Source organism: Berghia stephanieae, chromosome 6 (assembly GCF_034508935.2).
Source record: "Berghia stephanieae isolate SIO BIC M18660-M18661 chromosome 6, UCSD_Bste_1.3, whole genome shotgun sequence".
NCBI classification, from domain to species: Eukaryota; Metazoa; Mollusca; class Gastropoda; order Nudibranchia; family Aeolidiidae; genus Berghia; species Berghia stephanieae.
This window is the reverse complement of record NC_088365.1, coordinates 4381305-4439284: the sequence shown is the minus strand read 5'-3', so window position 1 is coordinate 4439284 and position 57980 is coordinate 4381305. Positions and strand designations below refer to the sequence as shown.

The 57980-nt window shown below is 35.9% G+C and overlaps 2 protein-coding genes across 5 annotated transcripts; both read left to right on the top strand.

The window, feature by feature from the left end:
• The first annotated feature begins 5114 nt into the window (after window positions 1–5114).
• LOC144974366 (uncharacterized) lies at window positions 5115–17682 on the top strand. 4 transcript variants are annotated; one of them, XM_078917190.1, is made up of 3 exons: window positions 5115–5260; window positions 11315–12261; window positions 14820–17443. In XM_078917190.1, the coding sequence occupies exons 2-3, from the start codon at window positions 11790–11792 to the stop codon at window positions 14858–14860; spliced, it is 513 nt and encodes a 170-aa protein (XP_078773316.1). In that variant the 5' UTR covers window positions 5115–5260; window positions 11315–11789; the 3' UTR covers window positions 14861–17443. The 4 variants fall into 4 exon arrangements, with proteins under 4 accessions (XP_078773316.1, XP_078773318.1, XP_078773315.1 ...); XM_078917192.1 differs by lacking the exon at window positions 5115–5260 and adding an exon at window positions 7652–7702 and having other exon boundaries at window positions 11765–12261; window positions 14820–15019; XM_078917189.1 differs by lacking the exon at window positions 5115–5260 and adding an exon at window positions 8534–8669 and having other exon boundaries at window positions 14820–17682.
• Window positions 17683–36010: 18328 nt separating this feature from the next.
• Window positions 36011–48621, top strand: LOC144974365 (carbohydrate sulfotransferase 11-like). The gene is made up of 6 exons (XM_078917188.1): window positions 36011–36221; window positions 38804–38977; window positions 41855–41959; window positions 43194–43228; window positions 45323–45457; window positions 47198–48621. The coding sequence occupies exons 2-6, from the start codon at window positions 38923–38925 to the stop codon at window positions 47927–47929; spliced, it is 1062 nt and encodes a 353-aa protein (XP_078773314.1). The 5' UTR covers window positions 36011–36221; window positions 38804–38922; the 3' UTR covers window positions 47930–48621.
• Window positions 48622–57980: the final 9359 nt, after the last annotated feature.

Here is a 57980-nt window from a genome sequence, read left to right as displayed (position 1 = left end):
TAGGTTGATTGAAAATTGTTGTAATGGACAATATTTTCTGTTGGTTTGGAGAGTATTCTCATTACAAAAATTACAAATTTGACAAATTAGGGCACAGGCGCTGATGTAAGTTAAAGATCTGAAAAAGTTTATGTGAAACAGCAGGCTGATTTTTTGGGATGATTTTTATTCCTCTTGTATTTGTGCGACTAAGTGGTCTTGTGGTATGACACTCGCCTTCGGATCAGAAGGTCCTGGGTTCGAGCCTCACTCGGCGCATAGTTGAGTCCTTGGAAAAGGCTCTTATTCTCATATTCTCTCACCATACTCAGGTGTATAATGAGTACCTGGACATTAACAGCATTGTCTCTGTCGGAAAAAAATTGTAATATTGCCTAACAGGCGTCATCTCATTCTACATGTTGTGTTATTGTTGGCAAGGGACGTAAAGTGTTTTGAGCACGTTAACTCACTCAACCCTAACACTGACTATATCCGTAGTTTACCCGGGTTACTTTTACCCCATGCCTATTTGTTACATTTTTATGAGACAAATTATTGGTGTAGTATCAAAGCTAATGTTTTTAGTTTTTGCATGTTAATGATAGTTGAATAAAACTATCTATGTAGGTACATCCTCAATTTTAATACATTTTTTCCATTTTGAAAAGTAGCAAAAATCTCTAGGATTGAATGAGTCAAGTGGATATTGCACTATATAAAAGAAAATGCCAAAGCTCAAGCTCACGGTCCCATAGCTTCAACTTACAAGTCACAAGCTGAGTGTCTTACCACTCGAACACACAAAGAAAACTATGTAAGAAAATCCCTTTTTGTAAGCATGTTTGCTTGACATGTTATCAACAACGGAATAAGTATGGTGTGTCATCTTGTGCGAATTTGTGGTATGACTATGACGACACATACATACCTTCAGAAAAGTAGACCCTGGGTTCGAGACCTGCTCTGGGTAGCTAATGTTGAGTTCTTTGGAAAAGCATTTTTGCTTAGATACTCTCACTACATTCAGGCGTAAAATGGATACCTGTTCGTGTTCCTGTTGAAAAAGATTGTAAGATCACCTTACAGTAATGCAGTACATGTCTCATTTTACATGTTAAGAGTATATGCTGTTGGCTGGGACCCCTGGTAAAGCACATTGACTGGGTGGGGTTCCCGGCCTCCCATAGTGGGCAGGGTGGCACTTACTCTGTCTTCTATCCCCTTATATCTGTCTTCCAATTTGCTTTCTGTCTTTGCCTTGGAATGAGATTACTTGGTTTTGCCCTGGCCCTGGCCGGAGTGCTTGGCTTGGAAGAAAACAGTCAAATGCATTGTTGTTGTTTTGGGAGTTGGTATTTTTTCCTTGCAAATCATCTCTCTGTTATGTATTTTTATATTTGTCATTTTGAATATATAATATAATGTAAGTATCTCAGTGTATTCCTCTTAGTGGGATCTTGTGCTGGTGTCTGGGTGAGACATGGAGGTGATCTCAAACTAAGTTCATTGATTGTGAGCTCTTGGAATTTACATCTGTTCTCTATTTGTACCATTTCCCCTTTGTTTTACTTTTTTCATCAAGTCCTTTTAATTGTACATGTAGAATCTTTTCACTATCCAATTTTCTTCTTTTTTACTGGCGCTGATATGACCTTTATGTGTTGCAAGCTCCGTAAAACCCTTAAATACAAACAATAAAACAACAAAAGCACTTTGAGAACATATAATACGCTATATAAAAGCTCAGTTTTTTTGGAGACCAAATCAAGTTTTGAAAAGCAACTGAATAGGTGGCAAAGATTTTAAATGCTGGCCCTGGTTTGAAAAGGCCCATGACACACTTTACCTCTGTCAACTCATCATTTCTGAATAAGTATGTTTGTATTTGGCTATCAGAAACGAATGCGAAATGCAAGGATATCAAACCAGTTCTAAAAATGCGTCTGTCATGTGATATAATATATATATATATATATATATATATATATATATATATATATATATATATATATATATATATATATATAAGTGAGTGGAGCAGGCACTTATGTTGGTAACAACAAGAGATGAAGTGAGTAGAAAAGTGCCAGAAGACAATAGAGAATAAAAAATTTTTCGCGGCGGTGATGGGGTTTGAACCCGCGACCTTATTGGTACGACAACTCCGCCTGGCCGGTGAGAGCGTGACTTTACCGTATGAGCTATCCACTCTTAAAAAACAAACAAAAGAATAAAATAAATATATATAAAAGAACAACAAAAACCAACCCCTCCCAATCCTGATAAAAAAAAACCCCCAAAAAAACAAAACAAACAAAAACAAAAAAAAAAACCAAAAAAAAAAACAAAACAAAACAAAAAACAAAACATAAAACAAATGAAAATAAAACAAACAAACAAACAAACAACAACCCCCCCCCCCCCACCAAAAAAAAAAAAGCAACAATAAACAAACAAACAAACGAAACCAAAACAAACTCTAATTCAATCTGTGCTTCTACTAAACGTGATTTAAAAACGTGACCCTAGGTCAGAGGTCGATTCATTTAATTCAACTTACTTGGACGGCTTATCATAAATTATTTTATCACAATGACGATGATATTATGAAGTTGCCATGATCTTCATCTTGTTGTTATCAATCAGCTGATTGCAATCAAACTATCGAATCGAGTCGTCGACTGAACGCGTCACTTCTGCTGACTGTAACCCTAGTCATGATAAACCCGAACAGTTCAGATGTAGAATATAATATGAATGTGACTCACCGTTTCAAAAAAGGTATTCTTCTTCTTCTTCTTCTTCTTCTTCTTCTTCTTCTTCTTCTTCTTCTTCTTCTTCTTCTTCTTCTTCTTCTTCTTCTTCTTCTTCTTCTTCTTCTTCTTCTTCTTCTTCTTATTATTATTATTATTATTATTATTATTATTCTGGGTGGGGATTCTGACCTCCCGTAGAGGGCAGGGAGGTACATCCTGTGTCTTCTATCCCCTTATATCTTATCCAACAAGCTTTCTGTCTTTGTCTTGGAATGAGATTACTTGGTTTTTTCCTGGCCCTCGTCGGAGTCCTGGCTGAGAGGGAAACAGTCAAATGCATAGTTATTATTTTGGGAGATGATATTTTTTTCCTTGTAAATCATCTCTCTGTTATGTATTATTATATTTGTTATTTTTATTGTATAATGTAAGCATTTGAGTGTATTCCTCTTTGTTGGATTTTGTGCTTGTGTCCGGATGAGACATATGTGATCTCAAACTAAGTACATTGGTGATATGCTCTTGGAATCTACATCTGATCCCTATTTGTTCCCAGTTCCCCTTTGTCTTACTTTCTCTTGGGTGCTTCAATTGTAATTCTAGAACTTTTTACTATCCCATTTTCTTCCTTTTTACTGGCGCTGATATAACCTAAATGTGTTGCAAGCGCCGTAAAACCCTTAAAAACAATAAAAAAAACCCCACAAACATATTATTATTATTATTATTATTATTATTATTATTATTATTATTATTATTATTATTATTATTATTATTATTATTATTATTATTATTATTATTATTATTATTATTATTATTATTATTATGTAGGAATGGTTCAGATAAGGAGAAAAATTGAGATTAGAATAAGAATGATGAGAATTAGGAAATGATTTAAGCTTTCTGAAGTTTACGAAACGAAATTCACTCTTTTCAATGTTTGAAGGCGACGTGCACATTTTTACAGGTCTGATAATAGAATACAATTATGGCCTTGGTTTAATATTGTTGTAAAGGACAATATTTTGCGATGGTTTGAGAGTGAGAGTACTATTTCCATTACAACGATGAGCCCATAACAATTTGGGTTATCAGACCTGCAAATATATGTACATGTGTATGGCGAAGGAAGGCATTTGCTGTGCTTGCTGAATGTAATTACTTTTGAGCATAAAATTCAATTATATTAATGATTTTTCCTTCCGTTATAATTTAAAACTGTTTTGATACGATTGTTGTGATTATGTGATAGTTTGTATTTATTTATTTCCTTTGACAATGCAGTCCACGTATAGACAACTCGCTTAATAAGTAGTATCTCACGCTTACAGTTAAAACGACATGAATGCGACCCCATTATTTTACGTTTAACCCTTTCCTTACCATCCATAGGAAAATCGTCACATTCGTTACAATGCAACCAACAGTTCTCTCATTCTGATATTCTTTGTACAATACAAGTAATAAAGAAAATATTTTGTTCTAGCGATAAAAATTAGACACTGGACAATTATATGTATAGAACGTACTTATTCCTTTTATGTTTGAGTAGTAAAAAAGTCTATTTTTGTGTTGGGTGGATGTGAAGTTGAAGGGAAAATTCTGAAAATGGCTGGTAAGGAGAGGGTTAAACAACAAAAACAGAAACACTTTCCTTCATTTCATTACCGTAATTATTCATTTAAAATGTTTTCTGTCGACAATGGAGATACTGTAGTTTCTTCAAGTACCAAAAATGCAAAATGAAAAAAACAAAGAAAAAGAAACGAACAAAACAAAACAAAAACAACATAATAAAAAAAAATCATAATTATTTTGTTTTGATTAAATGTTTTTATTTTTTTAGCATACATACTAGCGACTTGAGGCCATGGATCACATAATATGAATAGCCTTCAACAGTCATTACGTCACTTCCATCGTAACTTAGTAACTAGCTCTAAACTATCGGAACAATGGCGGACTTCCTTATGAAATATTTCTCCGACGAGCATAAACGTGTATCCAGAGGAGAAAAACATTATTAATATGATCTTGTTTTGACTTTTATACATTCTGATCACATGACATATGAAAAGTTCTAGCCAGCGTGAAGAATAAAAAGTATCGATTTTCTTTGTTTAGAACCAGGCTTCTCGCCGTTGCTGGGCGACGTGACATCAGACTATTGAATCCAATTGTCTATAGAGAAGATAGAGTCCACCATTACATTCTTACACATGTTTGAAAAGTTGGTACTCTACAAATTGTTTGCATTGAAATGGATAAGTCAAACTCGCTTTATGTCAATAAACATGTTTTACAGTCCAGAAGAGTTGATATTAAACGGGTTTACCTGTAGTTATCAATATCACTGAGCGTATCAGTACACAATTTATCATTATCAATTTGTGTCATCTTCTAACACCAGGAACTCTTCAGACGTGGAGTTAAAAGTATTTGATATGTGAATTTGTGAATTATATATTATTATATTTTTAGAATCGATGGAATATGTTCATTATTTTCATATCCACGTTACTGTAAGTATTTGCATCCTATCATGTTGCATAAATCAAATAAATAGAAAATAAAAGCAAAATAACAGGCATATCAATTGTAGATATGTCATTTTAAGAGAGCCAAGCAATAACTACTTAATTCTTGTACCGTACATCAGCTATAGATAGCATGCGCTTGGCTAAGAAGCTCATAACATTGCCATCCGGAAGTATAACGGACCAACACACAAAACTGTGTGTATCCATGAACGTTTATAGTCAGGTTAATACAGTTCAGTGAGAATTACTCATAACGCGGATGGCAAAAAACAATAACAAAGACCTGAGTGACGTCACCTTCGAACTACCTATAGGCCGACGGAGTTCTTCTCATGGCCCGGGAACTGGTGTCCCGTGGTCGATGTTTCCTCTACAAAGGTGTACGCCGTTGCTATCTTGTCTTCAATTGGATTCAGTAATCTGATATCACGCCGCAACGGCGGCCATCTTGGTTCTAAACAAAGAAAATCATTACTTTTTATTCTTCATGCTGGCTAGAACTTTTCATGATCAAATTTATGTTTTTTTCCCCTCTGGATACGGTTTTATGTTCGCCGGAGATATATTTCATACGGCGTCCGCCATTGCTCCGATAGTTTGGAGCCAGTGTTACTAAGTTGCCATGCGTAATTAGGAAGGAAGTGACGTTACGACTGTGGAAGAGTATTCCCTTATAGATAGAACGAAGTTGACGTCACTCAGGTCTTTGTTTTTGTTTTTTTTGTCATCCACGTTTATGATTAATTCTCACTAAACTGTATGAACCAGACTATAAAAGTTCATGGTTACAAATTGTTTTGCGTGTTGGCCGTTATACTTCTGGATGGCAATGTTGTGAGCTTCTTAGACAAGCGCATACTATCTATACCTTAAATCCTTTCTGATTTTGTTCGGAGCTTCGTCTTACTTCTGCCTCTTGTCTTTTTCTGAGTTGGAGACAGTCAAATGGAAAATTTTAGTGTATTTATCCTGACTTGGATCATACATTCGGGTGGGTCTGGGTGAGATAATTAAGTGGTTTCCTTCTCTTCCACTCCTCCTCCTCAGTCTCCTCCTCCTCCACCCCTCCTCCTCCTCCTCCTCCTCCTCCTCCTCCTTCTTCTTCTTCTTCTTCTTCTTCTTCTTCTTCTTCTTCTTCTTCTTCTTCTTCTTCCTCCTCCTCCTCCTCCTCCTCCTCCTCCTCCTCCTCCTCCTCCTCCTCCTCCTCTACTACTACTACTACTACTACTACTACTACTACTACTACTACTACTACTACTACTACTACTACTACTACTACTACAGCTGCTACTCCTTATTCTTCTCCTCCTCCTTCTCTTTCTCCCCCTCTTTTCTTCTTCTTCTTCTTCTTCTTCTTCTTCTTCTTCTTCTTCTTCTTCTTCTTTTCTTCTTCTTTTCTTCTTCTTCTTCTTTACTTCTTCTTCTTCTTTTCTCTCATGTCTTCTTACTTTTTATTTTATCACCATTAGTCAGTTGGGTAGTTTTACCATATTGCATATGTCCAACCCCCCCCCCCCCCCAAAATAAAAAAAAAACAAAAAAAAAAAAGAATCCAAAAAAAAAAAAACAAAAAAAAAAAACGGAAACAAAAAACAAACAAAAACAATAAAAAAACAATTAAAAAAAAGACAAAAACAAACACACACACACACACAAACACACACACACAAACAAAACAAAACAAAACAAAAAAAAGTAAAATGAAAAGAAGATTATAAGAAAGAAAACCGATAGCGTCCTTCTCTTGCAGTCTGTATTTCAATTCTAAAGGCCTCAATATTGGTCACAAGTGTGATAGCGTAGATATACCAAATACAAACGATTTGATCAACTTTCCTTCATGTCCCTTAAATTTTTCAAGCGCCTTATAAACATTATCTGAAACCAATCAAACATATTGTTAATCAAACACAAGCGCCTTATAAACATTATCTGAAACCAATCAAACATATTGTTAATCAAACACAAGCGCCTTATAAACATTATCTGAAACCAATCAAACATATTGTTAATCAAACACAAGCGCCTTATAAACATTATCTGAAACCAATCAAACATATTGTTAATCTACACTTCTCTGAACTTGTAGGAATAGGCTTCAACAGTCGTGACGTCACTTCCTTCGTAATGACGCACAGTAACTTAGTATCTGGTTCTAAACTATCGGAACAATGGCGGACGCCCTTATGAAATACTTCCCAGACGAGCATAAAAGTGTATCCAGAGGAGAAAAACATTATAAATCTGATCATGTTTTGACTTTTATACATTCTGATCACATGACACGTGAAAAAATTCTAGCCAGCATGAAGATAAAAGAATACCGACTTTTTTTGTTCAGAACCAAGCTGCTGGTTTCTGGGCGGACGTGACATCAGACTATTGAATCCCATTTAGGCATAGACAATTTATAGCTGTGAGCAAGTTAGACATAATATTATTTCTTGTGATGCTTTCACGTACCTGTTGGCTACGAGTCTCCTGACGTGTTATGGAATCGATGTTGTAAAAAGAAAAAATGCCAAATTTATCACAGAAGAATATTATGAAATTAATTCCTTCGATCGAGTATAATTTGTAAAATTGTGTGAAACGATACATACAATTTGATATATTATCATCTCCATCGCTTTTTTACCAGGAAAAAAAACCGAATAATTTCAAAATACAAAACAAAATTAAAACAAACTCAAAAAGAAAACAAAACAAAACCAAGCAAAAAAAAACAAAAAAACAAAAACAAAAAAAAAACAAAAAAAAAAAACAAAACAAAACAACCCCCCCCCCAAAAACAAAAAACAAAAACAAAAACAGAAACAAAAAACAAATAAAATAACCAAGATAAATCCCCCCCCCCCCAAAAAAAAAAAAGAGATAAAAAAAAAGAAAAACCCAATTAAGACAAATAAAGAAAGAAACAAACAAAAAGAACCCCCAAAACAAAATGCAGAGAAAAATAAAAAAATGTAAAGAGCCACAGACAAACAAATGGTAAAGACGAAAAAAAAGACAAAAATAAACGAAAGCTAACAAACAAAATGATCATTCTTTTTTTTTTTTTTGAAATGAGAAAGAAAACGTGTTAATAAAAATGCCAATCTTTATTCTAAAATTTGGCATTCAAAATACCAAACTATCTAGTAACCCGGGGGTATGCTGACATTAGGTTGTATGGAACCAGCTGTTGTAAGTTCAGGTGAGTAAAAATTCTGGCATCGCGAAACGCACATAGAAAGATATAGCTAGATATAATATACACACAGTAAGCGTTCACTACACGTTTCAAGATTTTGGTGAGTGAGTCAACAGTAGAAGCAGAGCTAGATTTTTAACGAGTAGCCCTAATCAATTAATGTTTTCATAGTCAATTGATGTGTTGCTAAGTAGTCAGGTGAGTGCGAATTTAACTAGTGTCCTGCTTGTCTTTAGTGTAAATCCTAATCCAACATTCGAACTAAAAAATTTTTATTTTGTTTTGATAAGATCAGTTTAGATAAATGATAAAACTACTATATTGAATTTTGATTTTAGATTATTCAAATCCGCTACAATCGACATGTACATATATATACAGGTCTGACATCCGAACCGGGTTATGGGCCTAATTTAATTAACATTGTTGTAATGGACGATATTTTGCATCATTTTTTAAAGATTTCCATTACAACAATGAGCCCATAAGGAATTTGGTTATCAGACCTGCAAATAATGCACGTCGGCTACAACCTTCTGGTTTAAAAGTGAAAGTGAAAGCTATCATCACTGCGTCTTTGTTCGTGGCCTTCGTAAAGTTATGACCAAAAAATGACTTCAAAATGCCAGTCTTTTGCCACGAAAGAAAACAAATCGTGAGTTGTATTCAATAGTTCAACCAATGAAATAACTTGTTTCCATGAGCTCTACTAACAACTCACTAGGCGGTGCAAAAACCAAATATTGACGTCAAACTGCCAGTCCTCTTGGATTTCAGTATCATGCTATAACATAACGATGGACACGGTTTGTTTCGCCTTAACTTTTGCCTGAAATAGGATAAACACGTGACGGATGATAATGGATAAGGAGATAAGATATCATCTTAATTGTTACACACACATACACACACACACACATACACACACACACACACATATACACACGTAGGCTTCATACTCAAACCTAAATACACACAATGTTGATATGATATTCATTATCTAGTACTATTGATCACAGTGTCAATGATTTTCTTCTTTACCTTTTATCCATTATCCATCTTTTGATAAAAATAATAATAATAATAATAATAATAATAATAATAATAATAATAATAATAATAATAATAATAATAATAATAATAATAATAATAATAATAATAATAATAATAACAATAATAATAATAATAATAATAATAATAATAATAATGATGATGATGATGATGATAATAATAATAATAATAATAATAATAATAATAATAATAATAATAATAATAATATGATGATGATGATGATGATGATGATGATGATGATGATGATGATGATGATGATGATGATGATGATGATGATGATGATGATGATGATGATAATAATAATAATAATAATAATAATAATAATAATAATAATAACAACAATAACAATAATAATAACAATGAATGATTTAACTTCGAAATCTGTCTTAAGTACTGAACCTCAGACTTCAGATGAAGTCTCAGGTTATAGCGGTCTTTAATATCATTACGGGGGTGGTCCTGATAGCTCAGTTGGTAGAGTAATCGCTTCACACGCAAAGGGACCGTGTTGGTCCCGGATGCAGTCGAGATTGTTTATCTTACCCTTCCCCCTGTCCACCCAGCAATGAATGGGTAGCTGAGTCTGTAAGATTTGGCGGAAAGTACTCTGCGATAGACTAGAGTATTATCCCAAAGAATAGCAAGTAATTGCTATTGTCCAATTCACGAAATAGAAACCGGGATAAACTCCGGCTCCATGGGCTTAATGGCTCCTAAGGACTTAAAAAAAATATCATTACGATTGTATTTCAGTTTACTTTTTTTTTAAAAAGAGCTTTTATATAGTACAATATCCATTAAATGTGCACAAAGCGCTCTACAAGACCACAACACCGCAAGGACAATAGTCGATAAACAATTTAAAGCTCTCTAGGCCTGAGTTTATCCCAGCTTCTGTACAATCAAAAGGACGCTAAATATGACACAAGACTGTCCGAAATGCCCTCTCCTATAATTGTACTAAACTACTCGATGGAGAGAAATATAAAATGAGTAAATGTGACTCATATATTATAGGGAGCAACACAAAAACAAACGACGTTTCGGCCTTCGGCCTTCTTCAAGTAAACACGAAATATTATATGTATTAGAAGGTCAAAGGTCGAAAAGTCGTTTATTTTGTGTTGTGTCCTTACATATGGGTCACATTTACTCACTTTATCTTTCTCTCCATCTTATTGGCTCATTTAGCCACCTCTAGTTATTGGTTAAACTTCTCAATCCATGGTAGGTAGATAGGGTTTGCACGACATGTATGCAGATCTGATAACCCAACTTGTTATGGGCTCATTGTTGTAATGGAAATAATTTCAAACCAACGCAAAATATACAGCAATGTTTAACCCTCTCCTTACCACCCATAGGAAAATCGTCACATTCGTTACGATCCAACCAGCACTTTTATCATTCATATTTCTTTTGTAAGTCATCCAATTTAAAGAAAAATGTTTTATTATAGCTTTAAAAAGTGACACTGTGTTGTAAGGTTCATTTTGCTGATCAATATTATGCATAGAATGTATTTGTTGCTTTTGTTTGTGTAAGAAAAAACTATTTTTGTGTTGGGTGGGTGTGAAATTATGGGGAAAATTCTGAAAATGGCTGGTAAGGAAAGGGTTACTCAAGCCCTTGGTTGCGTTCGGTTTTCAGAAGTGCAAATTTATACGTGCACGTTGGATGGGCAGGAAAAAATTGAGGATAAATCCAACATTGAAAATAGATAGCTCAACTTCATAATGTTTTAAATTTTACAACAATATTATCTTTTTCAGATCAATATCTACAGCTTCCGGTCATTCATAAATTGGACTTGAATATTCTCACTTCATCCTACAGAGAGAATCAAGAAATTCCCGGAATATCAAAAAAAACAAACAATTTGCATCACACTGACATAAATGTCACAATATTATTGTTAACTCCAGAATCAAGACTTGGATTTTAGATGGATGATGATACATTTTGAAATTAAAAACTAGTAGAAACAACGGACAGACTGTTTCAGTTTCATTATCTACATCTCCATAACCAATCTATCGCTCATAACAGATAAACACACACCAGTGTCAATTCCCACCAAGCCTCTATTATTTTTCAAAATGCTGACGAATGTGTGAACTTTGACAACGATGACTTCTTCATGAGAGTCATCATTCAACGATCATCAACATTTTGTAATTTACACAACCAGAAAATTTTGTTGTTTTTTTTTTTCACCCCAGAGGCCTGATCAAACTTAAATGTAAAATGCCAGCCATAGACTCAGACTCATCGTTCAATAGCCAAACTTCAACAATACTTCGCGAAGTTTGGTCCCAAATCCAACATATCACAACAGACAAAAACCCAGCACTGGACAACACACAAGGCCAAACTTATTATGACGAAATTTTTCCCTCAAACCATCCCTTCTTATTCCCACAAAGTCAAAACACGCCGTTGACAGCTCAGGAATCGAACTTGTTCACGGACGATTACACACCCGACATGCTCGGTAATCGAGGTCCCGATTTTGCTGCTTTAGGATGGATCATCCCAACGACTATCGGTATCGTAGCTGCAATGGTTATTCTTGGACTTCTTTGTTTCTTCGGAGTTCGTGCCCTGGAGTTGAAGTGTACGAGATGTTGCCAGACCAATTGCAGCTGTTGCTGTGAGGCTGGGGAGGAGACGGACGCCCTTACTTCTACAAGAACCATCAACCAAACGGAAATGACGAGTAAGATTATGATTCATTCTTCGTAAAAGAATATAATTTAAAGTAAAAATTGGAAATATATATATATATATATATATATATATATATATATATATATATATATATATATATATATATATATATATATATAAATTTATTCATCAATTCCAGAACGAGTGAATTAATACTCATATAAAGCGAATTTCAGTGGTTTTACAATGCCCAATAAACTTTGCATGTCCATTTTTTCCCCTAAACATGCTACATGAAACATACTTTTTTCATTCCCTTCTAAATACTTGTAAATGACCCTTTGTATTAACGTTTAACTGCCTTGTTTTATAAACTATGATAATAATATTATTACACACTTTTCAGCGCTGTTGACGGCCAGGTACACCTGAGTATGGTTAGAGAATAAGAGTTAAGAGTCTTTTCCAAGGACTCAACTATGCACCGAGCAAGGCTCGAACCCAGGACACAAGACCACATAGCTGCAGAAACTAATAAAAAAAACAAAACAAACAAAGCAAAGCAAAACACTCACTCACACACACACACACACACGCGCGCGTACACACACACAAATAAATAAAACAAAACATAATAAAATACAAACAAGTCTAAAATAAAAATAAACTTGAACCAAATTAGTCCGTAGCCTTACAGCCAGAGACTTCCAAAAGTGACGTCACAATGCACTGCGATAATCACTAAAATAAAGTAAACAGTGAGTCGTATTCAATCGTACAAGTAAGTAGTCCTTCAGAGCCATGTGGCCCATGGAGCCGGAGTTTATCCCCGTTTCTATAGCGTGAAACGGACAATAGCAATTGTTTGCTACCCTTTGGATAGGAGGCTAGTCTATCGCAAAGTACTTTCCGCCATATCTAACGGATCCAACGACCCAATCACTTCTGGGTGGACAGGGGGGTCAAAAATAAAAATCTTGACTGAACTCGGGATCGATCTCGGTTCCTTTTATTGTCAAGCGAGTGCTCTACCAACTGAACTATCAGGACCCCCAAATCGTACTTTACTCACATTCTTCCACCGTACTCAGGTGTAAAATGAGTACATGGCCGTTAACAGCGTTGCTTTGTCCGAAAAATTGTAATATCGTCGAACAGGCGTCATGTCTTGTCCTACATGTTTAATGTTGCTGTTGACCAGGTACCCCTTGTAAAGCGCTTTGAGCACATTTAGTGGATATTGCGCTATATAAAGGCTCATTAAAAAAACTTTTGTTGTTGTTGTGACGCAATGGTTGAGAGAGTATCTGGCTTTGAGTTGTCGAAAGTTACTTTACCTACGTACCTATGCCTTTGTGCTCTCCGTGGAGCTAGGCAATGCCCTCTAAATATTCTGATTGACTGATTGCTATGAGCATAGGCCATCAAGACATACTCGCCATCCACTCAGGGACCACGCTCTCCATTTCTCTCCAGGTGCTTCTAGTTCTATGTCCCTTGATCTTATCCAAAGTTGACCGTCTTTGCGCTCTCTGTGGAGCATAGGCAATGCCCTCTATACACTCTGATTGCTATGAGTACAGGCCATCAAGAAATATTCGCCATCCACTCAAGGAACATTTCTCTCCAGGTGGCTCTATGTCCCTTGATCTTATCCAAAGTTGACCGTTTCCGTCTGCTTTTTTTTTTTGGCCTTCTCTTTCTTCTCCTTTGGGGGTCCCGATAGCTCAGTTGGCAGAGAACTCGCTTCACACGCAAAGGGACCGGTATCGATCCCGGGTGCAGTCGAGATGTTTATTTTCCTGACCCTCTGTCCACCCAGCAGTGAATGGGTAGCTGAGTCTGTTAGATTTGGCGGAAAATACTTTGCGATAGACTAGCGTCCGATCCAAAGGATAGCAATCAATTTCTATTGTCAGTTTCACGCTATAAAAACCGGGATAAACTTCGGCTCCATGGCCGGAATGGCTCTGAAGAGTAGTTTTCTACTTCTTCTCATTCCTTGTAATTTTCATATCAAAGCCTTTTTTCCGAGGGTGGGATTTCTACGTTCCTACGTCCGTCTCTTGATCAGAGATAGTACAAGCTAACAATGGTCCCTTTTATTTGAAAGTCGAGTGTTCACTAACAAAGATATAGGCGGGTCCCAAACAAATGAATAACTGTGGTATAGTTGAAAAAGCGTATTTAACTAGACCTGTTTCAGACCTTTGTTCAGTGACTGAATAATGGATTAAAACGAAGAGTAGAGTTGAAAACATGAAAATAATATAGCTCTGCTGTTGCTGACATATTAAGTTGTTTAACATTGGTTTTACATACTTCAAGAGTGTGGGTTTACTTTATAACAAAATTGCATGTATTTACTAGCTGAATTCACCATCATTATCAGCATCATCATCGTCGTCGTCATCATCATCATCATCATCATCATCATCATCATCATCATCATCATCATCATCATCATCATCGCCAGAAAATAAAAACCCATATAAAAATGACACCATACTTGTAACTGTGATGCGTATAGAACACATGACCCAGTCATGGTTATGCGCTATACAAGTGTAATAATATTAACTTATTCCGTATTATCTTCTTCTCCAGATTACAAGTCAGCATTCTCACCAGATGGAGATGAATGGTGAGCCAGATGAAACTCCCAACACAGCACCATAACAACAATATGAAACATGTGTAATGTATAGCAGGAACGAAATTGACACCACTCAGCAGTTTGTTATTATTTTTAGACAGCCATGTTAATGATCAGTATATCAATCAGACAATAGAAGGAACGAAATCGACGTTACTCAGTCCTTTGTTATTGTTTTTAGACAGCCATATTAATGATTAGTTCTCACTAAATAATGTCAAAGAAGGAACGAAATTGACGTCACTCGACCCTTTATTAATGTTCTTATTCAACTATTTTAATTTAATGATTGTTTCTCACTAATTTAATTATATCAATCAGACTACAACCGTTTAAGGTTACACATAGTTTTGTGTATTGGTACATTATATCCGGCAGGCGGATGTTGTCAGTATTTTACCTATACACATAACGTCAACACAGAATCAGATAGTTGCCTGCAAAAACTCATAGCCTGATATTAACACTGATAAAAAAAATTAGCTCAAAATTTGAGTCGATGAAAAAAAAAAGTTAAATTTGAGCTTTATATAGCGCAATATCCACTAAATGTGCTCAAAGCGCTTTACAAGGGGTCCCTTGTCAACAGCAACATTTAACATGTAGGACGGGACATGCCGCCTGTTAGGCGATATTACAATTTTTCGGACAAAGACAACGCTGTTAACGGCCATGTACTCATTTTACACCTGAGTACGGTGAGAGAAAGTGGGTAAAGAGCCTTTTCCAACGACTCAAATATGCGCCGAGCGCGAGGCTCGAACCAGGACCTTCCGATCCGAAAGCGAGTGGCATACCACAAGACCACATAGCCGCACAAAACCCAAAGAAATCGAACAACGAGTTCTATTCATCACTACAAACAGTGTCAAAGTGAAAGTGAGGAATTAGGGAGCAGGCACCGGTGTAAGATGAAGATCCGAAAAAGTGTGTATAAAATACGAAGTATTTGTTTGTTTGGCACTGTTTCATACACACTTTAAAAAAATACGTTAGGGAAATTTGTCTCTAGGATCTATTCCAAGGGAAGACTGGAATAACCCAGGCGTCAGCGGCAGTGCAGCACCGCAAATTGAGCTCGGGCGAGGTGACTTGCTCAAGGTCACACAGCGCAGCGGCGGGTGATCGAACTCGGTACCTTTCGAGTACGAAGAGAAGACCGTATACCGCTGAGCCACGCTGCTCAGATCTTTAACCTACAAACAATGGGATCATTGAGCCACGATAAACAGTTAATTGGCTTCAACAGTCATGACGTCAATTCCCTCGTAATGACGCATGGTAACTTAGTAATTGGCTCTAAACTATCGGAACAATGACGGACGCCCTTATGAAATATTTCTCCGACGAGCATAAAAGCGTATCCAGAGGAAAAAAAAAAAGCATTATAAATCTGATTATGTTTTGACATTTAGACATTCTGATCACAAGATATATGAAACGTTCTAGCCAGCATGAAGAATAAAAAGTACCGATTTTCTTTGCTTAGAACCACTATGGCCGCCGTTGCTCGGCGACGTGACACCAGACTATTGAATCCAATTGCCGTATGACTTTGGCATGGAAAAATGTTTTTTTTTTTTTTTGGCCAGAAAACTCGTCCTTCAAATATCGATCGATTTAAATGACCCTCATCTTGGCAAAAATGGTCAAACCTGGGATTTCACGAGTCTTTTTCTTCAGTCCCAGGTTTGAGAGTTTTTGCCAAGATGAAGTTTATTTAAATCGGTAGACATTTGAAGGGTGCGTTTTCTGGCCATTTTTTGTATTTTTTTCTTTTTGATTTTTTCCGGCACTGACCTTTCCAGATTTTGATCTTGCACCAATGTGCACCCTAATTCAACACGGGACTGATTTTTTAAAATATCATGTCTTATTACATCATATCAGTTATGTTATATGGCTTTAACTCACTCAATCCTGGAGTGTTTCTTTTTTTTTTGCTACTTTTCAATATTGGAAAAAAATGTATTAAAAATGAGAATGTACATAGATAGTTTTATTCAACTACCATTAACATGTAAAAAAATATAAACACTAGCTTTGATACTACGCCTATAATTTGTCTCATAAAAATGTAATAAATAGGCATGGAGTAAAAGGAACCCGGGTAAACTACGGACATAGTCGGTGTTAGGGTTGAGTGAGTTAAAATGGACCAATTGATCCTTAATTGACCTAAACGCATAAGTGACAAAATATTGAACGTTAAACATTGCTTTGAGATAATAATATTTAAACAAATTGGAAAGGGGGGGGGGGGGGGGGGGGGGCTGAGGGCACCGTCTGACATCCAACCCGATTATGGGCCTAGTTTAATAATATTATTGTTATAATGGACAATATTTTGGGTCATTTTTTAAAGATTTCCACTACAAGAGCTAGCCCATATATAAAGAATTGGGTTATCAGACCTGCAAATAAGTACACAGAGAAGAAACAGATAAGAACATCGCTAAAAATCATTTCTTATTATTGTCGTATTATGAATGATTAGTCATATAAGCATTTAAAAGCATAATGTTTATACCAAGGGCATTTTTTTTGACCAGACAAAAATAAATTTATTATATTATAGTCGTTTTATTTTTCCTCTTTGTCTCATGTCCGATGGTTGTATAAAATGTTATAAGTTATGATCAATACTGTTAATGAAACAAATGCTGACAATTCGCTCGGACCTTATGTTTTGAATGCCCTCTCTCTCTCTATCAGAGAGAGAGAGAGAGAGATAGAGAGAGAGAGAGAGAAGGAGAGAGAAAGAGAGAGAAATAGATGGGGGGAGAGAAAGAAAGAAAGAAAGAAAGAGAGAGAGAGAGAGAGAAAGAAAGGGAGAGAGAGAGAGAGAGGGAGAGAGAAAGAGTGAGAAATAGATGGGGGGAGAGAAAGAAAGAAAGAAAGAAAGAGAGAAAGAAAGAAAGAAAGAGAGAGAGAGAGAGAGAGAGAGAGAAAGAAAGAAAGGGGAGAGAGAGAGAGAGAGAGAGAGAGAGAGAGAGAGAGAGAGAGAGAGAGACGTTATATAACGTTATATTATTCAAACCAATATCTTTCTGCTATTTATATCATCATGTTTTTATATCATAATTTATTAGAGCTATAAATAGCAGAATAAAAACAGACACGTCATACTCTACTCTTAAGTGTTGTATTGAGTTCATTTCAAATCCCAGATTCCTTCAGAAATATTTTTATAGTGCGGCCATGTGGTCTTGTGGTATGACACTCGCTTTAGGATCGGAAAGTCCTGGGTTCGAGCCTCCCTTGGCGCATGGTTGAGTCCAGGGAAAAGGCTCTTTACTCACATTCTCTCATCCTACTCAGGTGTAAAATGAGTAACTGGCCGTTAACAGCGTTGTCTCTGTCAAAAAAATAAATGTGTAATATCGCCTAACAGGCGTCATGTCTCGTTCTACACGTTGCTTGTTGCCGTTTGGTCTGGGACCTTTAGTAAAGCGTTTTGAGCATATTTAGTGGATATTGCGCTATATAAAAGCTCACATTAAAAAAAAAAGAAGTGAGACATCATTGTTTTCATTTTGCTTTCTTGCATTAAAATAATATTATATTATAACATGCATAGAGCGAAATTGTGGCAGGATGTATATTTATTTGCAGGTCTGATAACCCAAATTATTGTTATGGGCTCATTGTTGAAATAGAAATAATTATTAATTCACTCAAACCTAGAGATTTTTTCTACTTTTCAAAATTGGAAAAAATTGTATTAAAATTGAACATGTACATATATATAGTTTTATTCAACTATCAATGACATGGAAAAACTTTTTTTAAAAAACATTAGCGTTGATACTACGCCTATAATTTGTCTAAGAATAATGCATGGTGTAAAAGTAACAACGGATATAGTCGGTGTTAGGGATTAGTGAGTTAATACTCTCAGCTTAACGCGAAATATTGTCCAACAACAATGATAAATCAAGCCCATAATTAATTGTGTTCTGTTATCAGCCCTTCAAATATTATGTGTATCTATCTAGATAGCTGTGGCTCCATGCAACGAATCTGATAACACACAATATGGAGATGTTTTTGTTTTTTGTTTTTAAGGGTTCTACGGCGCTTGCAACACATTTAGGTTATATTAGCGCCAGTAGAAAGGAAAAAAAATGGGATAGTTAAAAGTTCTAAAATTACAATTAAAGCACCCAAGAAAAAGTAAGACAAAGGGGAACTAGGAACAAATAGGGAACAGATGTAGATTCCAAGAGCATATCACCAATGTACTTAGTTTGAGTCTCATCCGGACGCAATCACAAAATCCAACAAAGAGGAACACACGCAAATGCTTACACTATACATTAAAAATGACAAATATAATAATACATAACAGGGAGATGATTTACAAGGAAAAAAATATCATCTCCCAAATCAATTACTATGCATTTGACCGTTTCCCTCCCAACCAGGACTCCAACCAGGGCCAGGACAAAACCAAGTAACCTCATTCCAAGACAAATACAGAAAGCATGTTGGAAAACATATATAAGGGGATAGAAGACACAGTATGTACCTCCCTGCCCACTATGGGAGACAATATGGAGATAAAGATAAAGGGAGTAAATCTGACTCATGAATGAACAACACAAAACAAACGACGTTTCGGCCCGTGGCCTTTTTCAAGTAAACACAGAATACATAATTTATATTAGATTGTCATAATAATATAGGCACAAACACACACACACACACACACAAACACACACTCATTAACAAATTTTCGCCTATATTATTATGACAATCTAATATAAATACATATGTATGCATTCTGTGTTTACCTGAAAAAGGCCAAGGGCCGAAACGTCGTTTGTTTTGTGTTGTTCATTCATGAGTCAGATTTACTCCCTTTATCTTTATCTCCATTTTATTGACTCATTTAGACACCTGTATTTATTAGTTTTAACACACAAGAATTGGATCCAATTGATTGAGAAAATCGAACGTAAATTTCTCGGAATAGAGAAAAAAAAACAATGTGAAATTGAATGTAAGCTTCAATTTAATTACGAAAACAGATAAAATGGACGTTTCGGGTTTCCCCTTTATTAACAAAACAGGATGAATGAAACACTACAAACTAATGAGATGGTGTCGTAGTGGGTTTTTAAGATGAATAAAACAAACACTGATGGGCATTACATTACGGAATAGAGAACAAAACAGGGATGTCAAAATTCTGGTTCCAATCTCATTGGAAGTATAAAACCAGTCTTCCGGAGGACTGGAAACGCACCTTGTGTAATTGATCGTCTGGTTTCAGAGTGATGCCATCTTATTTTCTAGTCTAAATTAATATTATTTGGTCGTCAAGAAAGATCATCCATCCTCGCTCTTTTCCTTCCCGTAATCCTAAGGATCTGCCTATACTACTAAAATAGTTATGCTACCTAATGATTCACTGGGGGCGAAGTGGCCGAGTGCACTGTGATCCGGATGACCCGGGTTTGATCCCCGCTTCAGGCACTTTGGTTTTTTTCCTTGAAGCAAGACTATTAACCCCCAATTTGCTCACTTGGACAACATGGGTGATTCCTGTTGACATCAGACATCTTGTTTGATGAGTTATCTATATTCCTTCATGGAATGCCAAGGCGACGATATCTTATGATATCGTGGCGCAAAAGGCATGATTAAAAAATGATTCAATATGTAACTTATTCATTATTCATCATTATATATCTCCTTTCCTTCCGTTCCCTCTTCCATTCATTTCCTCCAAATCCTCCTCCTCCTTCTCCTCCTCCTCCTCTTCTTCTTCTTCTTCTTCCCCGTTTTTCTCCTCCTCACTCCCTCCTCCTTCTTCTCACTCTTGTTCTCCTCCTCCTCCTCCTCCTCCTCCTCCTCTTCATCATCATCATCATCATCATTATCACATCATCCTTCTCTTTCTCCTCTTCTCCTCATCATCCTTCTCTTTCTCCATCTCCTCCTCCACCTCCGCCTCCTCCTCCTCATCGCCCTCCCCTCCTCCTCCTCCTCCTCCTCCTCGCCATCATCATCATCCTTCTCTTTCTCCTCTCCTCCTCATCATCCTTCTCTTTCTCAATCTCCTCCTCCTCATCGTCCTCCGCCTCCTCCTCCTCCTCGTCTCTTTGATTTCCATCCTCTCAACCCCACTCTTCTTACAACTCGACTTCTCTTTCTTCTCCCTCCACGTCTATTCCAGCTGATTACCAGCAAACTACTTCCCAATCCTTTTCAATTAATTGATAGTATCTAACCACTAACCACCAGCCCTTCACTTTGACACGTTGAATCGCTTAACACATTCCTGCCGTTTTATTAAAGTACACAGTATGTGTTAACTGATTAACTCATTCAACCCGAACACCGACTATAGGGAATGAGATTAGCGGAAGAGTAGCGTCCCTTGATTGGACGTCACCTTACAGAGAGAACGTCAATTTGGTTTTGAAGTGTCTCAAGCCGCTTTCATCGGAAGCGAGGACGAGAGACGCATGCGCCAAACCAACAAGACGTTCTCTCTCTAATAACTTTTCCACCGGTGACGTCACAGACTATGGGTGACGTCCAATCAAGGGACGCTACTCTTCCGCTAATCTCATTCCCTATATTCATGTTGGCTAGCACTATTCAGTATCTGATACTGAATAGTGGTTTTGCACTATTCAGTATCTGATACTGAATAGTGGTTTTGCACTATTCAGTATCTGACACTGAATAGTGGTTTTGCACTATAATACGGTGTTTTTTTTCCGAAACCTGACAAAGTTATGGGAAGAGTGCAGCTGTGGGAGTGAATATGGGACTCAGAGAAGTGTACACCAGTGGGGAGTGAACCTGGGACTGGGTTTCGGCGGGTTTCGTAATAAAAAGCAATTACTTTTTTACGAAACCGACGACACCTGGCAATATCCGACAAAGTTATGGGAGGTAGGCAAAAGCGTGTGTGTGTGTGCGTGTGTGTGTAGGGGGGGGGGGGGGAGGAGGGGGATGAACCTGAGATTCAGGGAAGTGTACACCAGTGGGGAGTGAACCTGGGACTCTGGGTTTTGTAAAAAAGCAATAAACCCGCCAAAAGCCGACAAAGTTATGGGAAGCAGGCAGCAGTGGGGAGTGAATCTGGGATTTGGACACCGATGAGGATTGAACCCGGGACTGCGAGAGGCTGATACCAGTGGACAGTGAGCTCAGAATGTACTTTTATTTCGAAACCTATCGAAATTGTCAAAAGTTATGGGAAGTGGGCACCATTGGGCAATGAACTGGGACTCAGGGAAGTGCACACCGGTTGGGAGTGAACCTGGGACTGTGAAAAGAGGAAATCAGTGGAAATGAACCTGGGACTATGGAAGATGGATACCAGTGGGAAATGAAGCCGAACTATGGGAGTTGGGTACCAGACGAGAATGAAGCAATTACTTTTTTACGAAACCCGCCAAAACCCGCGAAAAACCATAGTCTCGGGTTCACTCCCCCACTGTTACTTTCTTTCCATAACTTTGTTGGATATTGGCGGGTTTCGTAAAAAAGTAATTGCTTTTTTTAAAAACGAAACCCAGTCCCAGGTTCACTCCCCATTGGTGTACACTTCCCTGAGTCCCAGGTTCACTCCCCACTGCTGCCTACTTCCCATAACTTTGTCGGGTTTCGGCGTGTTTTGGCAGGTTTCGTAAAAAAAGAAACATCCATAAAAATACCACGTGTATTCAGTAAATAGATGTCAATTGTAGTCTAATATTCAGTATCTATTTAAATTATTATTATTATTATTATTATTATTATTATTATTATTATTATTATTATTATTATTATTATTATTATTATTCTTCTTCTTCTTCTTCTTCTTCTTCTTCTTCTTCTTCTTCTTCTTCTTCTTATTATTATTATTATTATTATTATTATTATTATTGTCATGTAAATTTCAATATAATACGGCAAGTAATTCTCGGAAGTACATCGCTCAATTAAAAATGAATTTATAATGAATCGGGTTTGTCTTAGATGACAAAACAAACAAACAAACAACAACAACAAGGAGAACAACAACAACAGAAAAAAGCAAGGTTTTAAAAAGTAATAAACAATAGAAGAGCACAATAATGAAAAACAACAACGCGATGATAACACATAAAAGATATTCGTAATAAATCGATAACTGATTAAATTACTACTTGATTTAAAAAAAAATCATAACCATAATCATAATAATGACGATGATGACGATTACAACAACAACGATAATAATAATAGTAAGTAAGTAGAAATAATAATAATAATAATAATAATAATAATAATAATAATAATAATAATAATAATAATAATAATAATAATAATAATAATAATAATAATAATAATAATAATAATAATAATAATAATAATAATAATAATAACAATAATAATAATAATAAAAGAACAATAGTATAATATCAACATTAAAGTATATTTCAAGCAAATAAAATTATTAAAACAAAAGTTTAAAAAATATAAATAGACAGAAGGAATTTTTAAAAAATATTGGGGAAAAAAAACAAAAAAACAAAGTTACCCTTACCGGGATTTGAACTCTCGAACCTTAAGCTCAGAGCCAAACAGCTTAAATCCACCATGCCATGGTGTCACTGAATTTTTAGAGACATTTAATCATGTCTATTCAGACATTAAAAAATGTATTTGACTGCCTCTCTTATTTTGATATTTTGAACTATGTTAATTGCACGGTAGCAGAAATTTAAAAAATTCGATCAAAATATTTTTACAACTTTGAATCGGGCTGTCAGTTACTGCACGTGTTCAATCTGGAAGTAGGTCAGCAGTTCAACCGAGATTGTCGCACTTTTCACTCTCTCTATAAAAAAGAGTTCCTTATGGATACTGAATAGTGGCAAAGCACTATTCAGTATCTGATACTGAATAATCACTTCCATTTACCCGGGTTACCTTTACCCCATGCCTATTTATTACATTTTTCTAAGACAAATTATAGGCGTAGTATCAAAGCTAATATTTTTAGTTTTTACACGTTAATGATAGCTGAATAAAACTATTTAGACACATGCTTATTTTTAATACAATATTTTCCAATTAGGAATTTTCTCTGGGATTGAGTGAGTTAACGTTGCATATACTGTGTTTTTAAAAACAACGGCAGCATTTATGACAATAATATGTGACCCACCTCCTCAAAACGCTATCATGTTGAAGTGTACTCGACGTTTACTTCTTTACTCGAAGAGGATGGAAAATTTCATCTGTGGTCCATACCGTGGCCTTCGTAATGTTATGGCCTGAGACTGACCAAAAAATGACGTCAAAATGCCAGTCTTTTGCCACAAAAGAAAACAAATCGTGAGTTGTATTCAATAGTTCAACCAATGATATAAGATTTGTTTCCGAACGACAACTCACTAAGTGGTGCAAAAACCAAATAATGACGTCAAACTGCCAGTCCTTTTGGAGTTCAGTGACATGCTATAACATAACGATAGCTACGTCCATACCCACTTTCACACGTTGAATCACTAACACATTTAATTTATCATACAAATATAATAATATGACCCATTACCTCAAAACGCTTTTATGTTCTGCCTGTCATCCGAAATAAAATTATGAACCTAGTTTGACATTGTTGTAATGGAAAGTATTTTGCGCCAGTTTTTTGGAGGGGATGTTCATTACAACCACAATAAATTGGGTTTTTGGCGGGGTTTTGTGGTTTTATTGTGGGTTCGAGTCCTAACGATAAGCTCAATGGTCTGGATTCGAACCTAGTATTATGCGCGCTATGCTCTAATTACCAGATGCACCACTCAACTTACACCAGAAACGGCTCAGGTTTAATCTAGGGGTGATTAAGAATAGCCTTACGGCCCCTTATAACTAATTGTATTAATAACAAGTGATTTAAGACAATAGTAACGCCCAATACAATAATGACAATTCGATACATAAAGTTTAATTAGATTGTTACAGGAAATGATAGGGAGAATAAGTGGAAGATAGAATGAAAAATTATGGAGGATATATAATTGACAATCTAATTATTATTCCTGTATTGGTTTAATCTCACGAAGAATGGCTTTAATTGATTGGATCTAATTAATTAATTAATTTATTTATTTATTTATAATAATAATAATAATAATAATAATAATAATAATAATAATAATAATAATAATAATAATAATAATAATAATAATAACAATAATAATAATAATAATAATAATAGTAATAATAATAATAATAATGGTAATAATAATATACTTATATATCGCCCATTACTCTACTCTATGGCGCTTTCCAATCACTCAGACTATATAAACTAGCATTCACACTTACATGCTTACACACATAGACTGTACACCCACATACGGAAACTTCTCCACGTCCACATATGCAAACTCTTTACATACACATTATTACTAGATACCCTAAATTAAAACATAAAGCATATAGACTAAATTTTCGAAAAACGCTCTTCTAAATAATTCGGTTTGCAATTAAAAAAAAAGTTTTCTTATTTTTCACCTTTCTTAGTATTATAAGAAAGGAATTTCCACAATCTGGGCACAATTACTCTGAAGGATTTGTTGTGAAACAAAGAGTTAAAGGGTACCTCTGTCAAAAGAAGCATACTATTATATCTTAGCGATCTTCAAGGTGTATAATGAGATACTAGATCATTTAGATAGGGTGGTGACAGGCCATGAAAGCAGCTATAACAAATACATAAAATCTTGGACTCAATGCGCTGCTTCACCGGCAGCCAATGAAGAACTTCCAGAACATGGGAGATAGGATCGTCACGTTTTGATAACATCACCAATCTAGCCGCCCTGTCCTGAACATTCTGCGATCTTTGAATATTGTAATTGTGAAAACCAATGAGCAACGCATTGCAGTAGTCAAGTCTACTAAGAATGAAAGACGTGACAAGCGTTTTAGTGATTTCAGTGTCAATGAAAGACCTAATACGACCAATGTATTTAAGATGGTAGTGACAGTTTTGAATAATTTTGGTGATATGATTATTCATGGACATATTGTTATTTTAAAAAAAATGCACCCAGATTGCGAACATAGGAATTAGAAATAGAAACTTTGCAACCTGCTACATCAATTTTATCTATATTAATACTAGTTCTGCAAGATTTGTTCTTTATACACAGCACCTCGGTTTTTTCTTCATTCAATTTCATTTTGTTTATATCCATCCAATTTTGAATTTCATCGATACAAACTTCAACCTTCTGCGACACACTAACTTCATCATCCTCAGATAAAGGTAAAGATAAAGCTCTGTGTCATCGGCATACATATGGAAGTCGACTGAAAAAGAATGAATTGTTTTCCCGAGAGGCTGTGTGTGTATAAAGAGTAAAAAGTAGAGGTCAAAGAACTGATCCTTGCGGAATTCCATATTTCAACTCAGTTACACCAGAGTATAATTGAGTATTACTGTTTGACCCCTGTTGGAGAGATAGGACCGGAACCAATTCAGAACATTGAATCTAAAAACATTATTAAGTTGATGCAATAAAATGTCATGATCGATCATATCAAAAGCAGCGCTCAGGTCAAGCAAAATTAGCAATACTGATTTTTATTTATCTTGGGCATAGTTAACAATATCATTGTGAACTCTAATAAGAGCACTTTCTGTACTGTGGCTCAGTCTGCAGATTGTAAATTACAGTAAAGCTCGTTTTGTTTTAAGAATGTTTGTACTCTTTTGGATACATTTGTTTTAATGATTTTAGAAAGAAAGCAGAGATTCGAAACGGGTCTATAATTTTGTAATTGTTTTTTTTTAATCTAAATTTATCCCCAATGCTTGCTTAAAACTTTCTGGTACGACCGATGACGACATACTTTGTTCACAATAAAATGTATGGGTGTAACGGGATCTCTGACACATGCTTTAACAATCCATGTAGGGACAGGGTCTAAATAACACGTTTTGGTTGGTGAAGAGTTTATGATTATAAAGATTCCTGCTCAGATGCGGGTTCAAAGAAATTAAAAGTTTCCATATCTGTATCATGGTTTTCACAATCTGGAGGATAGTCAATGTCCTGTCGGGATGAATGTCCAAGGGTGTCGAGTTGTTCTCGTATGTTTTTTAATTTTTTTTCTTGAAGACAATCTGACAAACAACTTGGGAGATCAGTTGGAGAGTTGGTTGGCAATTCCTGTTTACAGGGGTTGTTTGTAATGTTTTTGATGATTTTGAATAATTTGAACTTTTTTCAAGTTTGAAATTGGAGAAATGATTCTTCTTTCTTGAATTTCTTGCTTAGTGTGTGAGTGACTCAGTTGTGAGATGAATGTGATTTTATAAAATAAGGCCAAGCCAACAATTATGGAGATAACCAATCAGAAAGAATGGTCATATTTAGATGGCCAATGATGTTCAGATGTCTTTGATTGACAACTGGGTAGACGCCAAACTAGAATAGGACGATTTGATATAGACTTGGAGAAAGGATAATTAGCAGGGATATGCAGACAATGGACAGACAATTGGGCAGGTGAATAAGCCTTAAGTGTAAAGCGAGTTGTACTAGATAGAGTTCCGTTAATAATGGGAGAAATCCCTTAAGCAACATTGAGAAAAGTGTATGTTGATAGAGAAAATAGAAAGAAAAATTGATCCTTTGAGATGTGGGTATACCGAAGAATTCTGAGAGTACCACGGGCTAGAAAGAAATCAAACATTCTGGTTCTTATTGATGCAGGCCAAAAGTCCAGAAAACTGTTGGCAGAAGTTAAAATGGGAAAACTGACTTATTATGGACACATCTGGAGACACAACACCATCCAAAAATCAAAGCTAGAAGAAAAAATAGCTGGCAGAAAGGCACAGGGCAAACCAAGCAAGTCCTGGATAGGAAATATGGAGGCAACAATTGGCAAAAAGATAATTGACTGCTCGGTAATGGCCCTTGAGCGTGAAGAATGACGTTCCGTGACATTTAACCTCTGAAGGGAGACAGAAGTCCGGTAAGGTAAGGCATGTTGATATTAGCTTAATTGTAGAATAAAAACTGTTCATGTTCTGAGTATTTTAAATCACGGTGTTAATTTCCTTTTGCAAATATTGTTGTCCACTAAAATTTTGAAGGGGTTTTGAAGTAGACGCGTGGACGTGAAAATCGCTCGTCACAGTAATCAGACCTGAAAATAAGTGCACGTCGGGTTTACTAGTCTAAAACAATTAAGCAAAAGAAAATGGAGATGGGTCGGTCACGCATTAACTCACTCAACCCTAACATCGACTATCTCAGGATTAGACTTTTACCCCACCATTGTTTACATTTTTCTGAGATAAATTTAAATTGAGCTTTAAATTGACCTTTATATAGCGGAATATCCACTAAATGTGCTCAAAGCGCTTTACAAGGGGTCCCTCGTCAACAGCAACATTTAACATGTAGGACGGGACATGACGCCTGTTTGGCGATATTACAATTTTTCGAACAAAGAAAACGCTGTTAACGGCCAGGTACTCATTTTACACCTGAGGACGGTGAGAGAATGCGAGTAAAGAGCCTTTTCCAAGGAGTCAACTATGCGCCGGCGCGAGGCTCGAATCCAGGCCCTTACGATCTGAAAGCGAGTGTCATACCACTAGACCACATAGCCGCATAAAACTAAAATATTCTTCAAATTTCGTGATGTACAAAAGAAATCTGAATGAGAAAAGTGTTGGTTTCATCGTAACGAATGTGACGATTTTGCTATAAACTAGCAAAACTATTCTGTTAAAAACGTAAACAAAAACATCTGATGTCAACAGAAATCACCCATACTGTACACAGTGAGCAAACTGGGGGTTAATATTTGATGGTTGGTAAGGAGAGGGTTAACGTTATCATACAGGGATATTAAACAGATCTCTCCATCCAATGCTGCCCATCTGCCTTTCATTATTAACTGTAACCATGCCCACATGTGCTTGAAACTAGATTATTATTCTCACTCCCGGGCATAGCAATCAGTTTACCATTAATGACTGTACCATATATTAATATGTGCCCATAAGAGAGAAAGAGATAGATAGAAAGATAGATAGATAGATAGATAGATAGAGAGAGAGAGAGAGAGAGAGAGAAAGAGAGAGAGAGAGAGAAAGAGAGAGAGAAAGAGAGAGAGAGAAAGAGAGAGAGAAAGAGAGAGAGAGAAAGAGAGAGAGAAAGAGAGAGAGAAAGAGAGAGAGACAAAGAGAGAGAGAGAGAAAGAAAGAAAGAAAGAAAGAGAGAGAGAGAGAGAGAGAGAGAGAGAGAGAGAGAGAGAGAGAGAGAGAGAGAGAGAGAGTTAAAGTTCTATAATGAGACTTGTGGGCCTTCTAGTTTCCACGCCAGATCCCCGGCGAGTCGGCATGTGTATAGATAACATTGATCCAGGGTAAAATCTTCTCTGGGTTTTCAACCGACAACAGCATGCTGTGATACTATTAGTATTAGAAGTTCTTATCCATCGATTATGCGCTCATGCGTAACAAAGGCCCAAAGTGCAACTATCCCACACGAGCACGTGTTAAGGTGTGTCACAAATTCCATGTTTTGATTGGTCAAAAATCTGCAGGTTAATTGTGGTGGTCTTGTACTGTTTCATCGGAATTATTCATTATTTCTAGGCATTCAATGAAGGAATAATGAGTATTTAATTCATAGATACGTAAAATATAGACTATCTATTCATCCTAAAATAAATTTAAAAAAAAAAACAAAAACAAAAAAAAAAAAAAAAAAAAAAAAAAAAAAACAACAACCCAAAAACAAAACAAACAAAAAACAAAAAACCCACAAAAAAAAAAACAGCACACAAACAACAAAACAAACAACAACAACGCCCCCCCCCCACACAAAAATACAACAAAACAAAACAAAACAAAACCCCGAAATATAAAACAACGGCAAACTAAAAACATAAACAAAAACATTTGATGTCAACAGAAATCACCCATACTGTCCACAGTGAGCAAACTGAGGGTTAATAATTTTTTCCAATGAAAACCCCCAAATTGTCTGAAGCTGGGATCAAACCAGGGACCTTTTGGATCACAGTTCAGTTACTTAATTAAACTACTCAGCCACGACACCACCCGCTTAAGGGATTTGGTATATTATTATAAAAAGTTAAAAAAACAGGACCACAATTAACCTGCAGATTTTTGACCAATCAAAACATGGAATTTGTGACACACTTTAACACGTGCTCGTGTGGCATTGCAGCACACATATGTAGGTTTTAAGGCTAAAAATTAAAAAAAAATTGAGCTTTATATAGCGCAATATCCACTAAATGTGCTCAAAGCGCTTTACTAGGAGCCCCTGTTCAACAGCAACATTTAACATGTAGGACCGGACATGACGCCTATCAGGCGATATTACAATTTTTCGGACAAAGACAACGCTGTTAATGGCCAGGTGCTCATTTTACACATGATTACGGTGAGAGAATGTGAGTAAAGAGCCTTTTCCAAGGATAGCGTCATAATTCAATCAGTTTCATAAATTTCAAATCCATAAAATCAATCCAAATGTTGAGTCAACTTTGCCTATGTAACCATTTTCAATATACGTGGAATATTTCTAAGTCCGAAAAATAAAGGTTCTTAGTAGGATGTTAGAACTTGCAGCATAATGCAAAAAGTAGAATAGAATCGAATAGGCTGTGCGGCTATGTGGTCTAGTGGTATGACACTCGCTTTCGGATCGGAAGGTCCTGGGTTCGAGTCTCGCGCTCGGCGCATAGTTGTCCTTGGAAAAGGCTCTTTACTCACATTCTCTCACCGCACTCAGGTGTAAAATGAGTACCTGGCCGTTAACAGCGTTGCCTTTGTCCGAAAAATTTGTAATATCGCCTAACAGGTCCTACATGTTAAATGTTGCTGTTGACCAGAGACCCCTTGTAAAGCGCTTTGAGTACGTTTAGTGGATATTGCGCTATATAAAGCTCAATTGTTTAAAAATTGTTTGTTTAGAATAGTAGAATCTAGAATAGAATCTGGAATCGAATAGAATGTAGAATTCCGTTTGATCAGAAACTCTCTGTTTTATACCCTATCACAATACGCCCAAATAATCAAAGCCGTACGACCAAATAATAAATACCGTACACCCAAATGTGACCCACCATCTCTAAACGGTATTATGTCGGGAGGACTCGGGTGCAAAATGAATTTATTGACAAAAACATGAAACTTGGGGTTTGTTTCGATTTGTTATGTTTACAGAATGAAGACAATTTCTCACAATGCAAAAGCTCAAAAATTGGTATTTACTATCAATTTAATTCTAAAGTCACTTTTCGGGGTCCAATTCATCTCGACATAATACCGTTTCGAGACGAAGGGTCACAAATGATAGAAACCCTTGACTAACACCAGTCAAGAGGGTGATATTCTAGTATTTAACACAATGACCAGTCCATTAACTTGGACGTTAAACTGTCCTAGACCCAATAAATATTGACCAAAATAAGATAGTATCAATCTGTTGCTGTTATTCTCTGAGTTTTATACTTATCTCCTTAATCAATGGACAACAACTGAGAATAAATGCAATACGCTTCAACGGTCGTAACGTCACTTCATTCCTAATACGCATGGTAACTTAGTAACACTGGCTCTAAACTATCGGAACAATGGCGGACGCCCGTATGAAATATTTCTCCGGCGAGCATAAAAGCGTATCCAGAGGGAAAAAAAACCACATAAATTTGATCATGTTTTGACTTTTACACATTCTGAACACAAGACATATGAAAAGTTCTAGCCAGCATGAAGAATAAAAAGTAATGATTTTCTTTGTTTAGAACCAAGATGGCCACCGTTGCCGGGCCGCGTGACATCAGACTATTGAATCCAATATCCTACAGCTACCAAAATGGTTCTTTCTAATAATATTTGTCAAGTTTTATTGCCATGTTTTTCTACAAATCCTTGCGTAAACTTCTTGCATAAGCATACTCTCTTACACTCGGACAAATCTATTTTTTTGTTTATAAACAACATGACTGAAATTGACCTCTATTTGATCATAGTTATTGTTTTTATACCACCAAATGGGTGTCTAGATAGTTATCACACGATTTTCTCAATCATAATCATACACTGAACGTTCACGTTTCTACGTAGTTTTCTATGTTGGTTCTATAGATAGTATGAGCTTGGCCGGAACGCTCATAACATTGCCATCCGGAAGTATAATGCACCAACACACAAAACTGTGTGTATCCATAAACGTTTATAGTGGGGTAAATATAGTTCAGTGAGCATTACTCATTGACGCGGATGACAAAAAACAATAACAAAGACGTGAGTGACGTCATCTTCGAACTATCTATTGATCAAGCGGTAGAGGAGTGGGTATTTTACTTAGACGTATACTATTGATAGTAAAACATAATGTGTAGTTTGCTATGCTTACAAATCACTGCCATTGTTTACATTATGCATGACGATTGTCCGAGAGGCGTGGTTATCTAAGTGTCTATTCCCAAGTTCTACGACCATTGCAATAAGCCCCCTGCCATAGCAATCTATAGATAGTATGCGCTTGGCTAAGAAGCTCACAACATTGCCACCCGGAAGTATAACGGACAAACACACAAAACTCTGTGTAACCATGAACTTTTATAGTCTGGATAATACAGTTAAGTGAGAATTACTCATAAACGTAGATGGCCAAAAACAATAACAAAGACCCGAATGACGTCAACTTCATTCTATCTATAGATAGCATATGCCCCTGCCCTATGCTCCAATTATTAAAAGGCCAGCACTATTACTGGATAGCCACTTCCTTATTAAAAATAATTGTCAGATTCTCGCCCTGATGGTACGATGACTGTTTCGTCTGTTATTAGTGTCGAGCGGAAGTCTCGATGATACCTCAAGTCATCGGCCACCAACTCTCAAAACTTCCCGAACTCGATGACCAAGGAAAAGTCGGGAATTCCCGAGAAGTAGCACTTCAACTGAGCTTTGGATGGCTTTTTTGTATTAAAACTTAAAATACATTAAATAAATTCACATTGTATAATAATAAAACATTGATACCTATAACTATTTTGATCTATTTACGACGTTTGTGTTTTGTGAGCTGTTTAAAATATGATATAACGTCAATACCCAATACCAATGACTAGGTATTGAATGAAAGCACCGATGACTTGAGCGATGCTCGAGACTTTTTTGAGTCTCGAGACTCAAAAAAGCATCGAGACGCAAAAAAGTCTCGAGTTTCGCTGGAATCATCGCCGACGAGAGAGGGGTGAACAATGCAGATAGTACACATTGTTAGTAACGCGTGCGTCGCTCGCGCAGTATAGTCTCGAGACTCACAACAAGATATGAAGTGAGTAGAAAAGTGCCAGAAGACAATAGAGAATAAAAATTTTTTTTTCGCGGCGGTGGTGGGGTTCGAACCTGCGACCTTATTGGTACGACAACTCCGCCTGGCAGGTGAGAGCGTGGCTCTACCGTGTGAGCTATCCACGAACACAAAAAATATTCGTTTCAAACCCAATATTATTGGCTATTAAGCTTAACTGCTGGTCAAAATTTCTTCGCGATGGTGGTGAACGAATCGGCGATCTCAAGAAGTGGGTGAGAGAGGGATCTAGAAATGACTTTGGGTTTGAAACGAATATTTTTTGTGTTCGTGGATAGCTCACACGGTAGAGCCACGCTCTCACCTCATAAGTGCCTGCTCCACTCACTTTTCTGAATTAAAAAGTCTCGAGACTCGGGACTCGGGACTCAATACGAGAAGCGTCGATGACCAAGATTCTCGAGACGAGAAAAGCATCGAGAACTAAGTGGAGGTCGGGAAATTCTCAGTCGTCGATGACCTGACTTCTCAAAACCTAAAGCATCGGTGACCTTTTGGTGACCCGGATGCCCTCCCCTATCTGTTATTATAATAATTATATTATCTGTCTCGGTATCTCATGCATCAGACGGAGGGATTCCATGATGCAGACTCTCTCTCACGCACACAAAGTTAATAATGGTGAGTAGTTTAGGTGGTGGCAGCGAAATTAGGTAGCCAGTGAGTGTTTACGGTGCTAACACTCACTTTTACACATACGTATAACCACACTCATACACACACGCATACACACACAACAACAACACACACACACACAGATACTTACAACAAGGCTCCGCGCTGAATCCCCAAACAACACATCCTGGTTTAAAGTCTCTTCACATAATCTGAACATCCTTCATCAACACACACTTTCATACACATACGCACATTTACACACATACGCACTACTTACACATCCGCAAAACTTGTATTGATGCTATGCGTTTGGGTGAAATATACTCACAACATCCACCAGCCGGATTTAATGTACCAACACAAAACTGTGTGTGTGTATGTGTTACATTGAACGTTTACAGTCTCATTGATACTGTCTGAGATAATAAGGAGCTGAGTGACGTCATCTTCGTTCCTTGTATACATCACAACAAAGACAACCATGCACTCTCGCTCTCTCTCTCTCTCTCACATACACACACACACACACACACACACACACACACACACACACAAACAAGCACCCACGCAGATATATCAGAAAATTAGTATAGCTTAACTACTTTTGTCACGCTTTTATGAATGGTACGTTATACATATTAGAAGACACGAGAGTTAAACATCTGTTAACAAATTATCTCTGTAGAAGAGAAAAGTGGTTTTTGGTCAGAATACGCTTCAACAGTCGTGACGTCACTTCCCTCGTTATGACGCATGGTAACTTAGTAATTGGTTCTAAACTATCGGAACGATGGCGGACGCCCTTATGAAATATTTCTCCGACGAGCATAAAAGTGTATCCAGAAGAGAACAACATTATAAATCTGATCATGTTTTGACTTTTATACATTCTGATCACAAAACTTATGAAAAGTTCTAGCCAGCATGAAGAATAAAATAACGATTTTCTTTGTTTAGAACCACGATGGCCGCCGTTGCCTGGCGACGTGACATCAGACTATTGAATTCAATTTCGGTGAGATACAATAAGAAGGCCATACAAACGCCTTTCGGTCGCTCGATTTTGTTGTTGATGAAAAAGTTTTAAAAAAATGAAATGGAAGAATAAAAATGCACACAATTTTCCTACAAAATCAATCAATGATTTTTAAAAAGCTAACCCCCCAAAAAAAAAAAAAAAAAAAAAAAAAAAAAAAAAAAAAAACACCAAACAACTCCCCCACACAAACATAATGAAAAAAACAACAATAACAACAAAAAAAAAAAACCATTAAAAAAAAACAAAAAAAGAAACAAAACAAACCAACAAACAAAACAAACAAAAACAAAACAAAAGACAAAACCAGACAAAAAAAAAACAAAACCAAACAAGCCAAAAACAAAACAAACAAACAAACAAACAAAACAAAACAAAACAAAAATAAAGCAAAACAAAACAAAATAAGACAATGGGATTCTTTCAAAAATGTATCCCCTACCGCACTGCCCCCTCTTCCCCTCCCGGCCCCGCCCAGTTCCCACCACCTTACACACGACTTACATACCCCCCCCCCTCCTCCACGCCCCCCCCCCCCTCCACACGCTACCCAAGAACTCAACCACCTCGCATGCAGCAAGCACACAACAAACCCATCGCAGACAGTGAGTACTCACGTACTAGATAAAACTAGATAGATGCGTTTCTGATTTATGAACTCCACGAGAGGAACAGTAAAGTGTTGGTAAAGTTAGCGAAAAAGAGAGAGAGAGAGAGAGAGAGAGAGAGAGAGAGAGAGAGAGAGAGAGAGAGAGAGAGAGAGAGAGAGAGAGAGAGAGAGAGAGAGAGAGAACAATTCCTGGCAGCAAGACACACGGAATGTACGTTGTAGGTAGTGAATACGCAATGCTGCTTTATTTTTACAAAACACATTTTTTTCATTTTGGCAAAAAAACAAAAAACAAAATCAAAACAAACCCAAACAAACTTTTTTTTCTTCAAATATCCATAACCCTCAACTTGCCAAGAAGATTCATAGCTGACTCTTCTTTGTTAACATTTCGATTATTAGCATTGTTGCCAGGTTGTGGATGTTTTAACCGAGATATAATAATTGGATTATAAGTTTTCTGTCCAAAAATATAAATAAAAGCGTTTTGTCAGAGTAATACAGAATGGCCGAAGATGAGTAAAGATGTCCGCCATGTTAAAAAGTTGTTGGCTTCTGTTTTATTATTGTGGAACATTTTTTAAAATTCTGACAGATGTCTATGGATTAAATAAGTCACTGTGTTGTGCTCTGGAATAATTTAAACTCTTATGCTTATAGTTTAAATTTGTAATACAAGATGGAATGAAAAACAAAGTTAAACAAGGTTTGTTGATAAATAGCTAAAAACCAAAGTGCACGTATTTTCAAGACTGCTGACAGAATCAGAACGCGATTATTATTGGTTTGATTTAACATTGTTGTAATGGATAATATTTTGCGTTGATTAGATGGAAGTGTTGCTGCTCGAAGCTCGAAGAAATAAATAACAATGTAAAATTGAATGTAAGCTTCAATTTAATTACAAAAACAGATCAAATGAACGTTTCGATTTTCCCTTTTATCAACAAAACAGGATGAATGAAACAACACAGATGGATGAGATGATGTGATAGTGGCGTAGTTAAGATGAGAAAACAAAACATTGGTTGACATTAGTTTTGTTTGCTCATCTTAACTACGCCACTACCACATCAACTCATACATCTGTGTTGTTTCATTCATCCTGTTTTGTTGATAAAGGGGAAACCCGAAACGTTCATTTGATCTGTTTTAGTAATTAGATTGAAGCTTACATTCAATTTTACATTATTATGCGTTATTAGAGACTGTTTTCGTTTTAACAACGATCTCATTACAATTTGGGTTATCAGACCTGCACAATAAGCACACGTCGGTAAAAGTAAAACACCTACGTGTACATGACATTTAAAGGTCTGACAACCGAACGCAATAATGGGACTTTTATAACAGTCTTGTAGTAATAGCTAGAAAACAATGCGAACTGAATATACATTTTATTAAAAGAAGACAAATAATGTGGACGTTTTGGCTCTCCCCTTTATCAACAAAACACGATAAATGAAACATTGTGGACGAATGAAGGAAGAGATGTGGGAATGATGGCGTAGTTAAGGTGAATAATCAATACAATGTTCAGCAATAACTAGCATTGTTTTGTTTATTCACCTACCTTATCTACGTCATTATCACCTCTTATTCGTCCTTAGAGTTTTATTCATCGACTTCTGTTGATAAAGGGTAAACCCGAAACGTTCACATTATCTGTCTTCGTTTAATAAATTGAAGGTTCTATTTCATTTTCTATTGTTTTTTAAAAAATACATTTCTTCGAGCTAGAAGCAGCAACATTTTCAATCAGAAAAGTGAGTGGAGCAGGCAATTTATGTTGATAATAACAGAAAATGAAGTGAGTAGAAAAGTGCCAGAAGACAATATAGAATAAAAAATTCACGGCGATGGGGGGCTCGAACCCGCGACCTTCCTGTTTCATTATAGTAATAGAGAATGTTTTGCGTTAGTTTGAAAGTATTTTTATCAGTATTATAGCAATGATGAGACGATGATAATTAGGATACTATCAGATTTGTATATTGGTACATGTAGACAACCCTCGCCCTCCCCCCCCCCTCACCTCTCCCCTCCCCCTCTCCCCTCCCCTTCCCCCTCCTCTGCCTCCCCCCTCCCCTCCCCTCCCCCTCCGGATAATATCAACTTTATTTGCACGAAACTTTCTTAAGATACAAAAAATGCCACGTCATAAAAAGATATACAGTGGAATATGCATCAAAGACAACTCTTTTAAAACCAACTTCTGCAACATCTCATGTTGGTACCAATTTTTTCTTCTCTGTATCTAATGTGTGTTCACTCTTGATAATGGAAAGTCAACGTTGCTTTAACTTAAAGTAAGCAGTGCGTGTTGTTATCATTTTCCGAAACCGGACACACTTTCAATATTTACATAAAAGTAAAAGCTTGTAACCCAGTAGTCGCAATACACTATGGCCACGATCTTAAAGGGATAGAATACATCGTGGACGTTATAAATAAGATATAAATGATATACACCCAAGGTGGGTGTAGCCATTATATATATATATATATATATATATATATATATATATATATATATATATATATATATGAAAATATCACATTATGAAACAGGGTGGGGGGGGGGGGGGGGGAGGGGCAGCGTGGCTCAGCTGTAGGGTCTTTGCTCCGTACCCGAAAGGTAACGAGTTCGATCGCTCGCCGCTGCGCTGTGTGCCCTTGAGCAAGTCACCTCGCCCTAGCTCAATTTGCGGCGCTGCACTGCGGCTGACGCTTGGGCTATTCCAGTCTTCCCTTCGAATAGACCCTAGAGACAAATAATTATCCCTATGGGATGAATAAAGGGAATTCTAATTCTAATTTTCATGTATTTTTCGTTCTTACTACCTCTGGCACATTTCATAAACACTTGTTCTGATCTTTATCTTACCCTAGTGCCTACTCCTTAGTATCTTCATCTGATATTTTCAACAACAAAAAAAATATTTTAAAAATGGAGCAACTCAAATTTCTTCGTTCAAATCCTATCGTGAATGTGTTGTTTGATGTAAGCGAGGATTCATAGCGTAAAACGCGTGCCTTTGAGAAGAATATAGGTATTACATTTTTTCCCAACTATCGGGAGCCTATGGTAGCACGTCTGACCTGTAATCAGAAGGTCTGGGGTTCGATTCCAAATCGAGGTGTTCTGATTTTTAAGGATGGCTTTTTAAAAAGTTTCTTTTTCTTTCTTGCTTTGTCTGGCACTTTTCTTACACACTTGCTCAGATCTTCATCTTACACCAGTGCCAGCTCCCTAGTTTCTCACTAACAAGAATTCTTTCATTTCAGGCTGTGTAGACAAGATATTTTAATGGAGTTAAACGGATTGCCATCATAAAATTGATTCTACTTTAAAAAATTATATATGAAATTCTGAACTCCAACCAGCATTCATCTTTTCCAATGCCATGAGATATTTCTTCTTGAATCGAGTACTCCGATTTACACAGCGCCAAATTGCAGGTAAACAGAATAAACTTCTTAAAATCCTTTTCTTCTTCTTCTTCTTCTTTTTCTTCTTCTTCTTCTCTCCTTCTTCTTCTTCTTCTTCTTCTTCTTCTTCTTCTTCTTCTTCTTCTTCTTCTTCTTCTTCTTCTTCTTCTTCTTCTTCTTCTTCTTCTTCTTCTTCTTCTTCTTTTTCTTCTTCTTCTTCTTCTTCTTCTTCTTCTTCTTCTTCTTCTTCTTCTTCTTCTTCTTCTTCTTCTTCTTCTTCTTCTTCTTCTTCTTCTTCTTCTTCTTCGTGTCATCTTCCACGTCCTCTTCTTCTTCCTCCTCGTCGTCCTTCTCCCTCCTCCTTCCTTTCCTTCTCCACCACCACCACCACCTCCTTCTCCTGCTCCTCCTCCTCCCTTCTCCAACACTACCACCACCACCACCACCACCTCCACCACCACCACCACACCACCACCACCACCTCCTCCTCCTCCTCCTCCTCCTCCTCCTCCTCCTCCTCATTCTCTTCCTCTTCCCGCAGCTTGGCGGAGAATTAAAACGAAGTTTAAATTAAATAATCATATCGTGAAAAAGAATATTAAGAAACTAGATCTAGTGTTTTAAAAAATAAATTGACAAAGCAAGTTTGATAATAGTCCAAGCCGGCGTATGTAGTTCGAGAAGTAACCCCATACATATTATATTACAGTGTTATAATGCTTCATGTCCAAACAAGCGTTTTAAAGTAGATCCAAGTTTCTGAAAATTCTTCTCACAGCAACTTAATCCCAAAATCATCAAAATTATCGAGAACATTTGGTAACAGCAACTTTTAACATTCTCTGCTTCTAACAAAAATATCCAGTTTCATAAGAATACAAAACGAAACTCTCGGTCTTATCTTCATTTCATATTAACCTATTTTCTACCATTCATAATATCTTAACTTGATATAAATTTTCATTTTCTCTCTCTCTCTAAGACATTCTGCGTTACACTGACTAAGGCACAGAATGGTAACGGTTTTAACACCGCCCCCCCCCCCTTTCGTATCATCTGGTTTTATGAAGTAATATCTCTCAGCTTTGTTTTGGACTGATTAGGATTTTAATAAAAGTTGACTCTGACGTCACAATATCCCATGGGGTCCCGATAGCTCAGTTGGTAGAGCACTAACTTCACACTCAAAGGGGCAGAGATCGATCTCGGTGTGAAGTTGAGATATCTTCTTACCCCCCCCCCCCCACACACACACTCCCCTGTCCACCCAGCAATGGTTGGGTAGCGGGGTCTCTTAAATCTAGTGGAAAGTACTTTTCGATAGACCAAAGGATAAAAACAATTGATATTGTCCGTTTCACGCTAGAGAAACCGGGATGATCTCCGGCTTCATGGGCTTAATGCCGCTGAAGGACTATGATTTTTAAAACCCAATTTAATGGCTTACTGACTTAAGGCCTCTCGCTTCCTAATCATCCGATCGGGACGCCTCGGCTGTCTCTCTAATCATCTGTGTCATTTCCTCCCACAGTTCACAGTCTTTTGCTGTGGATGCTAATTCCATAAGGTCTTCCTTTGATTTTAATTCTTTGTTATTTTGAAGGCGTTTTAGGTCTCTATTGAGGACAGCGTGAATTGACGTGGGTTGTCTACCTTGATATTTCATTTCTTGTGTCTAGATATATAATACCGTTGTGAAAAGACTGGTCACATTTAGTTTCACGTGACGCCACCAGTGTGATATGTCAATAGATATAAATAATAATGTGAAATTAAAGCTTCAATTTAATTACAAAAACATCAAATGAACGTTTCGGGTTTTCAATTGATCTGTTCTTGTAATTAAATTGAACAAAAACAGATCAAATGAACGTTTCGGGTTTTCAATTGATCTGTTTTTGTAATTAAATTGAAGCTTACATTCAATTTCACATTTTTATTTATTTCTTCGAGATTCGAGCAGCAACATTTACATGTGTCAACAGATTAACATTTATTGAACAAAGCACATAATAATGGCTGGCTCATACAATTTGCTTGATTAGCTTGGAAAATGTAAACATAGTACAATTGTTATTTATTTCGCCTTCCTATAGATAGTTCGCAGATGACGTCACTCAGGTCTTTGTTTTTTTTTTGCCATCCGCGTTTATGAGTAATGCTCACTGAACTGTATTAACCCGACTATAAATGTTCATGGTTACACACAGTTTTGTGTGTTGGTCCGTTACACTTCCGGATGGCAATGTTATGAGCTTCTTAGCCAAGCGCATACTACCTATAGATAGTTCGAAGATGACGTCACTCAGGCCTTTGTTGTTGTTTTTGCCATCCGCGTTTGTGAGTTGTTCTCACTAACCAGACTATAAAAGTTCATGGTTACACAGAGTTTGTGTGTTGGTCCGTTATACTTCCGGATGGCAATGTTGTGAACTCTTTGGCCAAGCGCATACTATCTATAGCCTCAAAACGATATTATTATATTGTGTCGGGACTCGGGACCGACGTGTGCTTATTTGCAGGTCTGATAACCAAATTCTTATAAAGCAAAGTAAGCATATGAACATACAAAACTGTGCGGACCTTTCACGTATATTGTCTCATTTTTATATTACTTAGTGAGAATTGTTCACTAACAGGCTCTATTAAAATAACAACAAAAGAGCTGAGTGACGTCCATTTCGTTCTTTCTATAGATAGTTCAAAGATGACGTCACTCAGGTCTTTGTTATTGTTTTTTGCCATCCGCGTTTATGAGTAATGCTCACTGAAATGTATTAACCCGACTATAAACGTTAATGGATGCATACAGTTTTGTGTGTTGGTCCGTTATACTTCCGGATGTCAATGTTATGAGCTTCTTAGCCAAGCGCATACTATCTATTGTTACTGGTTTACTTTTCCCAGATAACATGAGAGGAACAATGAGGTGCATGCTCGGTGCTGTCGCCGCCGTTGTCTTCATTTTGGTCACGGTCTCCATTGCCTTCGTGGGGTCAGGAACGCAGACACGTAAGTCAAAACTACTACTACTACTTCTACTACTACTACTACTACTACTACTACTACTACTACTACTACTACTACTACTACTACTACTACTACTACCACTACTACTACTACTACTACTACTACTACTACTACTACTACTACTACTACTACTACTAGTACTAGTACTACTACTGGTTGCTGGAGGGACGTGACATCAGACTATTGAATCCTATAGATAGTATGAGGTTGACGTCACTCATGTCTTTGTTATTGCTTTTTGCCATCCGCGTTTGTGAGTAATTCTCACTTAACTGTATTAACCAGACTATACACATTCAAAATTATACATAGTTTTGTGTGTTGGTCGTTATACTTCCGGGTGGCAATGTTATGAGCTTCTTAGCAAAGCGCATACTATCTATTGCAGATTGAAAGGATTTTACAACGGTCGGAAGTGTAGGAGGTCGTCGTTTTGATGACGTTATCACTTCTTCGTCATTTTTCTTAACCCTGTCCTTACCAACTATAGGAAAATCGTCACATTCGTTACGATAGATCCAATATTTTTCTTATTCAAATTTCTCTTGTACATCATAAAATTTAAAGAAAATGAACAGTGTGTTGTAGAGCATGTTTTGCTAATGAAATTATGTATCGCAAGAACTTACTGCTATTGTGTTTGAGTGATAAAAATATATTTTTGTGTTAGTTGGGTGTGAAGATTTGGGGAAAATCCTGAAAATGGCTGGTAAGGAGAGAGTTAATCACTATTTTCTATTCAAATTGTGAAGAAACCAAACATTATGTATAATCATAAAGCTACAGATCCCAGTGTCTTGTCGTTCCCAATCAACGATCCAATTGTGTGTGTTATGATTTCTTAGTTTTTAAAACCTCAAGGGCTACAGTGTTTGTGGCGTTAGCTCCATTAGAATAAGAAGAGTATCATCATCGTCATCATCATCATCATCGTCATCATCATCATCATCATCATCGTCATCATCATCATCATCATCATCATCATCATCATCATCATCATGATCATCATCATCATCATGATCATCATCATCATCATCATCATCATCATCATCATCATCATCATCATCATCATCATCATCATCATCACACTGAAACAATTATTCATCATTCAATGTCGCTTTATATATTATATATTTTTTAATTATTTGAAAGAACTGCGGATTTGGTTTTTAATTCCACTAATCTAAACAATATAATTCTCCTTTCTTGTCAACAGTTCAACATATGTATTATTCACAGCCAAAGAGATCTGTAAGTATATTCAAATACGCGCTTAACCATTTTACTACGTACTCTCAAAAGACACGTATTTGAAAGTTTGGCCAGAAAACTCGTCCCTCAAATATCGATCGATTTGAATGACCCTCATCTTGGCATAAACTCTCAAATCTAAGATTTGTCTGGAATAGTCTTCCTTGAAGTCCCATGTTTGAGTTTTTGGTCATTTTAATTGATCGATATTTGGAGGACGACATTTCTGGCCAAACTTTTAAATACCTGATTTTCCAAAGTTTGACAGTTTGATGTGAACTTTAAATAGAGTTTTCACCATCAGGTCCACTTTGACTTAAGACAGTTTTGAGACGATCAGCTTCAGGTCCACTCTGACTTAAGACAGTTTTGAGACGATCAGCTTCAGGTCCACTCTGACTTAAGACAGTTTTGAGACGATCAGACAGTTTTGAGACGATCAGCTTCAGGTCCACTCTGACTTAAGACAGTTTTGAGACGATCAGCTTCAGGTCCACTCTAACTTAAGACAGTTTTGAGACGATCAGACAGTTTTGAGACGATCAGCTTCAGGTCCACTCTGACTTAAGACAGTTTTGAGACGATCAGCTTCAGGTCCACTCTGACAAGACAGTTTTGAGACGATTAGCTTTAGGTCCACTGTGACTTAAGACAGTTTTGAGACGATCAGCTTCAGGGCCACTCTGACTTAAGACAGTTTTAAGACGATCAACTTCAGGTCCACTCTGACTTAAGACAGTTTTAAGACGATCGGCTCCAGGTCCACTCTGACTTAAGACAGTTTTAAGACGATCAGCTCCAGGTCCACTCTGACTTAAGACAGTTTTGAGACGATCAGCTTCAGGTCCACTCTAACTTAAGACAGTTTTAAGGCGATCAGCTTCAGGTCCACTCTGACTTAAGACAGTTTTGAGACGATTAGTTATATATTCATCCACTTTTATTTCTATAAAGCCTACACATTATATATCTATATAACATTCACTTTTGTGTCTGTTGTACAATTTTCGAAAAGGATGAATAAAGTTATTATTATTATTATTATTATTATTATTATTATTATTATTATTATTATTATTATTATTATTATTATTATTATTATTATTACTATTATTATTATCATCATCATTATTATTATTATTACTATTATTATTATTATTATTATTATTATTATTATTATTATTATTATATTATTATTATTATTATTATTATTATTATTATTATTATTTGTGTAGATGAAAGAAACCCCGAGATATTCGTGGCGTCAGCTGAAATGCAGTGCGCAAATGGAGCAATAAGGGCTATATTTCCCTTTTAAAAAATACAGAAAAATGGAATGAAGAAGACTAAGTCAATTCAGTACGAATGAAGCGCATCTTGCGTGTCAAATCCGTAAAAAGACGCTATATAAATGTTCATATTTGTTTTATTTATTTTAAACCTTCCAGGAGATATTTTTAAAATATTTTGTAGGGCTATGTGATCTAGTGGTATGACACTCGCCTTCGGACCGGAAGGTCCAGGGTTTGAATCGCGTTTTGAGCAGCGCATGGTTGTCCTTGGAAAAAAGGCTCTTTACTCGCATTCTCTCAGCACCGTATTCGGGTGTAAAATGAGTACCTGCCGTTAACAGCGTTGTCTCTGCCCGACAAAAAGTGTTGTAGCTTCGCCTAACAGGCGTCATCCTACATGTGTAAAGTATTGCTGTTGGATAGCGACCCCTTGTAAAGCGCATTGAGCACGTTTAGTGGATATTGTACTATAGGGAATGAGATTAGCGGAAGAGTAGCGTCCCTTATTTGGACGTCACCGGTGGAGAAGTTATTTGTAAACAAACCAACTACAAGCCAAGCGCTCCAAATAAAAAAAAATATTATTCATATTTCTGAACAAAATGCATATCATGATCAACGTTATGCATTTTTGTACAGAAATATGAATAATAAATTTTGTATTTTGAGCGCTTGGCTTGTAGTTGGTTTGTTTATAAATAACTTCTCCACCGGTGACGTCCAATCAAAGGATGCTACTCTTCCGCTAATCTCATTCCCTCTTTTTGACTGCTCAAGTTTTTTTTGTTTCACATCTTTGCAGTTTTCTAACAAGGTACCCTTGACTCCGTGGAAACGACACATCCAGAGGCAATGCCAACTCTACAACAAACCAACCTCCTTTGATGAAATCAACCCGAGTCTCCTCAAGCATTTCATTGTCGACGACAAACACAAGGTACTATTGGTGCTATGCGTTCAGTTAAAAAGAAAAAAAATCACAACATTCCGTCAGCCGGATATAGCGTACCAACATACAAACTACGTGTAACCTTAGGAGTCTATTGTCTGATTAACTCACTCAATCCTGGAGACTTTTTCTACTTTTCAAAATTGGAAAAAAATGTATTTAAAAAGAACATGTACGGGGATAGTTTTATTCAACTATCATTAACATGCAAAAACTAAAAAACATTAGCTTTGAAACTACGCATATAATTTGTCTCAGAAAAATGTAATAAATAGGCATGGGGTACAAGTAACCCGGGTAAACTACTGAAATAGTCGGTGTTAGGGATGAGTGAGTTAATACAATTTAGTGAGAACTAATCATACAAAGGACTGGTTAAAACAATAACACAGAGCTTTGTTCTATCTATAGATAGCATGTGCTTGGCTAAGAAGCTCACAACATAGCCATCCGGAAGTTATAACGGACCAACACACACAACTATCTGCAACCTTAAACGTTTCTAGTTTGGTTTATACAGTTTAGTGAGAATTACTCATGAACGCGGATGGCAAAAAGCAATAACAAATACCTGAGTGACGTCAACTTCATACTATCTATCTAAAAATAAAAGCAGCAATTTCAATTTGGTTCAGTAGTCTGATGTCACGCCGCCCGGCAACGGCGGCCATCTTGGTTCTAAACAAAAAAATCATTACTTTTTATTCTTCATGCTGGCTAGAACTTTTCATATGTCTTGTGATCAGAATGTGTAAAAGTCAAAACATGATCAAATTTATGTTTTTTTTTGCCTCTGGATACGCTTTTATGCTCGCCGGAGAAATATTTCATAAGGGCGTCCGCCATTGTTCCGATAGTTTAGAGCCAGTTACTAGGATACCATGCGTCATTACGAGGGAAGTGACGTTACGACTGTTGAAGAGTATTACATACTTAGATAGCAATAGACATTAGATACATTTTAAACACATGGTTGGAAAAAACGTCATTTACTAAATAACAATAATGAGACAAAGGTGAGTTTTCAATTAGATTTGAAATTGATAATCAGTCAGCACTTTTAATATTCTGGGGGTCCCGACAGCTCACATTGGTAGAGCACTCGATTCACACGCAAAGAGATCAATATCGATCCCGGGTGCAGTCATTTTCAACCCCCCCCCCCCACCACCACTGTCAACCCAGCAGTGAATGGGTAGCTGAGTCTGTTAGTGTTGGATATGGCGGAAAAAGTACTTGTGCGATAGAATAGCGTCCTATCCAAAGGATAGCAAGCAATTGCTATTTTTCCCTTTCACGCTATAGGAACCGTGATAAACTACTGCTCCATGGGGCCCATTGCCTCTGAATTAAGGCCTACTTCTAATACTCTGGGGGTAAAGCGTTTCAAAAGTTGGGTGCCGAAAATTCAAACGATATGATGATGATGATAATAATGTTTAAGCTCATTACAATGGAGAAGAAATGAACAACGATTACTTTTTAATATATTTTTGTTTTTTACAAAACTTATAGATAGTGTGCGCTTGGCTAAGAAACTCACAACATTGCCACCCGGAAGTATAACGTACCAACACACAAAACTGTGTGTAACCTTAAACGTTTATAGTCTGGTTAATACAGTTCAGTGAGAATTACTCATAAACTCGGATGGCAAAAAAACAATAACAGAGACCTGTCTGACGTCAACTTCATTCTATCTATATCATCAATCTTTTCTTTCCACAGCTTATCTACTGCCAGATACCGAAGGTGGCCACAACTACCTGGCGAAGAATTTTCATCGTTCTCACAGGGAAAGCCGGAACCACCGACATGATGGCTTTGAAGCCCAATGACGTGCACCACAAACACGACGAGCTCTTAACCTACCTCAGCGATCTGCCCAAGAACGAGATCAAACACCGACTTCAGACATACTTCAAATTCGTCTTCGTGCGCGAGCCTTTTGAGCGAATTTTATCAGCTTTTATCAACAAATTTGACGTTCCTTATAAAGCCACCAATTATTTTCAGACTGTCTTTGGACGAAAAATAATCAAACGCTATAGACCTAATCAGAAAACGGACCCGGTAGAGGGAGAAAAAGTGAAATTTCCGGAATTCATCGATTACTTAGTAGATCCAGAAACTCGAATACCAACCAACGAGCACTGGGAGCAATTTCATAGGTTATGTCTGCCTTGTGAAATCGATTACGATTTTATTGGAAAGTTGGAATCGATTCAGAACGACTCTAATTATCTTCTAGAGAAGAGTGGCATAAGCTCAATCATCAAATTTCCGAGTCGAAAAGAGTCGAGATATAGAAACAAGGAGACGAATACAGTTTTAAAGAAATACTATTCACAAATTACAAAGGAAAAGTTAGGGAAATTGTGGGATGTTTACAGGGAGGATTTCGATATTTTTAATTATACGGTACCAACGGATGTGACGGACCTCATGTTTGTTCGATAAGAATAACGTATATTATAAGGTAAATTTAAAACAATATGCGACCAACAATCTCAAAACGTTTCAATGTCTGGATGATCGGACTCGCCACGAACATAAAGTCGAGGACTTATATGTGGGCGTGCTTGAGATATTTAGTCGCATGGTGAAAAGCTTTGAACAAAGATATTGACAATTTTAGTCAAGAGGTCAATTTTTATGGAAAATGAGTTCTCGTCAAAAATCGTTAACTGAAACTTATTTCTACATATTGATGAAATATTTTAATTGAATTCTACTCCTAAATAATTTTTTTTTAATGAAGGTAATTATTATACTTAATATCAACACTTGTCGACTTTGAAAGCGATTTTCTCAAAATTAGGGCTTCACACCCTAGCCCATGCATATGACCATAACTTCATGAAAAATCACCCGATTTGCTTCAAATAAAGATTAAAATATTCAGGAGACATTGGGCTTTCAAAAAAAAAATGCAAAAAAAAAACCCCAAACAAAACCCAACCCCCCCCAAAACAAAAAACAAAACAACAACTAAAAAAAAAAACGCAAAAGAAACATTTTCACCATGTGCCTGATTATGTCAGGGTCGCACACAAATATTGAGATCGTAGGGACCGTTGTAAAATGTCGATATAAACGTCATATCGATATATTATCAATACTTCCAAAAATAAACATAAAAGGGAAACAAATAGAGAGAGAGAGAGAGAGAGAGAGAGAGAGAGAGAGAGAGAGAGAGAGAGAGAGAGAGAGAGAGAGAGAGTTTGTTTCTTGAACTTCAAAAGACGTAACTTACTAATCCTCTTCATTTTGACTTTAATTTGAGAGAGTCAATCACATATTACATTATGTCATGTTATCAAGCCCACGTTTAACCCATACATTCTCCATTCATTGATATTGATGCTATGCGTTTAGATAAAATACTCACTACATTCGCCCGCCGGATATTCCGTACGGTTACACAAAACTCTGTGTGACCTAGATCGTTAATATCCTGATTTAGTAAATAAATAAAAACAAAAATAAAATTAAATTCCCTTTATTCATCCCATAAGGGAAATTTGTCTCTAGGATCAATTCCAAGGGAAGATTGGAATAACCCAGGCGTCAGCCGCAATGCAGCGCCGCAAATTGAGCTAAGGCGAGGTAACTTGCTCAATGCTATCATGCGAAGCGGCGGATGATCGAACTCGGTACCTTTTGGGTACGAAGCAAAGACCGTACTGCTGAGCTACGCTGCCCCCCCCTCCCCCCCCCCTTAACGAATCGTTACAATGGCTGTCTAAAAACAATAACAAAGAGCTGAGTGACGTCAGTTTCTACTCTAAATGGTATTTTGTCGGGATGAAATAGGGAGGAAAAGTTTGATGTAAAAAAAAAACAAACAACAAAAACTGGTTCCTATTTCATCAGAAGTGTAAGACACGTATTCAGGAGGACTGGATACATACCGTGTGTAATTTTACCTCTGGTGTCAGAGTTATGGCATTTTATTTTCGAGTCTAAATATTATACCCTGCTGATTGTCAAGTAACTAGCAATGACTATGAAAAATGTTTTTTTCTCTTTTTGAGGAAACTTTTTGTCTAAAATCAAAGCCCTATCTCCACTGAGTAAAAATGTTTTTGAATTTTGAAAATCCATTCATAAATAAACAAGTTATGCAGTTTCAAAGGTGTCATTTATTTGGATGACCCGCAAAGAGGAAAAAAACGCGAAAATATGGGACGGCTTTTCGGCATTTTTTTCGACCTTTGGTTGTATCTTGCGTAATAAGTGGATTCAAAGATTGAAAGCAAATTAGGATGGTGTTTTGTAAAATACGGGAAAAGTACTCGTCATATTCATATGAAATTTTACAACCAAAAAGAAGAAATGTTCATGTATTACCTTGTCAGCGACAAAACCTCCACACCCGGTAGTTTTAGAAATATTATACTCCAAAGAGTAAAAATCTATTTATAACGGTCTTCTGGTAATTGCACGAGTTTTGTCGCTTGACATAATCTAAAATGACCTTTTTTCTAACTGTGTGCCAACTTTCAGTCATATTCATCGATAAACAGCGTCGTAATTAATTTTTTAAAATAGCATATACGAAACGGCTTCGTCCCATATTTTGACGCGAATTTGGGCACTTCGTGAGCGAAAAAGAGGCCCAAAGATTTGTGCGGGATAGGCATTGCTACAGTAACCATCACCCATCATCGCTCCTATACGTCCCGCAATCTTTAGAATATGCCGATACACATTGCTACTCAAATAATTAAGCCACTTTATGATTCAATAGGCAAACTATTCATTACTAGTCCTCCGAATGACAGGTTAATTACACACCTCCAATGAATTGGAACCGGAAAAGTAAAGGGTATGACGTCAGGGCGTTTCTTCTCTTTTAAGACTTTAAAGTAAGTTTTTGTGTGTGGGTCTTGTCCATGCCCATATTATACCATTTCGAGATGGTGTGTGACAAATGACCTTCATTGTGTTAAATTTCATCTGTATTTTACATACATTTTATCATTGTTGATTAAAAAATAAATTTGTTGCTTTCACTTACTTTATTATGATGCATGAAGTGACGACCAGTATTTTATAGGTAAATATATAATATATTTATATATGCATGCATACAGTAAATGAACATACCCATGCATAAAAAAATTATATATATATATATATATATATATATATATATATATATATATGAAAGACAGAAATAGAAAGAAAGAAAGAGATAGAGAAAGAAACAAAGAAAGAAAGAAAGAGAGAGAGAGGAGAGAGAGAGAGAGAGAGAGAGAGAGAGAGAGAGAGAGAGAGAGAGAGAGAGATAGAGACGTCCAGTGAATTTTTTATCTTTCTTTTAGAACAATATGTACAATGTTTTTTGTGTATGACCCTTGCATATTCTTATTTTGTCATTCACGGTTTTGTTTAAGATAATCAATAAATAGATATCAATTCACTCATCCGACAATATTTTACGTCATTTTTGTTTTTGTTTTGAGATTTCCAATACAACAATGAGCCCATAAGGAATTGGGTTATCAGAACTGCAAACAAGTGCACGTCGGGTCACATGCAAAGAAGGGCCTACGTTGGCTCAGTTGGAAGATCTAAGGTATTTTTTATTAATATATCTAGAATTTTTTGACTATTCCATTTTCCTCCTTTTTACTGGCGCTGATATGACATAAATGTGTAGCAAACGCTATAAATCCATTTAAGAAGACAAAACTAAAGAAAAACAAAAACAAAAATCAAAACAAAAACAAAACAACAATAACAAAAAAACCCCCCAACAATATAATACAAAAAAACAAACAAACCCAACCCCCCCCTCCACACCAACAAAATTAAATAAAAACAAACAAACAATGAACAAACGCAAAACAAAACACCCCCCCCCCCCCCTAAAAAAAAAAAAAAAAAAAAAAAAAAAAAAAAAAAAACAAAAAAAAAAAAAAAAGCCAAAAAAAACAAAAACAAAAACAGAACAACAACAAACAAACAAAAAACAAATTAAAAAAAAGCCCCTACCTTCAAAATGGTTTACAAAAAGTAAGGGGGCCGTTTATCAGATCCGATTTATATGTATACACTATTATTATCATTACTACTGTACTACTACTACTACTACTACGACTACGACTACTACTACTACTACTACTACTACTACTACTACTACTACTACTACTACTACTACTACTACTACTACTACTACTACTACTACTACTACTGTAAGAGAGTTAGCTTATAGCAAGTGGGTTTAATGAGTTCACAGTACTTGTATATCAGTTAAACTTGGTCATTATATTGAGTAGTCTAGGACAGTTTTACGTTCCAAAGTTAAAGGATTGGTCATTATATTGAGTACTAGAAAATTATTTCTTTGATCGGTGTTACTTGGTATTTGGGGATAAAAGCATTAAGTTATAGTTGGTATTCATCATTTAGGCGTACGATATTATTTGGGCGTAGCGTATTTGTTATTTGGGCGTACGGATTATTTAGGCGTACGCCATTTGATTATTTAGGCGTAAAACTGACCTTTGGTGAAAGGAATTGTGGGACAGTTTACAATAGGATATAAAACAGTGTGTCTGATCAAACGGGGATCATTCTACCTTTTGATTCTGCATTCAACTTGACCATGAGCTGCACACATTAAACCTTTTGTGCTCACCATCATTTATTTGCTTTTACGGACTTAGAAATATTCCACGAATATTGAAAATGGTTACTTAGGCAAAATTGACTTTACATGTGGACTGATTTTACGGATTTGGAATTTATGAAACTGATTGAATTATGACCATGCTATTTGATTTGGATTTGGAATTTATCATGATTTGGATTTGGAATTTATCATGATTTGGATTTGGAATTTATCATGATTTGGATTTGGAATTTATCACAACAAATAAAGCTGTAAGAAATTAAACTTGGAATCTGGATTTTAATTTGAATGTCTTGATGTTGTGCATTCAGTTATCATCATCGGCCCTTGAACTCTTTCGTCATTATTAACATCTACAAAACAACGCAAAGGATAATACTACCATCTATTAAAAAACCACTATACGATCATCAGCCATTACATATATGTGCAACTACGCCACATTATGCATCTTATTTGGTGTCGTGACTCAGGATTCTTATATATCTTTATTTGGAGCCGTGATACCATGATGTAAAGATGTTATTATTCCGAACCATGGATACACAAGAAATGTATATTGTTGCGGTGTTAACATCTATTAAAGTTTTTGTGAGACTCGGAATTTGAAGTGAAAAAAATTGTGAACAGAAAAGTATTATGTTTATTTGGAAAAGAAAATGAATATCAATTTTGAAGGTGAAGTAGTATAATTTTTTGTAATGAAATGTTGAAAAAAAATATTGAAATTATAGATGATTCCTAAAATTCTGATAAAAGACGGTATTCTAAAAAAATTAAACGAAATAATATTGAAATCAAGAACCATAGATGGAACTAGAAAATATATTAAAAACTAAACGCAATATATTATAGAACGGCAAAATAATAATAATAATAATAATAATAATAATAATAATAATAATAATAATAATAATAATAATAATAATAATAATAATAATAATAATAATAATAATACTAATAATAATAATAATAATAATGCATTGATGCTACACGTATTTTATTTAATTAAAAAGAAGAGAGGGAGAGATGAAAATAAAAATTGCAGAATTTAAATGAATATTTTAGTGCGTTTTATTTTTCAAAATAAATGAAAATGCGTTTACTTACAATCAAGCGTTTCGGAATAGATCTTCGAATATTATTTGGTACCGTTAATGGCAATGCTTTGTTAATATCAGTAACAAAGATGTGTCGATTTTTATTTCAATTTTGTATGTTACTGTTGGAATTACATAGACAGTTGGTCCATTATTTAATGTTGTTACGTTTTTATTTTCTGTCAAAATGACTCAAGAAGATGATGGCAATAAAAACACGTACATTATAAGTTTTGATAATTGAAAAATGTCTTATGGTATTTGTTGTTATATTACAACATCATTGGTTATATTTTTCTCCCGTCAATAGGGATGAATTGGTAGGTTGATATTGACTCTTTGAGATTTTATGGGTTCATGACAAAGAGCAAAGTTTTATATCTGTTTGTTTTCTTGGTAATAAATGTGTGGTTAACGCAGCCAAGTAATCGACAACAGAGCTAATTATATATTTGTAATGAGACATGGCGTTATTATAGATTACATAAGACATTTTGATTTATCACTGGAAATTAAGTTGAAATGATTTATGCGGAATATGAGTCAATCGTTGTTTTGTTTAGTTTTGTTTTGAAACGCGTTTCGTCGTGATTTTTAAAAGGAGACATATTCTCATAATAACGGAATAACGGACTTTTGGTTTAAAGTCGGAGAACAAATAAAATGACGGAGTATTAATTATTATGAAAGACTATTGTCTTGTAATGGGAGTTAAAATGTTATTACGGAAGAATAACAAAATATTGAAAATGCATTATCATGTCATGTGAGCTGATAATATTTGTGACACAAGTGGTTAACTTGTTAAGAATCAGCGAATTATAAGTAACCCATACGGTAAAATGCTGTAAATGACGGGTAAATAAGCGCAGTGATGTAAGACGCGGTAATTAAAGTGCACACGGTTTAAATTACGAGACGCAGGAATGAGGCGTTCGGGAATATTTTATTTTGCGTTTGATTAAAGCGCTTGGTTTAACATTATGAAATGATACAGAAGGCGGAGAATTTTTATAAATACGATGCGCGTGGTTAAAGCGCACACAATTATCAATGCTATATTAAGAGGCGCGAGATAACGTCGCAATGAGTTATATGAATATTTTTATAAGCCGAGGGCAAAGGCGCGAAACATTGAATTTTTATTGACCAGAGTGTATATCGTTTCTGCAAATATTTTGATTATCATATTTTTCTCCTATAGATTCGCTGTTGTAATTGTAATCAATATTAACTGCGTGGTTTGAATTTAACATTTATATCATAAAGTGTGTAACTGAGTTGAAGAAGAAGTTATGTTCAATTGTCAAATCTTAAGTGTGTAATCAATCGGCAATCAGTTGAAATGGTAGGAAGTGCTACGATAATACGATAACATAAACAAAATCATATTTCATTAAATTAGGGATTTTCTAAGGGGAATAATTCGAGTTAATCAAAGGCAGAAGTAGTGTTTGCACTAAAACATGATACAGTCATCACGAAAGAGGACACTTGCAACCATCAGTCATAACGGGAACGCTGATGACAACGACAGAGGCAACTCAAACACAGCCACAACAGAGGTCGGGAAATGTCCTAATCCCTTTGGTCTATCCACGAATACATTAAAATGGAGTAACAATCTCGACTACGCCATTGATACGTCCAGAATCAACACAATCTACAGACTACAAATACACAGCAACCTCAATTACATCGTACCTTTCAACTTATACAAACTTGACAGAATTCATAAAATAATATCTGTATCAACACAGATTTCTTCCATGAACCTTTTTATATTTACATTCTTTATTGAACAATTGGATTACTTGTATTTACTTCTACAACAACAGTACCCAACGATGTACGATGTCAATAATTACATAAACGTTCAAGATACGATTGTTTTTACAAAAATGATGTCCAATTGTGAACAATACTACTTCCATCATATTCAGTGGTGAGCGTATTCAAATTTAAACTTATGTCAATATACAAGTGTGCAGCACCCATATCTACAACTTATAAACATTGAATATTATAATAACGCCTGTCTTAGTATCATTGTAAAAGATAAAGGCTATATATGTATATAAGACAATGCAGGAAAAAGTATCGCAAAACGCCACATGAGCGATTTCCTTGGATTCATTATCGTATGATATTCAACAACCTGCGTTCAAATAACGAAAATATTGTTGACCTTATTCGACCCTACTACATACACTACTAGACTACGTTATTATTACATCCTCTACCTGGTGTGTGGACTCACGTCACCCACCGGAACTCTGCAAGATTACATCATCTACCTGGTGTGTACTCACATGCCACCTCATCGAAACTCGATTAACAAACACAACAATTACAACACACGACCTCTGTCGACTACTACACACGAACTCTTTGTCAACACATGGCTGAGTTCACAACTTTCTTTTGACTTGCTGGATAAGTCAAACTTCATTTAAATTCACGATCTCGCACACAGTTAATCTTGAATTTCTACAATTTCATCTACAATGAGATCCAACTTATACACAAGACAACCACAAATATCAACGAGAAGAATCGACCCAGATGCCGGAGATGAATGGATTACAGCGACGTCACAAGACCAAGAAACAACCCAACAGGTTAAGCATACGTTTGCTACCTGTAGAGTCTTTTTTCGTCCCAATTCAAAAGACTCGAACAAATACAACACACTCATTGCAAAAGTTGGTCACTTTAGTAAAAGCCCACAATCACATACTGTGTTAGATTTTACTTATTTAGTTATTTACACTATACTAAATATGAATAAGTCAGACAGACTAATGACTGATTATTTACTAAACACTACATATGTGATGTGAACAAGTCGGACAGACTAATGTCTGATTATTTATTAAACACTAAATATTTGAATGTGAAGACATTATGGTGATAATTCGAAGACATTTACAGAGGAAAAAGTTTTTTTATTAATTAACAATAATTAAAGTGAATTTATGACACTTGGGCTATTCAGTGACCACAACACACACAACAATGCAACACGTAGACTAGATACAATCACCTGAACTCTTATAGTTGATATATTTTTTTCATTACATGAAAACTCATTCTAAATGGATACAATGACTTCATTAACAATTACTGACAATTTTTACAGGATGACCATTCTAGAAACGAACGGATTACTGAAAAATGTGACCTCTGATGGATGACCACAAAGAACAATTTGATTTCAATGTAGTTGTAAACTACACCCTGATGACTTAAAAAGCTTAAAAAAATTGAAACATCAACAATGAACAATGAATGATAATAACTTCAACTTGAATTTTAAAATGATGATAATGCTATTATTATGATTTATTTTTAAATATTTTTTATTACTAATTGAAATATAATTCTTCGTATTTGAATCTAGATGTCTATAAAACATTATTTGTACCACATATTATAAGTTGGAATTAATGTAATAATGTTGTTTAAATGGAATCATACAATATAAGGGAATGTCAAAGGTATTGGTTTTGAGATGACAGTAAATGAGTAAACATACATGGAAGCTGAGATTATCACCCATGTCGTATAGAGTTGAATTTGAGATTGAATAAGACAACGTGAGTATATCACAAATGGAAATTGAACCATTCTTTTTCAAGCAAGAATATGGATATATGATTAAATATGACGGGAATTAACACTTGTATTGCTATGAAGATGGAATTTAAGATGAAAAGATAATTTTTCTTTGAACTTTTAATTACTTGATATCTTACTGTCGATGTTGTAATCAAATTTGATGTTTGTGAATTTATCAATGTTGTAATACTATAAAACCTATAATTGATATATATGAATGTTGTAATCAACTTTGGTGTTTTTGAATTTAAAGTTTAAAGTTTTTAAATATTTAACTGGTATAAGTATTATCATTTTAAACATTTATTTATTACATTTTAGTTGGACATTACATATATATTTAATCTCTCACTGTAATTTTTTTTTGAATTGAAATTGTTTTAAAGTCAATTTAAATTCTAAGAAAGGGCGTATGTAAGAGAGTTAGCTTATAGCAAGTGGGTTTAATGAGTTCACAGTACTTGTATATCAGTTAAACTTGGTCATTATATTGAGTAGTCTAGGACAGTTTTACGTTCCAAAGTTAAAGGATTGGTCATTATATTGAGTACTAGAAAATTATTTCTTTGATCGGTGTTACTTGGTATTTGGGGATAAAAGCATTAAGTTATAGTTGGTATTCATCATTTAGGCGTACGATATTATTTGGGCGTAGCGTATTTGTTATTTGGGCGTACGGATTATTTAGGCGTACGCCATTTGATTATTTAGGCGTAAAACTGACCTTTGGTGAAAGGAATTGTGGGACAGTTTACAATAGGATATAAAACAGTGTGTCTGATCAAACGGGATCATTCTACCTTTTGATTCTGCATTCAACTTGACCATGAGCTGCACACATTAAACCTTTTGTGCTCACCATCATTTATTTGCTTTTACGGACTTAGAAATATTCCACGAATATTGAAAATGGTTACTTAGGCAAAATTGACTTTACATGTGGACTGATTTTACGGATTTGGAATTTATGAAACTGATTGAATTATGACCATGCTATTTGATTTGGATTTGGAATTTATCATGATTTGGATTTGGAATTTATCATGATTTGGATTTGGAATTTATCATGATTTGGATTTGGAATTTATCACAACAAATAAAGCTGTAAGAAATTAAACTTGGAATCTGGATTTTAATTTGAATGTCT

Coding starts and splice junctions, on each gene's coding strand:
- LOC144974366 (XM_078917189.1), top strand. CDS start 11,790: ATGCCAGCCATAGACTCAGACTCATCGTTCAATAGCCAAACTTCAACA. Junction 12,262..14,819: donor CAACCAAACGGAAATGACGA/GTAAGATTATGA, acceptor CTTCTTCTCCAG/ATTACAAGTCAGCATTCTCA.
- LOC144974365 (XM_078917188.1), top strand. CDS start 38,923: ATGAGATATTTCTTCTTGAATCGAGTACTCCGATTTACACAGCGCCAA. Junction 41,960..43,193: donor GGGGTCAGGAACGCAGACAC/GTAAGTCAAAAC, acceptor TCTTGTCAACAG/TTCAACATATGTATTATTCA. Junction 45,458..47,197: donor TTGTCGACGACAAACACAAG/GTACTATTGGTG, acceptor TTCTTTCCACAG/CTTATCTACTGCCAGATACC.